Source organism: Psammomys obesus, unplaced genomic scaffold (assembly GCF_907164565.1).
Source record: "Psammomys obesus unplaced genomic scaffold, mPsaObe1.curated_primary_1811, whole genome shotgun sequence".
NCBI lineage: Eukaryota > Metazoa > Chordata > Mammalia > Rodentia > Muridae > Psammomys > Psammomys obesus.
Genome location: NW_026592510.1, coordinates 24,417,613 through 24,476,788, shown reverse-complemented (window position 1 = coordinate 24,476,788; position 59,176 = coordinate 24,417,613). Strand labels below are relative to the sequence as shown.

Below are 59,176 nucleotides of genomic sequence, written 5' to 3'. Positions count from 1 at the left end.
TGTGTGTGTGTGTGTGTGTGTGTGTGTGTGTGTGTGTGTGTGTGTGTTGGGGTGGTATCTCTGGGATGAGCTAGAAAGCTTGGACAACGGAAATTCCCAGGAGTCTGTGAGGGTGACCCTAGCTAAGACTCCACGCAATGGAGGACATGGAGCCTGAAACAGCCATCTCCCATAACCAGAAAAGACTTCCAATGGAGGAACTGGGACATCAGCCAGCCACAAAACCTCAGACTGACAGTTTCTCCTGTGAACAAGACACACAGGGGTAAAGATGGAGTAGAAATTGAGAGAATGGCCAACCAACGACTGGCCCAGCTTGAGACTCAGATGCCATGAGAAAGCGCCCACCCCTGACACTTATTAATTATATTTTTATGCTTCCAGACAGGTGACTAGCATAACTGTCATCTAAGAGGCCTCATCTGATGGAAACAGATGCAGAGACCCACAGGCAAACATTTGGCAGGGCTTAGGGAATCCTGTGGAAGAGGGTGAGGAAGGATTGAAGGAGCCAGAGAGACCCCGGTCACAAGAAAATATCCAGAACCAACTAACCTGGGCACATAGGAGCCCACAGAGACTGAACCATCAAATAGAGAACATACATGGGACAGAAATAGGCACTCAGCACATATGTAATAGTCATGCAGCTTGGTGTTCATGTGGGACTCCTAAAAGCAGAAGCAGGAACTGTAGCTGACTCTGTTGCTTGCCTTTGGATCCCTTTCCCCTAACTGGGCTGCCTTGCCTAGTCACAATAGGAGAAGGTGTGCTAGTCCTACTATAAGCTGATATGCTAAGACAGCTTGATATTCATGGGAGGCCTCCTTTTTTCTGAGCCTCTTCTGAGGAGAAAGGGAGGACAGGAGGCTAGTGGGTAGGTAAGGTGAGAGGGAGGCACTGGGAGGTGAGGAGGGAGGGAAGCTGTCATCTAGATGTAAAATTAATTAATAAAAACTGAGATATTAAAATTCACAAATAAAGTGATGGAATTAGACCAAAAAGATCATCCTGAGTGAGGTAACCCGGACCCAGAAAAACAAATATGTATTTGTTTATATGTGGATGTTAGCTGATAAGTCTTTGATAAATATCTACAGTCTGTAGAACCATAGAGGTTTGGTGTATAGTAAGGGACTAGTAGAGAGAGATGGATCTCCCTATGAAGGGACGTAGGCTGGAATGAGGGGATGAAACAGTGGGCAGGGGGTGAGGGGAGGTTGTTGGGGCTGAAAGATGGGAAGGGACAGCTAAAACTGAGCTTTGTTTGAGAGGTGGTATATGCCTAATACACTAGAAGCTTCCTAAAACATATACACGTATGAAGACAGTTTAAATGAAATAGCTGAATAAAGGGGGTACAGTGCCCAACTGGGCTCTGGGAATGGGCTATATCTAATTGAGTTGATGGCCAAAAGGATCCCACCAGAACCACCAAACAACCAAGGCTACAGCCAAGGCTATCGGTTGCTCTCCACAAAGTGACTATAAGGCCATGCTGCTGAAGACAACACCTACACAAACCATTGAACGTGGAGAAGTCTAGAGTCTTCAGCGGTCTGTGTTAGTGTCTCTGGTACAGGAATGTAGTCTGTACACCACCAAAGAAGAATGGCCAACACTAACCCAGCTACAAACACTTACTCCTCAGTGGTGACCTGTCTGTAAGTTATGTTGGTTCAATAGTGGTACAAAGTTTGTGTATTTAATATCTAATTCGATTCGAGGCCCACTCTATGATGATGAGATAGAACCCACACAGGATTTTGCTGAAGTTAGATAAGCCAGGGACCTATGGGAAAACCAATATTACTGTTCTATAAAAAAAACAAAAACAAAAACAAAAACAGAAAAACAAAACACAGACAAAACAAAACAAAAAAATCAAGAAATGACTCCTACTGACATTTTGCTATACTCATAGATCAGTGGCTTGTTAAGTCGTTATTAGACAAGCTTCTTCCTTCAGCATATGGATACAAATACATATGCTCACAGCCAGACAGTAAACAGAGTGAAAGGCCCTGGAGCACTCTAAATGAGATGTCTTCATCAAATCTCTCCCTTCAGGGCTCAGGGAACCCTGTTGAAGAGGAGGGTGAAAGTGTGTAAGAGCCAAAGGGAAAGGAGGGACCAAGGCCCTTTAGACAAAATAGGGCTGGCACAAATAGGAACTCAGAGACACCAAGGCAGCATGCACAGGGCTTCTACAGGTCTGCAGAAGGGGTCTTAGAGTTAAAGAGGACACATACTTCCATTCCTAACTCTGAAGCAATCTACAATTGATAACCACTTACAAATCAAAAAAATAGTTTTGTGCAAGCCAGTTTCATCAAATTTGGATGGTATGTGTGGAATGGTAATGCTTAAAATCTAGACTATATGGATATATGTATCTATAAGAGAGACAGAGAAACAGAGGCAGACTGACAGAGACAGATACAGAGAGAGAAGAGAGAGGGAGAAAGGATGAGAGAGGGAACAGAGGAGCGAGAGAAAGAAAGAGAGAGAGAAAAAAAGTCAGAGAGACCGTGATATTGCAGACTCCCAGGTTCTAGGGTGGCTGACAGTGTTAGGTATAAAGAGAAACCACAGATTCAACCTAGGACTCCAATCCGGTAGATCACGTAACCTGCAGGTCTTAGTTTGCGATGGTGTGATCCAGTACGGCAATCTTCCCACTGATGTTTACTCACTCAGAAGATTCTCCCAGGTAAAGCCGGACAAGCCACGTAGACGTCTGAATCTCGCCCAAATGCACAGATGAGCTTGGATGTCTCAAGTCAACCACTGTTACCAGAAAAACATTCCTAGCGGTGGAAGAACTCAGGATGAGAGAGCTCAGGGGGCCAGGTCCTGGTGACCCTTGCCCTCAGTGTGACCCCCTCTGAGTCTTAATGGCAGCCAGGCCAAGGTTCCCACACTGGCATCATGCCCTGAGCCCAGGGACAGAGTGGTGTGGTCTGTTGGGCAGCGCCCTCTGTGGGGGCCTCGCAGCCAGCGAAGCCCGGTGGGCGCTGCTTCCTGGGTGGTACCCCTTCATTCCCTACTCGCGAGGATCTAAAGCTGCGGTTGTGTCAAGAGCGTGGTTACCAAGGGCGCTTGCGCGAGAGGCCCGCGTGGGCACCCGGGACAGTGGAGCGCAGCAGACCTGCTGATCCCAGGATTCACCGGAGGACAAAGGGAGCAGACGCCGGATGCACAGCTCTCCTAACAGTGCGAGCGAGCATCTCATTCTGTGCTTGCCCTGGTGCACAAGCGGAATGGGGTGAGGGGCAGCTGTGTTAGCCTCCACACTGAGCGTGCCAGTGCCGGTATGAGACACCCCCGCTTTTTGCAGGCATGAACACTGGGTCACTGCGTGGGAGAAATTTGAGTCTCCCTTTCCAGCAGGTATCAATTGCAAATGGTTTCTTGGTTAGGGATGGTACTTTGTATCCACTTCTGTGCTGGAATTCTGTCTGGCTTGAATTTGTGCATGCTTTAGTTGATTAACACAAAATGTATTCCATGTTTTTCTTTCCCTCTGTGTGTATATGTGTGTGTTATGGCTTCGTGTTTTTGTCTTTGAAGTTTTTTTTTTTTTTTTCTTTTGAGAGTGAGAAAGAACATGAAGTTGGGTAGGTAGGGAAGTGGGGAAGATCTGGGAGAACTTGGGGGAGGGCGTAGGATGTGATAAAATATAGTGTATGAAAATAAAAAAAATAAAGCTCAGGGACAGAAGAGCTGCAAGCAATTAACAGCTACTAAAGGTGGAAGATTCTTCTTCTTCCCCGGGGATAATAAGCCCCGTTACTGGTTATACAATCCCAATTGGTCAGCCCCGGAAACACACATGCAGGCGGCCTCAAAATTATAATTTGAAACTTTGTTTCATTAACTCTTCTTGCCCTTCATTAAGTTTCCTCTTGACCAGGCAGCACATCATTTCTGGTGATCTTTTATATGTGTTCTCACAGGTAAGAGAAGGGATCACTGAGAATGAGGAGATAGACAGAGTGGAAAAAACAGGGGAGGAGGATAACTGCAAGGAAACATTATCTTTCGGCATGTCAGGGCAGCTGTACACAGGAACTCAGAGTATTTGTCATAGCATGCGCAAAGCTTATGCAAGCCCAAACGAGACCAATTCCTTGCATGGAGAGGGTCAAACAACCCCACGCCAGTCCCAGCCACTGATCTACTGGCACTTGTTAGCTTCTGACAGGGGAAGACATGGTTTTCTCTAAGAGTGTGGCCTTCAGTAAATTAACTACTATCCAGTAGAATACTACACACCAAAGAATATTTGGGCAGCACAAGCTGGTCTTGAAGGATTAAAAACAAAAAGCACACAACATTGAGTGGGTAGGAAAGAGGGATAAATTGGGAAAGAGCTGGGGAAGGGGGTGAATATGACATCATCAACACACATTGCATAAAACTCTCAAATAACTAATAGTAAAATAAAGGAAGACAACAAAGAAGTGACAGGAGTAGGAAGGGATCCAGTCTGGTGCTTCCCATATGCTTGCAGGTCTCTCTGACAGGCAACTCAGGCCCAAGGGCCAAGAGTGGATAGCTGTCAGCTGTCAGTGTAACAGCAGGAGCTGCAAAAGACACAAATCCTTGCCACACGAAAGCTCAGGCTTAACAGCCAGAGTCTGGAGAATGAAGAAGCCAGAAAGAATAGGCAGAAGCTGGCAAAGATGACTGAAACCACTGGGCACACCCAGAAATTTTAACAGTTTGTTAGCCTTTCTCTGATGGGTCCTAAATCTTAGCCTTGCTAGTGTGACATTCAACCAATTAAGGCCTAGCTGGTTTCTCAATAAATTCTGGCATGATCAAGGCTTCAAGGCACACTTTGTCCATGGAATCTGATGGAGAAGGAAGACACCAGACTTCAGAGCCGAGATGCTGGCTTTGGCTGTGAATCATCTGTTGGATGCTCAAGACTTGAGGAAGATGGGAACAGGAGATGGACTCAGTGGTTTCTCGTGACCAAGGTTTCTGCCCGGGGCAGGAAGTTCCTGGATAACTCTCTTTAATGAACCGCAGACTTGGTCCGTAAGAGATTGGTCTAGGCTGGCACCCCAAAGCCCTTGGAGAGCACAGACCTGTGATACATGCGATCTCTCACCCCAAGCCTGCTGTGGACTTAGAGCTGCAACACTGCCTCTTGGTTAGCATCTTTTGCCACCGAGAGCCTTAAGAGTTTGTTTTTTTTCTTTTAAAATTGCTATTCCCTTCCTGCAAATAAAGTTATCACAGTTTCTCTCTTATTGTCTGTCTACTCTATTCTTGGAGGGAGGGCAGACAAGAACTCATTTGGAGACAGGAGACAGCATCTACCCACCCACTGCTTCAGAAAGAACTATTAAAGTATTCTAGAAGGGTACTCCCTTGATAACAAGGTTAGATAAGAACTGGGTGAGGTCATCTATACCTATAATCCCTGCATTTAGGAGGCTGGAGCACGAACATTGCTGCAATCCCTTCCTGCCCTAAACCAAACAAATAGATCAAAACATATTAGACACCCCCCCCCCCGCCAAACTATAGGCCAACTTCTTGGATGAGCATAGAGGCATTTTTTAAAAATTAAATTTAAAAATTTTATATTAATTACAGTTTATTCACTTTGTAGCCCAGCTGTAGCCACCTCCCTCATTCCCTCCCAATTCCACTCTCCCTCCCTTATCTCCTCCCATGTCCCTCTCCACATCCACTGATAGGAGAGGTCCTCCTCCCCTTCCATCTGACCGTAGCCTATCAGGTCTTATCAGGACTGGCTGCATTGTCTTCCTCTGTGGCCTGGTAAGGCTGAGGGGGAGGTGATCAAAGAGTCAGCCACTGAATTCATGTCAGAGACAGTCTCTGTTTCCCTTACTAGGGAACTCACTTGGGTACTGAGCTGCCATGGGCTACGTGTGTACAGGGGTTCTAGGTTATCTCCATGCATGGTCTGAGGAAATTTTTTTAAAAAATAAAATACGTACAAACTGACTTCAATGACATCAAGGGAGGGTAATGAGCATTGAGAATGAGCATGGCCAAATCACAATGATATATGCATGTAAGAAAATGTTACAATAAAACCCATTATTTTGTACATTAAAATTAAAAATATTAAAAATATAAAGTAAAATGATGACTCATAGAATGGAAGCAATGCAAGGACCAGGGCTGAAATTCCAGTCTCCACATACATTTCAGAAAGGATTTCAGTTGAGAATATATAAAGATCCTTCACAACCCATAATCAGGATAATAATACAACCTTATTAAACATTGGCAAGAGAGTCTTTATCTCCAGGGAAAAGTTAAAATGGTCAATAAACACATGAAAAGATGCTGGACTCCATTACTGATTAGCTAAATGCAAACTCAAGCCACACTAATATACCACACATCAAGATACTACACTTCATTACTCAATAGGGTGGGTAAAGCGGGGAAAGACAGACAAAAACACGTGTTGGTGAATATTCTGAGATCTTGGCACCCATAAACTTTGCTAGTAAGTTATGCAGATACTTTGGAATAAGTAGACTTGAAATAGTAGATATTCTTTCAAGGGTTGCCTGTGTTCAATAATTATTCTCTTTGGCATATATCCAAAACATATCCCCATAAAAACTTGTCCACAAATATTTATCGTCATATTCTTCATGACAGGTCGTTTCAGTTTCGTTTTGTTTGCTATGAGAAAGAACCCAGACAAAAAGTAACTTGGGGGAGAAAGGGTTTATTTTGGCTTACAATTCCAGAGGGACAGAATCCACTGTGGTGGGAAAGGCATGGTAGCAGGAGCCTGAGGTCATCTGGAAGTCAGGAGGCAAAGAGAGAACAAGAGATGTGGCCAGGCTGTAAAACCTCAAAATTCACACCTACTGACACACTCCCTCTAGCACTTGGACACCTTCCTAAACGGTGCTACCACTGGGAAGCTAGCATTCAAACAGTGGGGGCTATTGGGGGCCGGCGGGACATTTCTCATTCAAACCACAACCCAACTTCAAATGAAGACAACTGGACAAATGACAGATTCTGGGGATGCCCTTGTCTTTGTCTCCCCGCAGGAGAGCTGGGGTGACAGATGTGTGTGCTACCAGGTCTGGCTTTATGTAGGTTCTGAGAATTCAAACAAAGTTACTCGTGCATGTATGACAAGCACTTTATCTACTGAGCCATATCCTCAACCCACATCTCCCTATTTTTAGGTGGCTTTCCATGTGTTTGAAAAACAAAGGCCTTTATATTCTTCCATCACCTCTCCCCAGTGTATGTATTCATATGGCATTCACTACTTCCTTTCTTGCTAAGAATTAAGTGTTTGAAAGTGTCTGCATTCCTATGTTATTGATCTCATTTCTTTCCATGGGTTATGAACTTTATTTCATTTCTCATTTATTTGTTCTCCACATGTTCAAATTTTGTTCCTCATTTCTGTAGTTCTTCTTGTTACCCCGTGTATTTAACTCTCTCAGAGCTGTGGTTCCAGCTCATTAGGAACACAAAACAGATGCCAGTTACTGCTTGTGTGAACTCCTGACAAATAACAATAAGAAAAAAAAATTCTCACACTGAAAAGTCAGAAGCCACACTGCTGAGTAACAGTGCATGCTTAAGAGACCAAGAGACTCCAGAGTACATGGTGGAAAAAAAGTATGCAGCATCAAATATCCTGCAACAGAGGAATGGTGACACTTCTTGTTTTCCTTAAGCAAATGATGTGTGTTCGTGTGTGTGTTGTATACAATATATATATCAGATATTCTGCTAAAGAATGTCTGTCCCAAAGAAATTATTCAAGGGGAGAAAATGAGGCAGCCTACATGTCCGTTCTTGGAAGAAGGGGTTCACAGATGTGCTGACATAGATGCCACAGACTATCTAGCAGCATTTAAAATCAACAGGTATATGAACAGCATCACGAGTGTATCTTAAAGATGTACTACCGGGAGGAGAAAGGTATGTGCATGGACGAGCCACACTAATTACAGACTTGATTGTAAAAAGATGCCACAGACTTTTCCTGGGGCATTTACCTATAAAATATGTATGTTTTGCCCCATGGATCAGTTATGAAAACAGGTAGTGGGAACAAGCTGTGGGCTTCAAAGAAACTAAGAGGAGGAAAGGGGTTTTGGTTTAGGTTTTACATGTTCTCCAAAGGTCCATATGCCTAATGGCGTGGTTCCAACCTGTGGCGATGGTGAGGAGGCAACACCCTGGCTATTGTTCTCTCTCGTCCTCTCCCTCTTATCCCTTTTCCTCCCTTCTTTCCTTTTTTCTTTTCCCCATCTTTCTTCCCCCTTTCTCCTCCCTCTCCATCTTCCTCCCTCTCCTTGTCCTCTATGAGGTAAGCAGTCTTGTTATGCCACCTTCTCCTCATCATGGTGCTCTGTTTTCCACAGCCCCAATAGGAACAGATCCAACCAAATGTGAACTGCAGTCTCTGAAACTGAGAGCCCAAATAAACATTTCCTTTCTATAAGTTGTTTATCTCAGGCGTTCTGCCACAGAAATAGCAAGATGAACCATATAAAAGGTCTTTACGGATACAGCAGAACGCTGCTGGAAAGACAGTCTTAGGTTTATAAAATTCAGGGTACAGTGAGTAAACGAGAAAAGCTGTGGGGAAAAGGACACACATTGCAGAAGGTGTGCTTTCTAGTAAAAGAGTTTTGTGGACATTCGTTTATGTAGTGTCAGTTGCATAAAGATATATCTAACGGTACTGTACACACCACACTGGAGGGAAATTACTTATCTTTTAACAGCAGTCGGTTAGAAAGATGTTTAATGTTTACAGTTAGTCTGCCTCACTGATGAGGGTGTGGCTTACTTTTCTTTTCACTATGAATTCACTTAGAGTAAGCATGACTTCATCCATCAACTTAGGTATAGAGCCCATGCTAGAAGATTGGTGTCCATTCATGGTATGCTTGGGCTTAGAAGAACCCTTTAACTCAAGACGACCAGATTTAGCCCCTGATTAACTATGACAATGAAGTAAATTTATGCTCAATTTCCCACACAGAAAAACAAATATATTAATTACTATCAATTTTTATTAATGAGATGGAGGAGAGGAAATACTGAGGCAGACTTAATACAATTCCATTTTCCAAGATGTCTCTTAAACAAATGAAGTTCTTCACTCATCATCAAACTTTTGTCCTTGGCTGAGGCCATGATACTTCTTTTAACGTGTAGGAAAAGGGTTGCTTTCTTATATGAACCTGAGGTAAGTTAGATGGTATAAATTGCTCATTAATGTGATCTAAGATAAAGAACTATACAATTTCAGTAGCATTTGAAAGAAACCTAAACAACCTAATTGTTGAGAGTCCTAAACAAATAAAATCATGAGCTCCCCCCCCCCCCCCACTTTTGTGTTGGTCCTGGAACCCATGCTCTTACCATGCTAACAAGGACTTCCTCTGAGGTATACTTCCCAGACAAAACCATGGGCTTTTTAAATAGTATTTTAAAAACAACTTTCCTCCTTTTCTTCTGCTTTTTATTTCCCTTTCCTCTGCCTGTCCTCTCTTTTCCTCTTCTATATACTCTGTTTCTAGTTCTAAACAAATAATTTCAATTTGTTTTCTCTTGTTCCTTTGTTCAGAGAATTATGACTGTATTTTGTGGCTTTGTGTTTAAAAATATTTATATATGTGCATGAGTGTTTTGCTTGCATGCATATCTATGCATCATGCATGTTTCTGGTGCCTGCGGAAGACAGAGGAAAGTTTCTGGATTCACGGGAATTGGAGTTATGGATGATTGTAAGCCACTAAGTGGCTTCTGGGAATCAGACCTGGGTCCTCTGCAAGAGCAAAAAAAAAAAAAAAAAAAAATGCTCTTAGCCACTGAGTCAGCGCTTTAGTTCCAGCCATACGTTTTTCAAGTTTATGAGTATTAGGCTTTTCGATGAATTTTAACTCCATATTTCACTGCTTTAAGGAAAACTTATTCAAAGGCAAATAGTGATCTAGACATAAGTACCCACAGTCCTCTGGAGTGACACACGCCAGCCACATGTTGTTAAAAGAAGATGACTTTTGCTGTACAAATGCAGAGGCAGCCTTTGGAGTGAGAGAAAGTAGGAGATCTGGGGAAAATTTATTTGATAAGGTTTTCTCCCTCCTTAATCTTTAATCACATTAATTCCAGACAGAGTTTACTTAAGGATTTCATCTACAAATTAAGATGGTAAAGTGAACGAGGTGTGTTTATGGAGTAAGAGGCAAGTGATAAAAGCTGGGCTCCAGTGTTTGTGGAGGTGGATAGTGGGACCGAGGGTCAGTTAAGTACTGCTGAATATAAAACCCAGGGTCTCTACCACTGCACTCTATGCCACCCAACTTCTTTTATAGGCTTCTTCTGGTTATCAAACTGAGAGACACACTAATGCTACATAAGTCCTCTACTGCTCAGGTACATCCTCACTCCACTCACTTCACATAGGAGATTTATTTAGCTTCAATTATACAAAGAGCTGTTTAGTACAGAACAGTATTGCAAAATGTTTCTACCTCCCTCTAGTCCAAGTTTAGAGATGACACTACCCATGAATAATGCTTTCTAAGTCATCTGAATAGGGTATATCAGAGAAGTTAGTAGCTTCTGTTCACTGAAGGAGAAATGATAGACTCACCTTTTATTCTTCTGTTTGTCTTGCTCTATAGGTCCACTCAATTACTACGGATGCTGTAAGCATCTCCAAGATAGTGAACAAGAACAGATACTCTGTGAGCATTCTGCCACTTCTCTGTATACAAAAGAAAACATAGTCTTTACTTAATATTTACTTTTGAGAATTTCATATATGTATATATAGGTGAAATACTACAATGCATACTTCCATTTCTTCCTCCAGTTCCTTTTGTCAACCCCTCCCAACTTCATCTCTCTCTTTTTTTTTGATAGCCTACTATGTCCAACTAGTATTTTTATATGTATATGTGTAAAGTCATCCACTGAACTAGTGGTCATATCCTTATGAAAGTATAATTCTTCCCACAGCAACTATCCACTTCATATCCATATCTCTGTGTATTCGAGAATTTTAATTGGCTTACTCTTGTATAAATCTTGTACAGGTAACCACAGATGTTGTGAGTTCTTTATGATGTCTATATTATGTCTAGAAGATAGAATTTCACAGCTTTACTCCCCATCTTTCACCTCTTACATTCTTCATAATTTATCTGCAAGGTTTCTTGAGTCTCAGTGGCAGTGAGGTTCATATGGATGTCAAATGGACCTAATATCTACAGAACAGAACATTCAAACACTAAACAGTGGACATTATTTTTCTAAGCAGCCTGTAGAACCTTCGCCAAAGTCTATCATATATTAAGACACAAAGCAAGTTTCAACAAATATAAGAAAATGGAAGTAAAATCCTGTATTCCCTCTTATTACAATAGAACAAAGCTATATATCAACAGAAATAAAAACGACAGGAAGGCCAGGTGGTGGTGGCACACACCTTTGATCCCATCTAGCACTCAGGAGGCAGAGGCAGGTGGATCTCTGTCAGTTTGAGGCCAGCCTGGTCTACAGAGCAAGTTCCAGGGCAGCCAGGGCTTGTTACACAGAGAAACCCTGTCTTACGACCCCCCCCAAACAAACAAACAACCTAACCCCACCCAAACCAAACCAAAAATTTAAAGGAAATATATCAACTCATGGAGATTAAACCACATCCTGTTGAATAATTGGGTCATTGAAGAAATCAAGAAGGGAGAAGAAAACTATTCCTAGAATTGAATGGAAGTAAAATCATAAATATAGCAAAATTGATAAGACACGATGAAGACAATCGGAAGAGGAAAGTTTATAGTACATGGTGCCTAAATCAAAAAAGTTATTTCAAATTAACAAGTCAAAATATATCTTAGAACCTTGGAAGAAACCAGAATAAAGCAAATTCCAAAACAGCAGATAATAGGAAGAAATAACCAAAACCAGGACTGAAATTAAGGAAATAAAAACAAACAAAAAACAATACAAATAATCAATAAAAGAAAGAATTGGTTCTTAAAAACAAAATAAAAAGATTGACAAGCCCTGTGGTTCTCCTCCTGCCTGGGGGTTGCACACTGCCCAACAGTTGGCCTTAAGTCTCAGTATCTGCTTTGATAGTCTGCAGGGCAGAGCCTTTCAGATGCCCGCTGTGGCAGGTTCCTGAATTGTTTCCTGTTTTCTTCTTCTGATGTCCATCCTCTTTGCCTTTCGGGATGGGAATTGAGCATTTTAGTCAGGGTCCTCGCTCTTGATTAGTTTCTTTAGATGTACTGATTTTAGTAGGTTTATCCTATATTACATGTCCATATGAGTGAGTATTTACCGTGTGTGTCTTTCATGTAGAAAAATGCAAATAGATCCATACTTATCCATTGTGATTGTGTGCCTCAGAAAAGGTCACCCCGCCCTGCTAAAATTCACCCAATTCTGTATTGCCAAGGCTTATGCTCCCCCTGCTTGCTGCCATGGAAACCCCCTGCTCACAGACTTTCCCTTTAAAAATCTTGTTCACTCAGAGCTCGGGGTCCCACTTCTCTACTGCTGCATCAGAGAGACTTGGGTCCCGAGTTGGGTCACTCTGGTAATAAAGCTCTCTTGCATTGAGTCACCTCCTGGTGGTCTCTGAGGGTCCCGTGAACCTGGCATTACAGAAGATATTGTATTTCATACCCTCAGTAGCTGAAAATCCATGCCTATATTTGATCATATGACAATAGATTTTTTAAACTAAGAAACAAGCAGACATATTTATTGCAGTATCTGACATGATAGATTCCAAACCTTCTTTCTCCATACCCCTCAGCATGTACTGTTTTACTCCTATCTTCTAGTAGATCAATTTATTTATTAATTTTTTATGTATGTGTGATTACATAATTCTTGTGTTTCACACTTGGCTTGTTTTTCTTAACGTAATTATCTCTTATAACATGATGGTTTCACAAAGGACAAATGTAAACGAATATCATCTTAACATGTCTTAGCTATTGTATATCATGCTTTTTAATGTCTCCTTGATGTTCTAATTTGATTTCATTACAGATATACCCTCGTAATGGGTTTGCAGCACAATGTGATATTTCCGTTTTTAATTTCTTGGTGAACTTTCATAATGAAACCATAATGGCTGCAGTATTTGCAGTCTCATAAACAGAGTGTAATGGTTCCCTATTCCTTACTTTCTTGTCAGTACTTACTTTTTTAAATAATTAATAGTTGTTGAGGATAGTGAATTGATATATTTCTACCAAAGTATAATGGGAATCGTACTTTTTTCTTTGTTGTGGGGAGAACTAGCATATTTTCTTAAGGATGATGAGCCTTTGGAGAAGGTAGAGTTGAGGTCCAGTTTCTTTTGTGGTTCAATGTAATAGGACTATTTAATGGGGAAGTATATACAATGACACTTTCTCTTGTTATTTAGTAAGTGATACCAAAGGGGAGCTTAGCACTTCTATGTCAATATAATGGTCCTCCCATGTGTCACTGAATTGATTTTTGTTAAGGCTCTATTTAGTGTGGTGAGGTGACTTGGAATTTACCCAAGTAAATTCAGAATAAATGCTCTTTAGGTGACCAGACCCATGACCTTTAGCAAGTAGCTAAATATTTCAAAGCTTGCTTCTTTATTGAGCCAGAGATACACAGATATGTATCTACATCCATATTTATTTATTTAAAGTTTCTCCCAAAGATACATAGAAATAAAAAAAATGTAAAAGTGAATTACTAACCAATATATATTTTGGGACTAGTTGATTAACTATAACTCTTACATGTTGAAGTAGGGAGAACTTTCTGAATTAGTTTACAAGTTACACAGGCAACATCTAATGGCATCAATTTAAAAAAAATGTGGTTTCTAGGTCTTAGTTACAAGTCCAGTAGTTTTGGCCTCTCTATAACCCTAGGCATAGAACAGAAGGACAGTAGTTTATAGACGAGACTTCAATACCATGGCTTCAAATTCCTACAGAATTTGTTCAGCATCTCTTCCTTTTCTTTGTCCTCACCCTTTCCTTTCACACCAACAAACCTAAGTGGCTAAGTGCGCCTATGTTCATAGTCCCACCTGCATAGTACAACAGATACACAAACATAAACAGCCTTAAACAGTTCTTCATGGACCCTCTAAAAGACAGATTCAGAGACACAAAAATGTTCACATGGCTTTTGCATGTGGAACTAAATATATGAGCCTTCCAAATTATATCTGTTGCAGAGGTGATTCACTCTGTAGACTATAGCACTTGCATTGACCAAAAGTCTATGGCTAATATAAGTCCATATAAATGCCATTTCACTCATGAAAGAGTAAAGTCTTACTCTAGCAAATTTAATCTTAAAAAAAAAATGCCTTGGAAAAACTGGTCTTAAGAGATGTAGGTGCCTAGGAAGAAGCAAACTGTCAGTCATAAATGTATCATAGCAACCAGGAGGAGCCAGGATTGACTGTAATGCTTCCTCAATGAAATATCTGTATTAGTAGTTTTAAGACTTTATTTGGTTCCCTGAGGCTTTGGAATGTAGTATGTAGCTTGTATCACACGGATAGTAGGTACATATGCCTGCGAGTAAACTGATTAGAGGAATGTTCGTCATTTGACTAATACTTGAATGCTTCAATCCTCACTGAGGAGCTGAAGGCATCATTTTAAAATCATGATGAAATTCTCTCAGAAGCCTGGTACTTACATGTTGCCACAAGGAGGATCCTAAATCTGAAGTCATTACCAGCTCCATTGTTATTAAAAACACACCAAGTTGTGTTGCAATGATGCTTAAGATGTTCATGGTCAGGGTCCAGATCAGCTAGAACAGAGGAAAGTATTGTCCAGTAATTGGAAACTATTCCATATCAATTTCTGGAACGTGCATTCTTATCGAAGAACTATAGAAATTCTAATCTTTCTGGAATAGTGAGATCGCTAAAAAGGTCAGAACTGCAGATTCGTAAGGCTCCTCGTAAGACCAAACAATTTGGAGGAATAATACAAGTTTTACTATGACACACATGTATTTATTTCTCTACTGGTAACTGGTTCAATGCCTATTCTGTGCTGAGTAGAAAAGAAGTGATCTCTGCATTAGACATTTTCAAACTATTGAGGAAAGTTGAGTGCATATTAAATGTAAATGGGACATAAAAAATGTACCCATGATATGGACAGATTTACCACACCACATAATTTTATATTGCCAGAGAGCTAAAAATTCTAGGAGGTTGCAATGGTTCTTGGACAGCAAAAAGGCAAGACTTAGGGAATTTTCTTGGGAGTAAAGTTGTTATCTAGCTAGATTTCTTGCTGATGTGGCGAACTACATACTATTAAAGGTCATTCCCCAGGCAGGCCACATGCTTATCAGGCTACACACCTCAGACAATGCATGCTTTATAATGTCGGATAATTGCACTTTATCCACATCAGAGAGGCGATATATCCTTTAATATCATTATTTCCTTGTCCATATTGACAATACTTTTTTTAGTTACTAAATTTAGAAAACAAAGTATGACAATTTAAATCACTGTATTCTGAAACCTATCTTAAGGAACAAAGTATCTTAATGTAAGCTGTTATATGTTGTTCACTGATGTCAGTTTATTCGCTCTTTTGGAAAGTCTTTTGTAGAAAGGCAACCAATGAGGGCTATGAAGAATTATATCTCAAACTGCCCAGGAAACTGTCTCCCTACAGGCTGGCTTTCATAGCGACAGATGGTGTTGTGCTGTGTGCATTGATGGAGCAAAGACATCAATAGTCTCACCAAGCACTTGACTCTAATACTTGCTCTAATACTCACCTGTCAGACCAACCAGGTGCTATAGTGGCATGACTGTTATAGGGGTTAGGCAACCGCTTTCTGATTGGCTTTAAGACCTGATCCACAGGGTGGATTCCATGTCTGGTACTGTAAACCCCATCAAAAGCTCATGGTTGGGGATATCACAGCCTACAGAGGATAATCTATTCGGCTTTTTCTTTTATTAAATACTTTTATTGCCAAGTTGCTTTCTAAATATTTATGTTTATATCCATAGATTAGTACTGATCTCAGTCTTGGTCAGAGAAGCTTTTTGTGGTGAGTAATGGTTAATGGAGAGACTAAAAAATGGTGGAAGTGTTGAGAATAAATGACTGTGAGTGCTCAGCCATAGATGGGTTACCTCTATTAACCTCTTCCTACTTAGGGCACATAGGGGACATCTTGGATAAGAGGGCAGAAAGAATGTGAGGAGTTAGAGGATAAGGAGAGAAGAGAAATGCTGTCCTCTAGATGTGGTATGGCTGTTACATTTATCAACTCATAGCAGCTGTGGTTGCCTGTGGCAAGACCTGGCACAAGTTCAAGCCCGTCAAAATTCCATTATGGCGGAAGAGATCCCAAGGCTTTACCTCTAGCTGACTATTGGAGGGATTGGCTGCTGAGGGAGTAAGAGTCACTTTTCTTTTGGGTTGTGGCTTCTGGCAGGTTGCCCACCCCAGTGGATGACTCCACACCCATGTATACACGATCAGCACTAGTCAGACTCAAGGTAGTGGTGGTGGCAGTAGTGGCAGTAATAATAATAATGATGCCAAAATGCAATAGGCAATGGATATTTGGGGAAATGGTTCGGTAGTTTCTTTTTAAAAAGATAAGCATCTATACACAAGAGGAACAAGGAATATGTCAGGATCAAGTTTTCATAGAGCGTTGTTTGAAAGGGTTCAGTACTGGGAACAATGTAAATTCCCTGAACAGGTGAGTATGCCAACAAACCACATAAATACCCAATTGATTTTTTTCCCCTATAGGCAACTTATGTTCTGCAATGCTGATAAATTAGCTTACTATTTTATTCTAGATTTTTGATAGACTTTTTAGATGCTGTAGGATGTCTTAGCGTATTTCCGATGTCTGTGGATGCAACACGTATTCTGACACTCTAATCCTGCTGCTCTTTAGATCTTTTTTCCTTGAGTTCTTACATTATACAATGACTCTCTACATTATACAAACACTCTGATGTAGCGTTAGATAAATTTGTTGGCATAGCACGTATGCGCACTGTTACTGACTGTTCTAGTTTGCTTTCTCTTGCTGTGATGAACACCAAAAGCAACTTAGAGAAAGAGAGAGTTTATGTCATCTTACAGTCCATCGCAAAGGGAAGCCAAGGCTGGGACTCAAAGCAGAACACTGAGGCGGGAGTCATGGAGGAACACTGCTTACTGGCTTGCTCCCTCTGGCTTGCTTAGCTAGCTTTCTTACACAGAGCAGGTACACTCGCCCAGGCATGGTACCCCCCCCTCAGTAGGCTGGGTCCTTTTACATCAATTAGCAATCAAGACAACGGGCCATGGGCCAATCTGATAAAATTATTCAGCTGAGGTTTTTCTCTTCCCAGGTAACTCCAGTCTGTGTCAAGTTGACAATAAAATCTAACAAACACACTAGCCTCAGAGGAAAGAATTCAGTCTGTTGCTGCTAAGAGGAAATTAGTTTTCATTTTTGCATGTCACCTTATTAAGTTGAGGAAATTTCCTTCCTAGATTTTGGTGAGAGTTTTGTCCAAATAATGTGAAATACATTTTCATCTCTAAAATTATGTTTACATGTTATATTTGCACTGTTTCTTTAAAAAAAAAACTCATTGTGAAGGTAAATGTCTTTACAAATAATTTTCTTTGCCATTCTCTCAGTTTTTGTACACACAAATTGGTTGTGTGTACGTGTGAAATGTGTGTGTATGTATCTGTGGGAGAATGTTTGGCATTGGGCAAATATGGAGGTTAGAAGATGTGGTGGTTGGAATGAAAGTGTCCCCCATTGGCCCATAGGGAGTGGCACTATTTGGAGATGTGGCCTTGTTGGAACAGGTGTGGCTTTGTTGGAGAAAGCGTATCACTGAGCATGGGGGTAGGCTTTGAGGTTCCAGAATGTCAAGTCAGGCCTAGCGGCTCACTGTCTGTCTTTCTGCTGTCTGCCAGTCCAGATGTAGAATTCTCCGCTACCTCTCCAGCACCATGTGTGGCTGCAGGCCGCCATGCTTCCCACCATGGCGATAATGGGCTAAACCTCTGAGCTGTAAGCCAGCTCCAGTTAAATGTTTTCTTTTTCCTTTGTAAGAGTTGTTGTAGTCATGCTGTCTCTTCACAGCAACAGAAACCCTAAAAACAATTTCAGGTGTCTGTTCTCAGCTACTTGTAGACAGAGTCTCTTTTTGCTGTTTGTGGTTGCGTATGCCAGGCTAGCTAGCCCGTGCCCTTCTGGGACTCTACTGTATCTGACTCCCATCGTGTTGTAGATCACTGAAATTAGAGATGAACATTAGCACGCTCAGCATTTGTGTGGATTCTGGGGATCTGAACTCAGGCCCCTTTGCTTGCACAGAGAGTGAGCCACATCCCTGGCTCTTGCTTCCTACAGTTTAAGCTTAGGTTTGTTAAGTCTTAAAACAATGGTTTTTATCAACATGAACCTTGTTTGATATTCATGTATGGCAGTAGTGCTATGGCTGTACTTTCATTGCTGTGCATGATGACCTAACCACGCCACCTTGCTTTGGATTCATGTTATGTTTCTCAGACTTTTAAATATCCCCCTCCCGTAATGACTTCTGGGTAGATATCTAATGACTCAGATGTCCTGCTAAATCTTCACTGACTTATTTTATCTTTTTAAAGTTTTTACTCTTTGAAAATTTCCTACTTTCACGGACAAAACTTTCCAGAGCTGCTCTAAGTCTTCTGACTTACCATATTATTTGAAGGTTTCCTCTGTAGAACTATTGAAAAACTTCCTGACAGGATAAACTGTAAGCAAAGGCCACATTTGTTAATACCCAGTCATTATGTCTATACATAAACTTCAAGATAATTTTAGGATGCTCTAACTTGAGGGGTATTATCTCAGTTCCTTAGTGGGGTTATTAAGAAAACAAACCAAGAAATAATTCAAGATTTATACTTACAGAGATAAAATCTATGATGGTTCTAGCCACTAATGTTACAGATGCAGTAGAAATGGAATCCAGGGGCACCTTGAAATGACTTCAGCATCTCATGTGCATAACTGATTTGCATCAAACTGCTTTTGTTTTCCATTAATGCATCTTGTCTTCGTTATCATGGGCACAAATGTATCAAATAACCTTTTTGCAATGTACACTCTTATTATGAAGGAACATTATGGGTAAGAAACTGGTTTTATTTTATTTTTTTTATGTATCAAATGGCCCTTTAACAGTGCAGACTGTAGTTGCCCCATTCTTTCAGGGGAGAAACTGAGGAGATTCTAGGTCCAGCAGACAAGATCTGCACAGGTTGGCTAAAGCGTCGACAAATGTTGCCTGAACAGGGACCTTAATGAAAAGTTTTTAGAGGACATGGGGACTCCTGCATAAGGAGGCAAGCAGGGATTCATTTGGGGCTAAACGTAGGAAAACCAGCACCATGTATTGAGTTGACACAATGGTGCTGCAACGCCTTAAAGCCCCGCTACAGGAACGTTGGGATTTAATAACAGAATATAGTTCTTGGTTTGCTGAAAGGGGCACTTTATCAGAGGATCAAATTAAAGAAAATAGATTGAAAGCCCATGGATAAGGAGAAGGTATGCCAGTGCCATCCTGGGTGACTCGGGCATCGGTCCATATCGTGATGCAAACAAGTGGGGATGAGCCAAAGGATTTAGAAAACGCTATTACAGATTACAGATTCCTTACATGAGTATGAGCTAGATAATGAGACCCAAGGAAAAAAAATTACAAGCTAGAAAGTTTTTTTTTTCTCCCCAGTGCAAATTCATAAGGAACAGAATGGAAGAAAATTGAAGGTAAAAGTGTTGGCTCCAGTGGAGGATGACTGCTTCTGGCCATCTGCTTCTCTGCCTGAAATATTATAACCTCCTCTCCCTGAGAACTGTACTGATGACTGGAACAAATGGGGGAAGGGGGAAGATGCTGTGCTGCCATTGCCAGCAGGAGGCCCTTATTTGATGGGAGAGAGGATGCATGGTGTAAGTTACCAGATTCTGGAAAAAAGATAGGAACTTTCTAAAATCAGACAACAGCCTGATAAACCATATCAAGACTTTCTCATCTTTCACAGGCAGTCAGTTGTCTTAAGGTTGATGGAAAGGCAGAAAAACTTCTTATTAAGCAACTGGCATATGCTAGTTGCCTCTTTCAAAAGAGAGGTGATATTAATGATTACACCCACCTCTGTGCTGATATTGATCTTTTGCACACTCAAGGGTTAACTCTGGCTACAGGCCTCCAAGAGCATACAGTGCTTTGACTATTGGCAGTCATTTGACATGGGAAAAGGAATAAACAATGATGAATAGCCCAACTTTGTGTCAAAAGATTTTTGCAATTGCTTTAAAAAGGGCTCAAGAACTGTTCTCTCTTGCTTTTATTCTACATTATATCGATATTCTGCTTTCTATGAAAAAATAATAAAATGCTAAAAGATTTGTTTACGAAAGTAAAAATTGTATTAACCCTTTAAATTTTTATTCCTCGTAAGAATATCCTGAAATTTTTGTTAAATCCCTTGGACGACTTAACCCTGGCTTCACCTATATTATGCCCTTGTAAGATTCTAAAAAACTAATAATGCTCTGACATACATTGCCAAACCTTTTCAGGGATTTTGCCACCAGTTTGATCTAACCCACAGCACCCACATCCCATGTAACCCCTGGGTTTCAGTCTTTTGTGGAGAGAGCTAACAGAAGAACGTAAATGTTATTTCAAAATAAAGGAGGAGAGTAGGGTGGCGTGATTACTCCTCACAATATTTTATCTTCTTAAATTTTTTTTTTTAAATTTGGGCAAGGGTGCCCTTACTGCTGCAGAACATTTTTGGGCCCCTCCAAAACAAGTCAGGGTCATAGTTCTTTGGGGAAATGTTTTGTCTGGCTGGTTGAATGGCCCAGCTCCATTAATTCACTGAAGCTGAAGCTGTTTGTCTTTTTCCTCAGGGTGCTGAAAAGCCGGCGTGGATACCTGAAAAGCTGATTTGACCTGTGGAAGATGGACCAAGAAGTTCCAAAGCATTTACAGAGCCTCACCTGAAGAAAAGAAATAGAATGTAGCAACACAGTCGTCAAACCCAAAGCACAAAGTTTCCCTACCCAAAATGACTCAGATGAAGAAATCAATGACTGAGAGAAAAGAGTTGAAATCTCAGGCAAAGGGTATGACTGCAAAATTGCTGTTTTTGCTACCTTTTTTTTTTAAAAAACATGTCAGCCTTATTATTATCATTATTTATTACAGTTTTATTCAATTTGTATCCCAGCTGTGTTCCTGTCCCTGGGTCTCTTCCCAACTCCACCCTCCCTGCCTCTTCTAACTCTATGCCCCTCCTCTAGTCCACTGATACTTTAAAAAAATATTTTATTTATTTATATTATGCATATTGGTGCTCTAGCTGCATGTGCACCTGCAGGCCAGAAGAGGGCAGTAGAGGGTTGCTGGGAATTGAACTCAAAACCTCTGGAAGAACAGACAGTGCTCTTAACCGCTGAGCCATCTCTCCAGCCCCCTGTTTTTGTTATCTTATCTCTGTTGAATGCATTTGTTACCCTGAGACAGACTGTGCTGATGTCACTGAGCCTCCTGTGCTTTGCTTTATTAATTGGGAAGAGAATAATACTTCTGTTTATGTCAATGACTCTGTGGTCTTGGGTGCCCCGGTTGCTAATCATATTGTTCCCAAGCAGAGATGGTCAATAAGTATTAATTGACATTTAAGTATTAATGGTCAGGCCCTAATAATACAATATTAACTATTCAGCATTCAAAAGCAGGTAAATGACCCTCCTCCAAAGCTCTTATTTCCATTTTATTGAAGACATTTATGGTTACAGGTATTCCCACACAGTTAAAAACAACCAATGGTCCTGCTTTTTACTAGTGGGGGTTTTAAGAAATCCTGTTATGAATGGCAAATCCAACACATCACCCGAAACACTTACAACCCACAAAGTCAAACATTTGTAGAACATACACATTCCACCCTTAAGAAAGAATTTTTAAAAAAATAAAAAAGGAGACTACTTTCTGAGACTTTTGCTATTACCTTATTTACTTTAAAGTTTTAAAATTTGCCGCAGTGGGGGAACCTATTACTTAGCTTCTGGAACTTTCAGGATGCTCAGCCCTACATGTGGCCATTGTCCTGTCCCATGTCATATGAAGAAATAGACTACTGGGTATCAAGATGAAAAATTTCAGATGTTTTCTAAGCAGTTGCTTGGAATTTCAAGACAAGAAATCACAAAAAGGGATTGCTTATGCCTTACAAGGCATGAACCCTTAGTGCTCCTGATGAAGTGTCATGAACCCTTGCCTCTAGTGTTGCACTTATCATGTCTTTTTGGGCTTCTCTTAAGATGCCGATGGTTCCAAACAAGAATGAATACCCTAAGATTTAAAAAAAAAAATTAGAAAGTGGGATATGTTGGAACTTGATCAAAAAGGTGATGTATGGTGAACAATGCCTTTGGGGAATTGTGAGAGAGCTCTGGGAAAAAGGCAGAGGGCCTTTACCTCAGGGGAATGTTGTTTTCTGGATTGTTCTTGGATGTGATTTCATGCCTTCTGTGACAAACATTTACATTCAATTTACAAGACATGTTTATTCTTCTTAGATGTCGGAACATCGCTATAGAACCCAATCTGGTCAGTATACCCTAAACTTGGATATGGCCTTCCGCCTTGTTTTCATGCCTTCTCAAATATAATCTATAGTATGTGCCAGACAATTGCTTTTAAATTGGTCTGCCCTGAGAAATTTCTGGGAAGGGGCTGCTCTATTAATATTTAGTATATGCTCACTGACGTTTTTACACATGCTTTTCCGAACTCAAGCAAACATTCTTAGAACCATTGCTTTCCTTGTTTCGTTTGTTTATAGAAGTACACTGACACTAAAGTAAAGTTGTCTACAGCGCCAGACTGCATGGAGGTGGTCTCATTCTTTCAGGTCTTCGGATCCCAGGTCTACCTGACAAGATCTGCACAGGTTGGCTAAAAAGCCAACAAAGGTAGAGTATTATTGTGCGAGAACAGTTCAGGTAATAGACTAAAGTTTTTTTTTTTTTTTTTTTTTAATTGCTATTGTCCCTTTTCAGGTACATGTGGGAATGGTTTCCTAGGGAACAGGGATTGCATCCTATCTCTGGTGTGTTGCTTGGATCAAAGTCCATGAAATGTAAGGCATGCATTAATGGTTACCATCAGAGATGAAGTTACTCACCAGCAAAGAGGCCCAAAGCGAGTATCCTGAAGCTCCTATGATAGGAATATACTTATGTCCTATTCCAAATGCAAAACCTTGAGAAAAGGACAGGTATGTCCAGAAGTATCCCAGGCTCTCTACAATGAAGCTAGTCATTATTTGTATTGTCTGAAAGGAAAAGATAACCATTCTTAGTCACAGTTTCAGCTAACTCTTAAAAAGAAACACACCTCAAGACAAAAAAAAATCCAGAAAGAAACAGAAAGGTGATGTTCCTCCATGACTCCAAGATAGTGATAACTTGCAGAACTTTAGAATGAGGACATCGACTGTGGTATAATGTTCTGTGTGTCTTAGGCCATTTTGTCATGTTTTATCAACCATAATCAAGGCACAGACCTATTCTGTCACTACAAAGACATCCCAAGTTCTGCCTTTTCTTGTAACTTTCCAAGGAACGCTTGTAACTCCTGGTGATCACTCATCTGTTTTTCATACTTGCATAATTTCAAGAGTGTTTGATAAAGGACACAATTCCAAATATACCTTTTGAGGCTGGCCTTTTCAGTGGAATAGCATGGAAACCCAACAAGCTGTAGTATCTTTGTGTGGTTTCTTTCTCTTCTTATAGTAGACCATGGCATCTGGGACTCTAGATGGCTCAATTATTCACCTGACTGTCAGTTGGAAGTGAAGACTATGAGTAATCACCTGGAAATAGCTGTGTAGACTAGTTTTCAGTTCTCTGGGATAAATGTCCAGGAGTACATTTTCTGGGTTTAATGGTAGCTGGATGTTTGTTTTAAAAGAGGCTGCTGGAATACAATTCAGAGTACCAGTTACCATTTTTCATATCCTCATCCTCAGTGTTAAGGGAGGATCTCTGGCATTTGCTTGGCCACTGTTTGTTTGTAGTACATGCAGAATGTTCACTCACAATCCCCTGTTCTCACTCTTCAGTGGTTAATGATGTTGAATATCTTTATAGATGTTTATTTGCCCTCTATCTATCTTATTCAGTGAAATAATCTCTTTATGTTTTGTGTTGACTTTGGAAACAAGAAGAAATGGCTTTTAATCATCCACTATTAAAAATCTTATTTGGTCTTGGCATCATGGTAACATTAATACTAGCCCTTTGTCATCAGAAAAAAAAAAGACAGCCTACAGATTGGGAAAGGATCTTCACCAACCTTATATTTGACAGAAGGCTAATATCTAAAATATATAAAGAACTAAAGAAGTTAAACAGCAACAAATCAAGTAATCCAATTAAAAAATGGGGTACAGAGCTAAACAGAGAATTCAGAGTAAAGGAATATTGAATGGCAGAGAAACACCTAAAGAAATGCTCAACATCCTTAGCCATCAGGAAAATTGTAAATCAAAATGACCTGAGATTTCACCTTACACCCATCAGAGCAGCTAAGATCAAAAATTCAAGTGACAACACATGCTGGAGAGGATGTGGAGAAAGGGGAACCCTCCTCCATTGCTGGTGGGAATACAAACTTGTACAACCACTTTGGAAATCAATCTGGTGCTTTCTCAGACAATTAGGAATAGTACTACCTCAAGATCCAGCTATACCACTCCTAGGCATATATCCAAAAGATGCTTAAGTATAGAACAAGGACATTTGCTTAACCAAGTTCTTAGCAGCTTTATTCGTAATAGCCAGAATCTGGAAAGAACCCAGATGTCCCTCAACTGAGGAACAGATGGATACAGAAATTGTGGTACATTTACACAATGGAATACTACTCAGAAATTAAAAACAAGGAAATCATGAAATTTGCAGGCAAATGGTGGGAACTAGAAAGATCATCTTGAGTGAGATATCTCAGAAGCAGAAAGACACAAATGGTATATACTCATATAATATAATTATAGACATATAATACAGTATAAACATACTAAAATCTGTATATCTAAAGAAGCTAAGCAAGAAAGAGGACCCTGGGTAAGATGCTCAATCCTCACTCAGAGGCAAAGGGGATAGACATTGGAAGAGGATGAAAACAAGGTCCTACCCACAAAGGACCTCTGAAAGACTCTATCCAGCAGGGTATTAAAGCAGATGCTGAGACTCATAGCCAAACTTTGGGCAGAGTGCAGGGAATCTTATGAAAGAAGGGGGAGATAGAAAGACCTAGGAGAGGACTGGGGCTCCACAAGGAGAGCAACAGAACCAAAAAATGTTGGCACAAGGGTCTTTTCTGAGACTGATACTCCAACCAAGGACCATTCATGGCAATAACCTAGAACCCCTGCACAGATGTAGCCCATGGCAGCTCAGTACCCAAGTGAGTTCCTTAATAATGGGAACAGGGACTGTCTCTGACACAAACTCAGTGGCTGGCTCTTTGAAGTGTGTGTGTGGGAGCAGCCTTACCAGGCCACAGAGGAAGACAATGCAGCCAGTCCTGATGTGACCTGATAGGCAAGGGTCAGATGGAAGGGAGGGAGGAGGACCTCCCCTATCAGTGGACTGGGGAAGGTGCAGGGGAAAAGAAGAGGGAGAGAGGGAGAGATTGGGAGGGGATGAATCGGGGGGCTACACCTGGGATGCAAAGTGAATAAACTGTAATAAATAAAATATTTTTTTAAAGTGCTAGTCCTTTTTTGTCGACTTGACATAACCTAGAGTCACCTGAGAAGAGAGCCCCAAGGGGATTTGTGTAGACCAGATCAGACTGTGGGCATGTCCGTGGGGGACTGTTTAGATTACATTAGTTGATGTGGACAGACTCAGAGTGACTTTGAATAGTTGACAGGCATGTGGTTATTTTCTTTCTGCCCTTGAATGTGGATATGATTAATCATTTCAAGTTCCTGCCTTGACTGTGATCCAGAATTGTTAGCTGTATAAACCCCATCTCCCTTGAAGGTGTTTTCTCAGAACACTTTACTTCACCACAGAGATGAAGCTAGGCCAAGTCTCTTTTAGTTCTGGTGAGTGGAAAGTATTGTTTGTTCAACTCCGTGGGAAGATTCGCCTGCACGAGGACTTCTGTTCCTTGGCAACATGCTTCTGCCTGCTCTGAATCACCATGTCTTAATTTTCATTCTGACTTTTTTTTTTTTAAATGGGAGAGCAAGAACTTTTTAAGTATTCATTGAATTTCTTAAAAGGTTAGGAGTCTATTAAGGCTCATTGTGTCTCTTTAGACTTGATCTCTAGTTTTTATTCTTATGTGACACTGTACATTGAGTTCTTTTTATGAAACAAAAACAAAAACAAAAACAAAAAAACCCAACTGACTGAGCCATGGTGGTTCACATCCACAATGACCCTTGGTAGGCTGAGGAGGTAGGATTAGTAGTTTGAGGCCTCCTGGGGTATATAGACCCCTTCTCAAAAACACAAACAGTTCCTAGTCCAGAAATCAGTTGGCTGTATCTGTAGAGTCTAGTTCTGGCCTGTGTGTTTGGCTCTAGTTGTCTGTGCTTTTTCTTATTAAAAAAAAAAAATCACATAATCTGATGACTGTAGACAGACAGTATCTTAAACATCAATTAGTACGATTTTTTTCCTCCTTTGATTTAGCTGTTTTTGTTCCCTCTCTCTCCTACAGAATCTTTGGCAAACTAACCAGAGCCCAGAGGGGCCTGTGGAGTCTGAAGCACCAACCAAGAACCATGCCTGGACTAGACCTAGGTCCTCCACATATATGCAGCTGATGGGCAGCTCAGGCTTCGTGGGGCCTCACCAGCGAGGGAAGCGAGAGCTGTCTCTGATGTGGACTCCTTTGCCTGCTTTTTGATCACGTCCCCCTCACGTGACTGCCTTACTAGGCCATAGGGGAGGAGAACATGCTCAGTCCTCATGTGGGTTGATGAGCTGGGGTGGGTGGGTAGGGGGCTCCCCTATTCTGATGAATAGAGGATGGGGGATGGGACTGGAAGAGGAGGAGGAAGGGGTCTACGCCTGGGTTGTAAAGTGAATAAATAAATTAATTCATTTAAAAATGTATATAGCTATATTCAAGATATTACTAGGATTTTAATAGGAATTATGCCAAACCCATGTGCCAATTTAGGGCTGACTAACATTTTTTACTATGTTGAGATTTGCAATCCATACATGTGTCTTTTTATTGACATAACTTAAATTGATAATTTTTGTTAGTCATTTTCAAAATACAAGTCCTATATTCGGCTTCTTCCATATATGTATTTTTTCTTTAGGGATTGATATCTTCATGTTCATTATTATCTTATAGAAACACAGTTCATCTTGTATCTTGTGACTTTGCTTAATTTACTTATTTCTAGGTATCCTGTGCCCACTCATAGGTGCATGCGTGCATTCGTGTGTGTGTGTGTGTGTGTGTGTGTGTGTGTTTTGACTGTTTAGGACTTTTCTCATCTAATTTATTTATTTGTTTTTGTTTGCTCAGCACGTGTTTACTAAGGCTTGTATTCTACTAGAGGACAGGCATCCCATGCTGTCCACGACTCCATACAGGCAGTGACAGCTGAAGGAAGCGACATGTTCTAAATACAAGTCTAAATGATACAGCTTAAATGGTAGCTCGGAGGGTCTTTTGGAGTAAATAGTTTGGGATGTATCCGCTCTCTAAGACAGTAAGGACCCTCTGCAGAAGGAGCGTGTAGATTCAGTGTGCGAAGGCGTCGGGCGTGAGCACCACTTTCACGCTAAGCTAATCCTCCACGCTTAACTTTCAGTCTGGCTCTATCAGTCAGCAGTATGCATGGCTGACACAAAATCACACAGCCGGAAAGTGTGGTGGGTGGGATCGCCTGGGCAAGCAGCAGCGTGCCTGTGAGATGCGGACAGCACACACCTCTGTAACTAACCGCTGCTCAGAGAGCTCTGCAGTCTGCAGGTCCTTCTGGAGGTACTGACAATTTGCTCACCTCATTCAGCACACGTCATCAGGTTAGGGCTGAGATAGTTGGTAGATTGTAAAAGAGAGGGTTTTTTTTTTTTTTTTCCTCCTCATTTCCAGGCTCTGCATTTTTGATGTCATGTCACCACCACAGGACATGGTAATTGGCCTTCATCTGAGGAGTTCATCGAGGATGCAGGGGTGGCCCATGTCTCCTAGCTTATGTGTTATGGTGTTGACTTACTCCAAATCCTCAAATAGTATTTTGTTCTTACCCCCAACAATCTCAGTTCTTTTTTTATCCACAGACGATTTTGTGGCATAATTATCAAGATGTGACAGAGGGATGTAAGGATAAGTTTCTCTCCTGTGAAAAACATGGAGAAAAATCAATATGAATTAAACTAGTTACTCTTATTCCCTTGGGTAAGATTCCTAAGCCTGAGGGGGAAATCCAATTATACAGCTGCCATTCATTTTTTTAAAAAGATACTCGATCGCTCCCGGACAGATGCTTTTGCACCAGACTAGTATTTTGACAAAGGTAGTATTTACCACCTCTCAAAAAGTCTTGCTCCTTGATCACACTTGAGTTAGACCATGGTAAGTACTATGTGATAGCGGCCCCAATCACATCAGTCCGTCTAGCACCTACCCACGTATACCCACATTGCTGTCTCAGGAAGTCTAGACCCTTGGTAGATTTGATTTAGCCTATTACCTGTCATCAGTGTTGTCTGAGCTCAAGTCTGTCTGGGAGGTGCCTGACTAGAATAATCTGTATCACACGTTTACCCCCGATGCAGAGGAGCCTGGGAAATAAGTGCTGTATATAGGGAGGCTTCTTAAGTTAGCGAATAAGACGACCAGAGGCGGATGTTCAGTAGGCAAGACAAGAATAACTCATGGTTGCTAGCATTGACAGGGAGGGTTACGGTCCCGATTTTGTATGTGTCACAACCCTCCTTCAGCTCCTATATTTGATACCCATGAAAACGTTTTTTTTTTTTTTTCTTCTAGCTGGCCTCAACGAAAGTAGTTATCTAAGTCACTTAGTGGGGTACAGGGTAAACTCCTTGTCTGGTGATCTGGCAAAATCTGTGAGCACAAAGATGTAAAAGCTAAAAGTCAAGGCATTATTAGGTTTAATCTGTTCTAAAGGACAGGACTGCAGTGGACAAAACTTTGGGTGTGGGAAGAAGGGCACCCAGAGAAAATCAGGGATCAAAAAAGAACAGAATTTATCACCTTATGACCACCTTCAACCTCTTAGTTCTTTTTTTTTTCCTTTGGAAGTCTGGCTGCCTGCACATTATGTAAATACTCATATATATTAATTTTGCTAAAACAAATAAAAGGTAGTTTGTTTTGTTTTTTTTTCAGCCAAAAAGTTAATGCATTTGTTTCGAGCGGCCTTCTAGTTAAATATGGCTTTGACAATCTCTGCCCCATCCCCCATGACCTCTCCTCCGCGACCCAATCCTGCTCTAGTCTCTGTCTGATCAATCTTTTCCCTTTTCCTTCAACCACTACATATAGTCGTATCTAAAATTCACAACACTGTCTTTAGAGCGTTCGTTTGCAAACATTTCCGTCTCCTTAAATAAGCCAGGAACTCGGAAGGATTCAGTTGCCATGGTAATGGTCCATTGACATCTGACAAGAAGAAAAAAAGGCACAAAATACACAAAGAAAATTTTAGAATATTCGTGTTAAAACTTACCCCTTACAGGTGACTTGTTAAAAATGTAACAAACTCCTTCAAAGGCTCTTCTCAGCGACAAGAATCACCTGCAGGGTTGTATTAGGGAGAAAAAAAGAAGCTAGTATAGAATTGAAACTCACCAGAAAGTGGTGTCTAACGGCTGTTCTTAATGTGGTCTGTTCAAGGGTCATGGATTCCCTACTCTGCCGTAATCTCAGTATTGGAAGGGGGCAATCCTGAAGGGGTTGCTTTTAGGTCCAGATCGTCCTGCCCTGGGATTCCTGCAGGCAGCACCTGCCTGCCTCAGTGACGCTGCCACCACCATGCGTCCCTCATTACCTCTTGTGGATCCAACGCAGCACAGCTGCCGTTTGTGTCCCAGAGCAACCGTGAAGGGCGCCACGTGAGGAGGGCCACGCAGACGCTAGTTCTGCCGGCCCTTGGAGGTTCCACACAATCCTCAGGCCCACCAGATACAGACGGGGTTAGGTGATAGGGCCAGCGGGGTTGGGGGGCTGTAGTGCAGACACCGTTTACTGGCCATTGGTGGGCACGGTCTAGCTATTAATCTGCAGAGTGTGTAAGCCCGGCTAAGGCTGATTCCCTGCTCCATGGACTTCTCTGCCAAGCAAATGCCCCCTGCCCCCCGCTGTTTTCCAGTGGCTGGATGGAAAGCAAGTCTTTCTCTTGTGAGTCTCCTCAAAATCCGAATTCTAAACTCTAGAAGGAAAGAGTGCTTTTGGAACCCCAGATCTGGCAGGATGTGTCTTCTCTGGTTCTTTGTTTTTCTGCAAAATCAAGGTCACACCTGTTCTGTGTCCGTCCCAGGTTCAGAAATTAAATTGCATAAGTCTGTCATCCGCCCTGGGACAAGAAACTCTAGCTAATAAATACGGTGGGCAAAAGAAGACATGGAGGCTGGAGGCAAATTTGCTAAAAAGGGATCCGGAGCAGGATGAGAGGAGTTGGGGGTGAAGGTGAAAGATGACTGAAATTCATTATAGAAACGTATGAATGTGTCAAACAAAAAAATATTAACCATGAAAAATGGCTATTCGAGTCCTAAATAATAGGTATCAGAGAAGCCTAACAACAGACATCATGCTTACGTGAGACTGTCATTTATGATATGGGTCCCTACCCACCGAACATTTAGTATAAGGGTGCTAGATCTGGCACCTGGCAGAAGTGAATAAATGAATGAAAGGTCATCCATTCCAACGTCTTCAGATTATATTGTCTCAAAAGCAAAGCTGATTTTTTTTTTTTTTTTTTTTTTGGCCTGCCAACTAAAGAAGTGTTCCCTCACAGGCAATTTGCTGAGGCACCCAGTATCAGGGATTTCATGTATTATATAATTTGTTGAACAAAGCCCTGCTGATCAGAAATATGAATGACACTGTTTACGTATTGAGAGTAAGAAATGGAGAAAAATGCAGAATCTCCCTTCCCCATAGAGTTTTCCTGTGGAAAGGGGGGTGGGTGGGATGAGAGCGGATCCATTTTAATTTTAGGAGGTCAGACAAACAGAATCAAACTTAGGTGGGAAGGAGCAGGAAGAAGAAAGGACATCCCTCCAGATCCCTGAGCTTTAGGAAAAAAAAAAAAAAAAAAAAAAGTACAATGATGGCTGAATTGCCAAAAATTGAGCTCTTGGTTGCTGGATTTTGCAACCTGGATATGAATGCTGTCATAGAAAAATGTGGCCTCAGAGGACAGATTTGCCTCAAAGGGACATTGTGGAAGATGGGGGCAGAAGCATGGTAAGAGTGAGAGGACCAGGAGGGTTGCTGGAAAATAGTGACTTTTAGACACCACAGGAATGTTGTACCCATGGACTGCCAACATCTATGGTGATCTTCAGAAGACTCTCAGAAGAGTAGACCTCCGACACTTCAGCATGGATGGCTGAAGAGCTCACCGGCTCTGCTCTTACCTGAGGAGATGCAGGTAGCTGACATCCGTTTGGGAACTGAGAGATCATTTTATTATAGGGTGGGGCCATCAGGACTTGCTCAGGCTCTACTGGTCAGCCTACACTCAGGTACATCAGGTACACTAATTGAACTCAGTCGGTTATACAGTTTTAGAAAATGGAGGATACGAATTTGAGAGAAAGATGTAAGGAGAACCCTGCAGGAGCTGTAGTTATGGACGACATTCTCAACCCTCATCCTCTTTTCTTCCTCCTCTTCTTCGCCTCCTCTCCCTCTTTTTATTTCCTTCCTCCTCTCTGCCTTCTTCCTTCCCTTGCTTCTTCTCTACCTTCTTTCTCTTCTCCCTTTCTCTCCTTTTCTCCCTTCTCCTCTTCCTCCTCCTCTTCAGTAGAGGAATAGCCACCCTAATTCTTCCATTTGAAATGTCCTCCCACGTTTCAAACCCCCAAAGTACAAATCTCCTGTTTGGAGTTTTCACAAAATATCATCTTTACGCCAGAAAGAGCATCCTCTCTTTTGTCATATTCCATTTTTCACATACTTCTTAATATATGAATCACTCACCGTTGTGATTTCTTAACTGCTTGTCCCTCTCCTAAAATAAGAACTCTCATGAGGCATCTTGTTAATCTTTGACAGTTTAATACTTGCAACGCACAAAGCAGACTTGCAGAGATGAGCTAAGCAGTAAAATTTGTAGCATCAAGAAATCTTAATTGTCCCAAAACTTACCCTGTCTACAAGACCTGCAGGGACAATTAAGATTTCTTGATGCTACAAATTTCAGTGCTTAGCTCATCTCTGATTTTTTTTTAAAGCTTATTTCATATGTTTTGGTGTTTTGCCTGCATACGTGTCTGTGTGAGGGTGTCAGATCCCTTGGAACTGCCGGTACAGACCATTGTGAGCTGACATGTGGGTGCTAGGAATCGAACCTGGATCACTCTGGAAGAGCAGCCAGTGCCCTTAACCACTGAGCCGTCTCTGCAGCCCACATAGAGGAGAGATTGAGGGAATAGCCGATGGGCAGCTCAGGCTTCAAGTGGGGTCACTAGTGAGGAGAGCGGGGGTTATCTCTGACATGGACTCTGTTTTCTGATCACTTCCCAATGGGACTGTCCTACCGGGCACAGGGGAAGAAGACAAACTCAGTCTTCATGCGACTGGATGAGCTGGGGTGTGTGGATGTGGGGGCTTCCCTATTTTCAGGGATAGGGGAGGGAGTGCAGGAGGGAAGGTGGGGCTAGGAGAAGAGGAGGGAGGGGCCTACAACCGAGATGTAAACCGAATAAACAAATTAATAAAAAATATATAAAGGAGTGGGAAAGTCTTTATTGATAGTTGGAGAACAACCGTGTAATGCCTTGAGAGATGGAGAGAAAACAGCCCACCGTGGATGTAAAAACACCCGCGTTCCTTAGCATTGCGAAAAGCATGGAAACTGCATGTACAACAGCTTCCTGGGAAATGCTGCTCAACGTGGGAGAGCGGTTTGCTTCGCAATGTGAGCGAACATCAACTCAAATAACGAGTAGTAGAAAGCAGGGGAACGAGAAGGGAGAAAGGCAGCGGAGACATGCAGGGCAGAAAGGAACTTTAATGAGGACAGGAAAAGTCATGGGACAATAAAGGCACTCAGTTGGCGACCTTTGGATCCTTGCTTTGTGGAGGTAGAAGCTAGCTGAAGCAGAAGAATGCGGAGTGTGGAATGTACTTTTCACTTACAGGGACAGAAATTAAAGTCTTCCTCTGAATTACGGATTATGCTCCAAATTTTATAGCCTGCGCTCTACAGGTTACAGGTGGTTTTTATGGCTGGCTGGGGATGATCTGCTGGGGAGAGTTGACAGTTCTTCAGAGTGGCTAGTTAGCAAACGCTTTCTTGTGATAGTATCATACTTACATAGGAAAAGCTTTCCCCTCTGGAACCTAGAAGATATGTGTGTAGACACTCCTTAAATACCAAGGGGTGACTTTCAACCTGCTGTGATTTTCCTTTCGCACAAAACGTATGGGTTGTGCAGTGGCCTTGTTACATAGAAAGATCATTGGCACCTAAATCAGGTGTCAGTAGCCATGAAAGTTGCTCATGTCTTCTTCAGCTCTCAGAGGCTGCTTTCTATGACGTCAGTAACAGTTTCTATACTGTCCTGTCGTCTCCTTCCCTAGAAAGAAAAAGCAGTCAACTGTAAGTTGACATCCAGGGTATCAAATCATGTGAGTAATAGAGAGTTAAAAAGAATACAGGTGACACTGGTGCTCACAGAATAGGGTCCACAGTGCTGTTTGTTCTCAATCCAATCTACCTTATTTTAAAGTCTCTACTGCGTAACCTCTGATATACTTTCCGATACTTATTTTTATGTGTGTGGCTGTTTGGCTTGCGTGTGTGTTCGTGTACCGCTTGCATGCCTGATGCCTGAGGAGGCCAGAAAAGAATGTTGGGTCCCTGGAACAGGAGTTACAGATCTTTGTGAGCTGCCCTGTGGGTTCTGGGAGCTGAACTTGAGCCTCGGTCCTCTGGAAAAGCAACCCATGCTCCTAACCACCCAGTCAAGCTCCTTCCTGGTTTTTGCTTTTTAAAGTCGTGTTCTGCTTGAACACAACACGTATGCCATCACTCTCAGAGTGATCCTAGCTTCAAATGACATACCCCAGTGATTGCCCGTTCTTTCCATTTCCAGGGTTATTTGACTTTCAGGTAATCAGTTCTTTTTTTCTTTCTTTCTAGTTTTCCCAGCTAAGTTTGCATCCATAAACACTACAGTTCTATTTTAGGTTTGCTTTGTTTGAAACCTCACATGAATGGAATTAAAAGGTATGTATTTCGGGAGCACCTTGAACATAGACACCGTCACCAGCCGGGCACCGCCCTCAAGACAGAGACTGCTTTATAAGTTATTTTTAAAGGTAGTAAAGGTGCCACTGTACTAATTTACCCAAGTACAGTAGGACTATAGGAGCCCAGGAGCATATTAAAACCATGTGGGAAAGAGCCCAAGAACTCATAGAGGAGGAAAGGGTGTGGCCCCCTTACTGGGTACCCAGTGTTGCCATCCCCATACACTGTGATGGCGAAGACTTCTACCGCCTGCCTGTGTGTGTGTGCTAAGGGAAGGGCAAGAAGAGAATTCTGATTTTCCCAGGAGCCTGGGGATGCTGGGTTGGTCTCCATTCTTGATGTGGCCTTTTCAATTGTCATTTATTTGTCCGCCACTCGTTCATCTGGATCTGCTGTCCATTTGTTTGCCCATTACTCTATGTGGACGTGGTTCTGCTCTTCTCCCTTACAGCTTTCTGGTTCTATACCTTGCTTCTGAAGTCTTCCTCAATTCTGAAACTTGGCCCGATTCTGACACCATTCATCCATATATATGTAAGTATACAGATATAAGTATATCTGTATATATGGACAGACACGTTTTTGGATGAAGTGGGTGGCCTCAACACATGCTTAATTCTGTCTTGTGTGTGTGTGTGTGTGTGTGTGTGTGTGTGTGTGTGTGTGTGTTTTACGGCTACAAAGTCTATGTATGGAAAATACATCATTAAAAATAGTTTTAATCATTACATAAAAAGGGGGTTACAGAAGGACTATTGGTCCTAGTATCTAACTAGGTTTCTTATTATAAGTTTAAAGCAGTAGTTTTTTTAAAGCAGTAGTTTTATCTATATGCTCTTGTGAGTTCAAAGCAGAAATTTTATCTTTTTTACTTCAAGTATATATTATGTCTTCAAAGCAAGTTTTTTCTTACATCAAGGTCTTTCTAAGAAACAGGTATCTGTCTTATCTTGTATAGCTAACCATTTATTCTTTGTTTCTATATTCATATGGTCTTTTTATCATGATGTACACCCAGGCCTTATTCTTGGACTAAACCTAGAATGAATGTATTTCCTTGATTATTTGTTTCAGTCTTGTTTTTCCTCTTGGTATAAATCAAGTGCTTGACACATGAAGGTTCATAGAGCTCCTAGCAGTTTTTGCTGTACTGAAGGAGGGTTTTAAAATTACTTGAATCAAATCAGATATTCTTTAAAATCATCATCAGAGGTTATGAAACCATCAATTTCTTTAAACAGCGCTATGTCATGAGGGTACATCTTCAAAATAATCTACAGGAAATCTGTGCAATGGAGTGAAGCAATAAGCAGTGAGGGTCTCTGCCATGCCAGATCTATGACACAAGCATGGGAAGGCAGTATAGCAACAATAAGCAGTCTTGAGTCAAAACCCTTGAGGCCTTGACTACACCAGGGATACATCCATTCATCAGTCATGCAAAAACCAGTGGGCTGCCTCCAGGAAGCTCACTTGTGCCTCACTTGCTTGCTTCTGCCAACCCAGTATGCAATTGCTCCCGGCATAAAAAGAAGCCCCCCGCCTTTTTTGATGAGGAGTGGTAGCTATACTTAACAGAGGACATAAGGATCAGTTCCTGAGTGTTCACGTTACATGTTGTCTCAGTGTTTTATTGCTTGTGAAGAGACATCATGAACATGACAACTCCTATGAAAGAAAACATTTAATTGGGGCTGGCTTACTGAGGTTTAGTCCATTATCGTCACGGTGGAAAACATGGTGACACACAGGCAGACATGGTGCTGGAGAAGAAGCTGAGAGTTCTACATCTGGATCCGCAGGTAGCCGGAAAAAAAGAGAATGCCACTGGTCTTCACTCGAGCGTCTGGAACCTCAAAGCTCACCTCCAGTGACACACTTCTTTCAATAAGGCCACACCTACTACAACAAGGCCACATGGATCGTGCCACTCCCTAGGAGGCTATGTGGGCCATTTTCTTCCAAACCCCCTCGCATGTCATTATTTTCATTCATTGTATTTATGCTGTTGTTTGAAACTGGACATCTTAGATAATTCTTAGATACTTTAGATAAATTTTAGATAACTTAAATCCGTGGTTCTCAACCTTCCTAATATAGTTCCTCATGTTGTGGTGAGTCCAATCATAAAATCATTTTTTGTTTCTACTTTTTAATTTTGCTACCGTTTTGAATTATAATGTAAGTATCTGCATGTTCCTATGGTCTTAAGAGACTTCTGTGAAAGGGTCATTTGTCCCTCCAAAGGGTCATCAGACATATTATAAAAATGACATTTGGCTGGGCTGTATTCCAGTGTGACTGATGGGTGCAGACGATAGTAGGACAGAACGGTTCGAGGGAAGTCCACGTAAAGACACTGAAAACCAAGGAGAGGGCGTTAGAGAAAACTAATTCTTCTGAACTTTGGTCTTGAACTTCTAAAATAGAATGGTGAGGAAATAAATTTTCTCATTTAAGCTACGTAGTGTATGGTGCTTTGCTGTGGTAGAACTAGAAAAACAGACACACCTTCAGCCAATAAAGTCTTCTTAGTGTATTTGAGAACTGTTTGTGAAGTTTGGGTCATTTGTGTGTATCCCAGATTTCCCTTAATTTTGGAGGCTTTTTATGAGCTCAGGCAGGTAACTTAGCAGGACTGTCTCTAGTTTCCTTAGTGCATGCAGAGCTGTCAACATGTTTACTTTTTTTTTTCATACAGATGAATGACTAAGCTATCAGCAGAGTCCACAGTAGTGGCTGACTTCTCTGAGTGTCTCTGTTGGGTTTCTGTCAATTTCTTGTCACAACAGTAATATGAACTCCTATGATCTCAGCTGGATTGAGTGCTGTGGTCTTACCTGCTTATTTGCCACCAAACTCTCTGCTGTTTCAGTAACACCCTCCCAATTGAACGTAAGGGCTGGAGGTATTGGGTGCCATGTTTAATTCTAATTTGAAAGAGGAGATTTAGAACCATCCAGGAGATACACTACAGGCATTTTTGTGAGTTGGTGTTTTCAGACAGGGTTAGCTGTGAGGAGAGACACGTAAGTGTGGATGGCATCACATTGTGGTCTGAGGACCCGGATTGTACAGAAGGAAGCAAGCAACCTGAGCATCAGCATTCATCCACCTCTCTCTGCTTCCTGACTGTGGCTGCAAGGTGTGTCTCCAGCTTTGTGTATATGTGTATTTGTGTTTAATTGAATGTGTAGAGAGGATGAGAACAATATTAAAGGAAGAATCACCTCATATATGTGTTGTTTTGTTTTTTATTTTATTATTATTTATTCCAATTTATTCACTTTGTATCTCGGCTGTGTACATAAGTGTTTTTAATTAATTTTACAATGTCATATATTACTCTTGTCATTTTTATAGCCAATTTTTTTAGCAAAACAACAACAAAACAAAAGGTAAAGGAAACATTACACATTACATTATTAGTTCCAGATAGTTGTAGAATGCCAAGTTTGTTTACTGGAAGCCAAAAGCCCTTGAATTGCTAGAGAAAACACTTACCAAATACGAACAGCTGCAGATTGCATATGTGAGGGCAATCCCGAATTCCAGGGGGTAGGAGAACAACAAGACACGGGACACTTCCCTCCCCAGCTTCTGAAACCAGAAAAGAGGGAGAGGTGGTGTGTTATTTTATCTTTAGTGAGTGCCCACCCAAGAGGACCCTGGAGTGAGATTCAAAGAGAAGAAGGAACACAAGAGCAGGTGACCTTCCTTTTCTGTTTGATTTCCCTGAGCATTTTTGGGTGGATAATCTTCTCTCTGCATCTTTCTATTGTGTTTGTGTTTGTGTTTGTGTGGGATGGAGAGGTGGACCAGCTTCATATCTACACTACATCATCTGGGCTCCTCCCAGAGTCCTGCAAGGAGGGACTTGTTCTTAGACGCCCCCTTGATCAGAGGCTGGGCTTCCCGCAGGCCTCCTCTCCACATTTGCTTCTAGGGATGGGATAATTTCTGGTGGCCTTTTGCATTGGAGGCAATTCCATAGAAGGTATCCAACAAATGAAAAGTGTTTCTGGAAAATTAATTAGGGGGCTTTTACTTGGATTTACAGTAATAATAACTACAGTGTTCATGTCCTAATTAATTTATCCTCTCCATCTCAAATACCACTAAATTAGATCATAGTAATGCCTTCTTCAAGTATAAAGGAATAGAATAACATTCATATTTAGTGATGAAAAACATCATTTAGAGTGGTGTTAGAAAAGCGTATTCCAGGTCTCTTCTAGTTTATCCTCTTGTGTTGTTTCTTTTGTTGTTGTTTTTTTGTTTGTTTGTTTTTTAATTCCACAGTTACATTAGACTCTCTAGAACTGGACTGCTGTTCTGCATTTTCTATTTTTATCACTTGTTTTCTTTTTTGATTTCTTTCCAAGTTGCTGTAAGCCTCCCTACTCCTGCCTCCATTTCTACCACGGGGCTTCCGCCAGGTTTGTATATAGGCCTTCAGGTATCATCATTGCTAAGAAGTGCATGTGAGATGTCAAGGTTTTCTGAAGACCGTGTCCCAACGGTGCATAGGTTAGCACGTGCACTGTCTTCTCCATGAGTAAAGGATTGTTTTAGCCATCCTGGGTGTTTTGTTTTCCTATATGAAGCTGAGAATTACTTTTCCAAGGTCTGTAAAGCATTGTGTTGATATTTTGATGGGAGTTTCACTGAATCTGCAGATGACTCTTGGTAAGCTGGCCATTTTTGCTAAGTTAATCCTACTGATCTATGAGCATGGGAGATCTTCTGACGATCTTCCTTCTTCTGATGATTCTGAACGCTAAGCCAATACAACTCAAGCAAATCTCTTGTGTTATCAACAAAGCTATTCACATTTATTATAGTGTGATATATTACATTTATATGTAGTCTGGGGTACAAAGAAACAAGCCTGATGTACATTTAGCAGTGAGGCACTAAAGCAAAATCCACAGAAGATGCAAAAGCATGCCATTAAGAAAGACCTGTGTGAGGCCAGAAATGATTAGGTATTCGTGGTTCAAACACATGTGGCAACAGCAGGGCTCTCTTCCTGGTTTGGCGAATGGCTCAGTGGCCCGGAATTGTGCTCTTTTTGTGTTAAGGTACCATCAGTGGAGAGACTGGGGATGGCTTAGTCAGTAAAGTGTTTGCCAGCAGGACAGAGAAAGTGAGCTCAGTTTCCAGAACCAGAGAGAGAGAGAGAGCGAGAGAGAGAGAGAGAGAGAGAGAGAGAGAGAGGTGGAGCAGAGGCGGGGACAAGGGTAGGGAGAAAGCTAGTGTCCCCACACTTCGTGTTGGGGAGACAGACATAGGCTAACCCCTGTAGCTCACAGCCAGCTAGCCTAGCCTGCTTGGGGAGTTTGAGGCCAATGGCTGTATCTCAAAACTAAAGATGGACAGTGCCAAGAGAAGAGACACCTGAAGTGATTTCTGGCCTTCACATATATACATGCAACACACACACACACACACACACACACACACACACACACACACACACACACACGGCTCATGGCTCAGGAACCATATTGGAAGAGTGGCCAAAGAACCTTTTAAGAGCCATAGATCACAGAGGACCAGCATCTTTGTGTCTTCTGGACAAGCCAGGGCTGTGGACTCACAGACTCAAAGAACCTGTGTTTTCCTGCACAAGACACACACAAGGTTAAACAAATCAACATTCTAGCTTGGAAGAGGTTGGGGAGAGGCAGCTCAGGAGTTTCCATCCCTAACTAAGGCACCATTGAGAACTGACAGCGCCTGGGCAAGGAGAATCAGTTTTCTTTAAGGACATAGCCCCTGGGTAGGTCAATCCCACTCCAGTGGATGGCCTCACCCCTGTAAGTGCAAGGGCAGGACAAAAATAGACTCCACTGGTTACTGAAATAAATAGAATACAAAAATGAAACTGGAATAGGGAGATGGCGGTGGATCTGAATGGCACTGGGGGGGGGGGCAGGGAAGTGGGTGAATATGATCAAACTACCTTGTGTGAAACTTTCAAAGAATAAAACATCATTTCAAACATAAACTCAGTTACTTACTGCTTGTCCATAATTCCTATATGACACAGACCGGAAATAAGCCAGTTCCACTATTGTCAGGCTGGCGGCAATGATCGTAACAATTACGCAAAGTATGTTCAGGGACAGAGCACAGACAAGCTGAAAAGGAGACACAAGTAAGCTTACAACATTCAGAGTAAGTATTTTACATGTTTTTTATTTGTTTGTTTCTACTGGAAAAAACCGAGTTAAAACTTCTTTATAGTTTGTGAAGCTCTCAAAGTGTGCTTATTCTTGCCATTTTTTTTCTGACTTACATAAAATAGTATTAATTTAGGGGAAACATGAATCTATCATTAGATGCAGCCAATTTTTGAATTCCATCAATTCTCAAAACCTTTGTGTTTTATAATCTGGTAAGTCAGCTGTAGGAAAGATCAAGATGTCTGACGGAAAGAGTTAAAAGATAAAGAAAACTAATGGGAAATGGTGACTCTTTGTAGAAATAAAGCAAAATAGCAGTTAACATGTTTGAATCCTGTTTTTTTATTAGCTGCCAGCACCTGTCAACTTCAATTTTTTTTTTTTTTTTTAGGATTTTGAGATTTTATTTATTTGATGTGTATGGGTGCTTTCCCTGGATGCCGGTCAGCATGTCACAATGCATAGTGCTCCTGGAGGACAGAAGCGGATGTCAGATGCCCTTGGACTTGAGTTACAGATGGCCGTGAGCCACCACGTTGGTGCTGGGGACTGAACCTGAATCCTCTATAAGAGCAGCCATATATCCATCTCCGGATTCTGACGTGTAAAAATTTAAGATTAGATTAATTGATTTCTAAGATACCTTTTTAGGTCTAAAATTCTAAATTTTTATTTGTAATCATTTTTTGTCTACACCATGAACAGTTTTTTTTTTCTTGGAAAATTCCCTCTTTTGAAACAAAGTACAACCCTATTTCCAAAGTGGATAGGCCAGAAAATGAAGTGTTAAGGCACAGTAATGTTCACACAGAAGAAAGGCTGTACATTCTGTAAGCAATATTTAATCACACGATTCATGCAATGTTAGGCATAGAAATCCAAACAAAAATTATTATTTAAATTTAGGTACTTTAGCAGGAGGTCATCAAGATCGTTAAGTAGTGTGTCTGGTCTACATTAAACAATCTGATCTCATGTTTTTATTATTTACTTCATTTATTTTATAGATTCCTTTATTGTTTAGAGACTGTTTTTCTTTTATTCTGAAGGTGTGTGTGTGTGTGTGTGTGTGTGTGTGTGTGTGTGTGTGTGCGTGTGAGTGCAGCTGCCTTAAGAGGCCTGTAATGGAAGTTTTGGTTTCTTTGTACGTTATGTAAAAATGCTTATGTTTTAATCCCAAACATGGGATTTTAGTTGGGCTATAGTTTGTCCACACCTGTTAATTGTCACGTGTGGAGCATGATCTTTGCAAGCTTGTAATGGCCTTTCATGTGCGGCATGGAGAGGGGCGTGGTCTAGGACTCAGAGTACAAATATGAGGCCAAGAAAGAGACCATGGCTTTCGTGGCATTCGGTGGAGTTTGGCATGGAGTTCAATGTTGGTGTATGGTGTGGAGCAATTTGGAGAGACCAGAGACCAGAGGCTGTGTGGCGGTTTGGAGCAGACAGATGGAGAGAGATGATTCGGGGATGCAACAGGGTGGAGGAGACCGCTAGCTGCATCTGCAGTTGACGGAGATTGGTATAGAGCCCTAAGAGAACCCCTTGACGCTAAAGAGCTAGGAGAAGTAAATGGGTCTGGAACCTTCTCTCCACTATCCTTTCCCCTCTCCTGTTTAAGGTTGGGAAAGGAGGTGGAAGCCTAAACACCACAAATAAAGTAGAGTTTTAAACAAGAGCACCACGGTGGCTTTCTGCTTACAGAGAAAGACAGATATCTGATAGTTGGAGGTATTGGATGTTTTAAGCCAGTGTGGGCACTGGGAACTGAACTCTGGTCTTTTGTAAGAACAGAAAGTGCTCTTAATTGTTGAGCCATCTGTACAGCCCAACACTGTCTTCATTCAGATCTCTTGTTCTGTTTTGTGAACATACATACTAGAGATGCCCCAAGCATTTCAACTTACCATATATCTACTCCGATGTTTTGCTGATTTTACTGTGGCAGCTCCTGAAAAGACAAACTAGACAAAAACATATATTGGTCAATACTCATTGATAATGCTCAGCAATTTAAGCATACTTTAAAACAGCTCTGTCTTCCAGGACAATGATTTTCAGAACTGTAATGGTAACAGAGAAGTTTGGTACAAGGGGTTAGGATGAGCTTTCATGATGAGGTAATGGTGTTTTCAAAAGGTGACAGGTATTGAAAGTGACAGGAGGGCCACAACAGGCATAAGCAGGGGGCAGTGGGCAGGATTTAGGTTGTAGTATATGGCAATGGCTTCCTAAGCCTTCCTGAACCCAGGACCAAGTTTGGTTCTATGATACCTCTTATGTAACTCATTTAGGTGTCACTCCAACTTCTCTTGGTCCTCATAAGAAACCAGGGACCTTAGTGACTGTGTATATATCCAGATTTGGAAAGAAGTGGCCCATAAATTCATTAGCCACTATGACTGTACAAAATAGCCTTTTTATGGAGAGGCTATAGTTACCATTAAGGCCACAGTTTGCCCACACCTTTGCTTTGTTTATTTATGTATTGATGCATGCACGCATGTCTGGTGTGTGTGTGTGTGTGTGTGTGTGTGTGGTTTGTGCTCATGAGTGTGCAGATGTATATGTCTACTTATACACACGTGTAAGGTGGAACAGGTGTCTTTCTGTATTGTTCCTCACTTTATTGCCTTGAGACAGGGTTTCTCAGTGAACTGGAAGCTTGCCGTTTCAGCTGGGCTGGCTGACCACTCAGCACTTAGAATTTAAGCGTCCCCAACCCTCACTGCTGTTGTTACTGGCATGTGTAGCCATGCCTAACTTTTTATGTGGGCGCTGGGGATTTGAACTCAGGTCTTCATGATTGCACGTAGAGTAAGCACTCTGATTCACTGAGTCATCTTCCCAGCCACCGTGCCTTTTATAAAAATTATTTTGAAAGACATTTCATTACATCTTTTCAAGATTCTATTTTCCAAGAAGTACAAAGTGCTTCTGTGTTAATTAAAAGCAGGCTACACAACTTTGCTGAAATATTGTCTTTTTTATTTTTAAGCTTTACTTATTTTATTTATGCATAAATATGTGTGTGCATGCAGTTGCTGCAGAGGTCAGAAGTTCAAAGGTCAGATCTCCTGGAACTGAAGTTGCAAGAAGTTGTAAACCCCCTTGGTATGGGTGCTGGGAACCAAATCTTGGTCCTTCGTAAGAGCAGGACGTGCTCTAAACCACTGAACCATCTTTCCAGCCCCTGACTTTTATGTTTTAGTGCTTTTAAGTTAATTTTTTTGAAAAGTAGCAGTCGTGTTTCGTACTTTTAAAAATTACATTAAATTTTTCATATATTGATCATTCTTTCCCCTTCCCAAGTTCTCCGTCCACTTTGATGATTTTCTTTCAAAACAAGCAAGCAAGCAAGCAAAGACACAAAAACACTACCCCCGAACAAAAAGAAAAACATCAAACTAAAAGCACCACAATAAAAGCACACACACACACACACACACACACACACACACACAAAAAAAAAAACTCTATAAAGTCTGTTTTATGTTTTCCAACTATTCCTGAGTATGAGGCCCGCCCAGTAGTATGACTGATATTCCCAGTAACTGATGTAATCTATTGAAGAAAATTGACTTTCCCTTTCCCAGTGTGCATCAACTGCAAATAGCTTCTTGGCTAGGTGGGACTTGGTGCCCACTTCCCCTTCTCCGCGCTGAGATTTTTGTCTGTCTTGAGCTTGTGCAGGTTTTGTACCTGCTGTCACAGTCTCTGTGGTTTCGTCATCGCCGCCTCTGGCTCTTACATGCTTTCTCTTTCCTCCTTTCTGGAGATGCCTGTCAAGCTGCACACTTTATTTGGGAAGGCCAGACTTTGAAGCTTACACATTCCACCAGGAAATTGCTTTTGCACATTTCGTTCTTGATCTTGTCAGAAAAGGTGAGGCTGCTAAGGATGTGTATGGCAAGGCTAGGAATCATCTCAGGATCACATGTGAAAATATTTTCCTATCATTTTAGATCCGAAGTTAGAACTCATCTCTTATTGAAAATATTGAACTGGAGGCTATAGAGACGATTCAGTGGTTGGGAGCACTGGCTGTTCTTCCAGAAGACCTTGGCCTGATTCCCAGCACCCACGTGGAAGTTCACAAACATCTGTGACTCCAGCCCCACAAGATCCGATGCTTTCTTCTCTCTTCTTTAGTCACAGCATGGACATGATGGCAGATATGTAGGCAAAACTCAAATACCCAGGGAAAAAATTGAAAACATTTATCAAAATGTTTATTTATACTTTGAAAATTTAATACATGAATAGAGTGTATTTTGTAAGATTTTTTTATTGCAGTGTTTTCCAGTTTATTAGCAAAAACATTTGCTTTAGAAAATGTCTTTCAAAGTTTATCATCTAAACGACAACTTTTACATTGGATTACATTTTAAATATTTAGAAGATTTACTGAACGCGTCAGTTGTGCTGTGTGTGTGTGTGTGTGTGTGTGTGTGTGTGTAGGCCAGAAGTTAACTTGCTTTTTCTTTTTTTGTTTTTTTGAACAAGCTCTCTTAGTGGGATCTGTGATTGATGGTTAGACTTGTCTGGCTGATCAGTGAGTGTCAGAATTTTGTCTCTGCCTCCCCAGAGCTGAGGCCACACATGCACATCACACTTGGCTTTTTAAGGGTGCTGGGGTTGAACTCGGGGTTCCTGCTGGTGCAGAAAACTCTCTGCTGACCTACTTGCCTCGTTACTTCCCTTCTGAAGTGATTTTTTTTATTGTTTTTTTTTTTATTTTTTTCTTATCAGTTACATTTTATTAACTCTGTATCCCAGCCATGTCCCTATCCTTCATTCCCTCCCAGTCCCTCCTTCCCTCCCTCATCTCCACCGTGCCCCTTGCCAAGTCCACTAATAGGGGGGGACCTCCTCCCCATTCATCTGATCCTGTTTTATCAGGTATCTTCAGGACTGGCTGCAAAGCCCTCCTCTGTGGCCTAACAGGACTGCTCCTCCCTTGGGGGGTGGGGAGGCCAAAGAGCCAGTCATTGAGTTTTTGTTAGAAATAGTCCTTGTTCCCCTCACTATGGGAAACCAATTGGTTACTGAGCTACCACAGGCTACATCTGAGCAGAGGTTCTAGGTTACATTCATACATGGTCCTTGGTTGCATGTCAGTCTCAGAAAAGACCCTGTGCCCAGATTTGGTCCTTGTGGAGCTCCTATCCTTTCCTCATCAGACTAACTCCCCTTCTTTCTTATGATTCCCTGTACTCTGCCAAAGGTTTGGTCATGAGTCTTTGCTTTGAAAACACTGCTAGTTAGAGTCTTTCAAATGCACTCAGTAGCCTCCTGTCATATGTTCATCTGTCTTTCTAAACGAGGATTGATAATCTTACCCCATGTCCGCTCTCTTGATTATCTTTTTTAGGTGTATAGATTTCATTATGTTTATCATATCTTATAGGTCTATATAAGTGAGTATATACTGTGTTTGTCTTTCTCCTTCTAGGATATTTCACTCAGGATGATCTTTTCTAGATCCCACCATTTTCCTGCAAATTTCATGATTTCCTCCTTTTTGATTGTTGTGTAGTATTCCATTGTGTAAAAATACCACAATTTCTGTACCCATTCCTCTGTTGATGGACATCTGGGTTGTTTCCAGGTTCTGGCTATTACAAATAAAGCTGCTATAAAGATGGTTGAGCAAATATCCCTTTTGTGTACTTGAGCAAACTTTGGGTATATACCTAGCAGTGGTATAGCTGGGTCTTGAGGAAGCACTATTCCTAATTGTCTTAGAAAGCGCCAGATAGATTTCCAGAGTGGTTGTATCAGTTTACATTCCTACCAGCAGTGGAGGAGGGTTCCCCTTTCTCCACAACCTCTCCAGCATGTGTTGACCCTTGAGTTTTTCATCTTGGCCATTCTGATGGGTGTAAGGTGATATCTCAGGGTCGTTTTGATTTGCATTTCCCTGATGGCTAATGAGGATGAGCATTTCTTTAAGTGTTTCTCTGCCATTCGATATTCCTCTGCAGAGAATTCTCTGTTTAGCTCTGTTCCCCATCTTTTAATTGGATTACTTGGTTTGCTGCTTTTCAGCTTCTTTAGTTCTTTGTATATACTCGATATTAGTCCTCTGTCAGATAAAGGGTTAGTGAAGATTCTTTCCCAATCTGTAGGCAGGCGTTTTGTTTTGATGACAGTGTCCTTTGCTTTACAGAAGCTTTTCAGTTTCATGAGGTCCCATTTATTGATTGTTGCTCTTAGAGCCTGTGCTGTTGGTGTTCTGTTCAGGAAGTTGTCTCCTGTGCCAATGAGTTCTAGGCTGTTCCCAACTTTTTCTTCTAACAGATTTAGAGTATCTGGTTTTATGTTGAGGTCTTTGATCCACTTGGACTTTAGTTTTGTGCAGGGTGATAAATATAGATCTATTTTCATTTTTCTGCATGTGGACATCCAGTTGGACCAGCACCATTTGTTGAAGATGCTGTCTTTTTTCCATTGAATGGTTTTGGCTTCTTTGTCAAAAATCGAGTATTCATAGGTGTGTGGGTTTATTTCTGGATCTTCTATGCGGTTCCATTGAGACCTGTTTGAGAAAAACTTCAAGTCTCTGAAGAAAGAAATTGAAGAAGATCTCAGAAGATGGAAAGATCTCCCGTGCTCATGGATTGGTAGGATTAACATTGTGAAAATGGCCATCCTGCCAAAAGCAATCTACAGATTCAATGCAATTCCCATCAAAATACCAACTCAATTCTTTACAGACCTTGAAAAAAAGATTCTCAGCTTCATATGGAGAAACAAAAAACCCAGAATCTCCAAAACAATCCTGTACAACAACAGATTATCTGAAGGTATCTCTATCCCCGATCTCAAGTTGTACTACAGAGCAATAGTAATAAAAACTGCATGGTATTGGCATAAAAACAGAAAGGAGGATCTGAAGTGATTTTTATAGCATGAAATGAAACTCAAGGGGACACAGGTAATTTCTCTGAGTTTTGTCTGAAAGTTCTAGTTTTCTTTTATCTTTTTAATTTTCTTCTTTCTTCCATTTGCTTTTCATTTATGAGCTAAATGCACCATTTCTTATTGATGAGGCAGTGGATTGCTTGTCAGCATGACTTCTTTGGATTTCGCCCTTGGACACCCTGAGTCAACGTAAAGATAAAGGCAGATGTCCTAGAGATCACTATACCTTCTCATGACCGCTCAACCTCTTCTTCAACATCTAGCAGATCAACTTCGTTCAAGGAGAGTAATTTTCTCCTCCCAATTGTCTAGTTCCACCTCTCTCTTATTTTTTTATACTTGAGACAAATTCTATGATCCACCATCCCTGTGCTTGAGGTCACTGACTGACTGCTTAGTCATTCATCCTTTTCCACATGATTTTGATTTTTGACCTTCTGATGTCTCTCCTAAGTCACTTGATCTTTAGTGACTTAACATATGTACATCCTTCTACTTACCCTAGGGATGTGATTCTTTCCGTTCCCCCCCCCCCCGAATTCTTTAAAAAAATGACTTGATTTCCATACTCATTCTCTTGTTAGTCCTTTTAAATCCCAACGTTATGTATTCGTTCCTACCACTATTGTGTCTTTCTAGAGGATGTCGTCTGGCAATTAGCTCTAGCAATGCTTTTTCCATCCTATGTGTTTATTCTCTCAGATGTCCTGCTTCCTGCTGAATTCTTTTTATCGCCAGCATCAATTCTATGGCCAGTCATTATAAACACTCCCTGTGTCCATTCTCAACTCTGGTGTCCACCTCCTTTTTAAATACAAACTGAGTCTTTTAACCGAAATCCTGACGAAATGTAGTTTTATTTCTGCTTCACGTCTGCATCCATGCAGATGAACAGGGTTTGAGTGAAGGCTTATCTAACTATGCAGTCATGTTTCTAAACCTTGAGTCCTTAAAGCTGTATAAGAATCAAATTAATTTTCCATAAGCCATATTCTCTCTCACTTTTCTTAGATGACTACCCCACGCTCCCTCCTCCCCTTTAATAGCTGGTCCACATGCTTGCCCTCACTTTTAGCTCATATCTCTCTTTCTTCTTTATACATAGAAATGTTCGAAGCTTTTGTAATCCCCAAATCCAATGAGAACCAATTTTGCTCTTTATTCATTCCCCCTCTTGTTATCTTGCCTTAGCACTATTTACATTAATCGTTATAATTCTTCGCATTTGATATTCTATGTATTATTGGATGCTTAGCAGCATCCTCGGCTTTTGCTCTCTAGATGTAAAAATGCAGAGTATCTCCAGATGCTATGACATGTTTTCTAAGGGGGTAAAACTAATACTAACTGAGAACCATCACTGGAGAACATAGCCATAGATATTTGTTCACTAAAACCCATTGTTTCTTGACAACTTAAATATACAATTGCAAGGTTTCCCTTTTTATCTCATATTGTTTATTGTTTTTTTATTCTGGTTCCCCCAACACACCAGTAAAAGACAGATAGAAAAAAAGGACATGAAGTTGGGAGGGAGATGTGTTGGGGGTGGAGTTGGAGGGAGGGAGTCAAGTAGATATGATCAAAATGCATTGTACACATGTATGGAATCATCAAAATTAACTAAAAATAATTATAAAAAATTTCCTCAGCTCTCATTCCATTTCCCTAAACCAAGTCTACTCAGGATTTCATGTCATCATTTTACTGAAACTATGTGTCTTGTTTATGAATGATTACCGGGAGTCAGTTTTCAACCTTTACTTCACTGACAAACCCCTGGAGGACAATAGGGTTGATCTTTCTTTGTGTCTGTGATATATTCTTCCCTTCACTTCTGGAGATACCCGCACTCCAAGTTTTCCTTCTGCCCAATGGCTGCCTAGAAACCACATGAGAGTGCAGATAACTGCAAACCTGAATATTAACCACGCTCATGGATGTGATGGTTAAAAATCTGCTTTTGATGTAGGTAGGGAGATAGTCCACACGGTGGCTGTCCTTTACTCTCACATCTACATTTCTTGGCCAGCACTTGTAGATTAAGTGCTCAGTACACATTTGTTGAAAGACAAAATTGAATTTTGAATAAGTCAGCAAATAACAGTTATTCGAGTCTCCTGAAAACCTTATTTAGAATCTGGCCCCTACTGTCTACTATATGAATCAATATTATTTACTGAAGTAATACAATCAGTACAAATGTATTATACTCACAGTAATTCCCCATAAGGAAGTTCCCATTTTGTAAGTTAAAGGTTCATAAGTCCCAAATACTCCTTTAATCTGTCCCATGTACAACAACAATAGGAAATACCACATGAGTACATGATAGGTGCCAATCATAATCTGGATAACCTGTGAGAGGAGAGAGCTGTTAGGACTGCAGTGATGTAAAGGAAAACACAGTTTCAAGAAACATAAGCAGCATTTAACATCTTTATAAAAGATGAAAGTAAACTGGTCATGCACTAACTATGGAATTCTCATTGTTTTTCCCAGACAAAGGGGCTGTCCAGGAAGGACAAGCCAAGGATTTGTGAACAACTACGCTGGTGCAAGAGAGACAAGCTGAAGTTTTCTTATTGAAAAATGATTCTTAATTTAGAGTTTGTTACTGGGTTCTAGGGGGTTCTCACTCACACCACCATACCCAACAACCAGTCAACCACCCAAGCAACCAGGCTGCAAAGGATGGCAGTAGGCATGTGATCTGGGAGAGCAGATTGCGACATTTCATTCTATTCCCAGAGCTCTCTATCACCATAGAGCTAAGAACTCTTGTGCAGCAGCTTGGACAGCTGGTCTGCACAGCATGGTCTAAGAATTCAGAGGAAGAGATCAAACCCTTTAGAAGGGGTTTCTCCCAGCTGGTTACAAAAGCATGCGATTTTCCTAACTTCTTGGGGTCTGTTAATTGAACAAGGTAAGCTTTAATCTCACAGGTTTATGACTAAACAGAACTGTATATTCATCCCCCTGCACTGACATGAGTATAGTGACAGTCGATGATAGACCGCTTTTAAACTAACAGACACGTACCCACTTTTAAATTTGGCAATTCTTTCAGATTGTTGGATTTCTTTGGGTGTGGTAGTTCAGTTGCTAAGCTCATGCCTCATCACATCCTTGCTTATGAAGAACTGGGAGACCAGACAAAAGCTACAGAACACAATCACCATGGCTTTGTTTTTTGTTGTTAAAGAAGCATTTGCCTCTTAGTTATTCCAAATACATCCCTTCTTAGATACAAGGTCACCTTTTAAAAAACTGCCATCATTTAAGACATTGGATTTTAGTCAATCAGAGTGAAATCTTACTGCTGTGGTTTGAGTATGCAGTGCCTTTTTCATAGGACCACATGTTGAACCCCTGACCCTGGCTGGTAGTGCTTCTGGGGAGGTTGTTGAATCTTTAAGAAGTAGAGCCTGTGTGAAGGTGTCAGACCCCTTGGAATTGGCGTTACAGACAGTTGTGAGCTGCCATGTGGGTGCTGGGAATTGAACCCAGGTCCTTTGGAAGAACAGACAGTGTTCTTAACCACTGACCCATCTCTTTATGGTTAAGATGCTCAATCCCCATTCAGAAAGGCAAAGAGGATGGATATCGGAGGAGGGAGAAAACAGGAAACAGGACAGGAGCCTACCACAGAGGGCCTCTGAAAGTCTCTACCCTGCAGGGTATTGAGGCAGATGCTGAGACTAATAGCCAAACTTTGGGCAGAGTGCAGGGAATCTTATGAAAGAATTGGGCGATAGTAAGACCTGGAGAAGAAAGGAGCTCCACAAGGAGAGCAACAGGTCCAAAAAGTCTGGGCAAAGGGGTCTTTTCTGAGACCGATACTCCAGCCAAGGACTATTCATGAAGATAGCCTAGAACCCTACACAGATGTAGCCCATGGAAGTTCAGTGTCCAAGTGAGTTCCATAGTAATGGGGACAGGCACTGTCTCTGACAGGAACTGATTGGCCTGCTCTTTGATCACCTCCCCCTGAGGAGAGAGCAGCCTTGCCAGGCCACAGAGGAAGACAATGCATCTGCTCCTGATGAGACCTGATAGACTAGGATCAGAAGGAAAGGGAGGAAGACCTCCCCTATCAGTGGACTGGGAGAGGAGCACAGGTGGAGAGGAGGGAGGAAAGGTGGGATTGGGAGGGGAGGAGGTAGGGAGCTACAGGGAGGATACAAAGTGAATAAACTGTAATTAATAAAAATAAAAAAAACAAGAACAAAAACAAAACAAAAAGTAGAAGTGGAGCCTGGCTGGAGAAAGTTAGTTATGAGAGGTGGATAGCGTGCTTTGTAGCCCAGCCTCACTTCCTGTTTACTTTCTGATTCCTGACCGCAGATGCAATGTGGCCAGAAAGTCAAAAGCCTCCTCTTCCCACTGGCATGCCTTCTCTCCCCCTCCTCCCTCCATGATGAACTCCATCCTTTCAGGAATGAGCTGCCAAAACAAATCTGCCCCTTTCCATTCTGTTTCTTTGAGGGGATTTTATCTCAGTAATGAGAAAGCCTAACACTCACCCCTAAAACGATAGTATTTGCTGTAGATATTTTTGACTCTCCACATCCCATACTTTCAGAATTTCTTCTGGTTGATTTTGTTTCTGATCTTCGGTGATATCTTTATTATCAGACTTCTACAAAAGAACACAAAACACATATGCATGCTTTTTCTCGGAGAAAATCCATAATCTGTTTCTTAGTGTTTGACAATAACCTTCCCAAACTCAGAGGCCACAGTATTTTTTCTTTCTATACTTTCATCTCTCACAGCCCTGAGTGTACATTCACCTGTTCTGTATAACAACCTCCAGAATCAAAAAGTCTCTTTTTAAGACTACGAAATACTGGTATATTGCTGATGTTATCTCTCACTACTTAACAGCATTTCTAGGTGCTAAAGAATGAAGGTCAATTAGAGAATAGTATTGGAGAATTTCAGTAAAGCTTTAATGATTTATTTACAATCACAATCAGATTCGTGCCAATCATATTTTGCATTTTCTGTTACAATTTATTTGAGAATTTCGTATGAGTATAGTCTATTTTATAATTTCTCTTTTTATTCTCTTCCATCCCTCTTGAATTCATGACATCTTCTATATTGTTGGTGATATGCACACATGCATATAAACGTGAGTAACAAAGATCGTGACACACAACTGATCATGTAGCGGTCCCTCCTTGATCATTTCTGAAAGAACACAGTTTTGACAAAATGACATTGCAACTTCGGACCCAGCAGCAGGCTAGATTTAACGAATCTTTAGTTTTTAAAATTTATTTTCTCAATGTCTATCACTGCAACAGGAGAGAAAGTCTGTTACCAAGGTAAGTTTTGTGATTTCAGACACCGCCTTCGAGAAACGCTCAAGGGTTGAGACTTACAGGCAGCCAAGTTCAATTGCTCTACCATGACTAGGTATCCACGTTCTTCAAATGCCACATGGAAGCATCATGTGGTAAATTGGAGAGTAAAATATTTAGTGTCTCTGTAATCTCTATGAGGTCCACAGTAAAGTCATCCAAGTGAAGAACTCATGAAAATGCTAATCAGAAAAAAGTATGTGTGCATGTGCTTAAGACACTCAGTTTACTTTTTGGATGACAAAAGTATACTCATGGAATAACTAGTTAGAATTCTTTCTTTTAAAAAAAGCTATATATGGCTACTCTGCAACTCAGTTAGGAACCTAATTTTGTAAAAATAATAATAATAATAATTATTTGTTTGTTTCTATTTTCTGATGATCCCATCACTAATCTAGAAGTAGGTAAAGAACAAATCACTTTGTTGTTCTTCCTAGCTCAACTGTCACATGTTAAAAGTAGCACAGGTATTCTGGAATAGTTAGAGAGGGAGAAACACACACACATACACACACACACACACAGATATGTCTAGCATTTATCTTTAGCACCGTCAGTAGAAATAAAACCCATTATAGTCGTTCACATAGAGTTAAAGTAACTGAAAATGATTTTTAAAAGGCGGTTAGTTTTTAATTATGGCAGTTTCATTTATATGTACAATGAATTTTAGTCTTTCTCCACCCTCCCCCATTATTCTGTCTTATCTCCCCACCTTCTGCCAAAACTATTTTTCTTCCCAACAAGTGTCCCCTTTACTTTCCTGTATTTGTTATGCATCTGACCTGCTGAGATAAGAAGGGTTGCCTGAATGAACATGGGTGGGAGGTTATTTCCCTGATCCTGGGATAAGGCACTGAAGAAAGCGATACCCCTTCCCTCTGCCACCATTAACTGTCAACAGGCCCTCAGGTGGGGTGAGGCCCCCCCCGAGCCCTTCCCTTTCTCATGATGAAAAAGTTGATGGCTCTACTCTTGTGTAGGTGACCACATCTGCACTGAGTTCATGTTATGTCCAGAAGGACCATGTCTCACAGCCCCTCCCCCAACTTCTGACTTTAAATCTTCCTACCTTCTCTTTTCATGATATTCTCTGAGCTTTGGTATGTGTGTGCATGTGTGTCCCAGAAAAACAATTTAAAACATTAAAACTTTTTTTAGTTAAAAAATGTGTGTCTGCTCCCCTATCAGTGGACTTGGGGAGGGCCATGCATGAGGAGAGGGGAGAGAGGGTGGGAACAGGAGGGGAGGAGGGAGGGGCTTATGGGGGGATACAAAATGAATAAAGTGTAATTAATAGTAAAATAAAATAAAATAATAAAATAAAATTAAAAAAATGTGTGTCTGCGTGCGTGTTTGAATGCCCATGGAAGAGGGCATTAGATCGCCTGGAACTGGAGTTAAAGTCAGTTGTGAGCTGCCTGATAGAGGTACAAAGAATTGAACTCGGGTCCTCTGCAAAAGCAGCAAGACTCATAGCCACTGAGCCATCCCACCAACCATGAAAATTATTTGTTTTTTAAGATAAAAAGAGGAGAATTAAGTCCAGCATCTTGAGTGGACGCATGAATTCTTTTATGAAGTGCTTCCTGCCCACCTTCTCCCTCACTGGACCACTTCCTTTTCAGTCTAACAGCTCTGGCAGTAACCCTTTCCTGAAAGCCCACAGATGTACAAGGTAGCTAGATACCCAGCTCATTATCTTAACATTTTGCCCAAAATTCCTGCCACAGCGTGTTCTAACTTTTGATTTTCAAGACCAACTGCAAATCACTGTGAGTCCCCAGAAACCAAAAAGTTCATTTCCATGTGTTCATGGTTGGTCCTGCTTAACTCCCTGCGCATAAGCATTCAGCTTCTCCACTTTCCCTTCCGCCTTTTCTGACTGGTATTTTAAATGAATACTTAAAGTGACTGGCTGGGAACCTTGATGCTATAGTGATGTTAAATACTTTACTTTCTACCTCACTTAATGATATACCGGCCTTCAGTGCTTGATGAAATCTAGAATGAGTGGGTGAGAATGAATAGTTGCTTAGCAGCTACTTGTGTGAGGTTGAGGCAGGAGGATTGCTCAGCCCAGGCATACAAGAGCAATCTGGGCAATACAGTGAGATCCCGCATCTCAAAAGCTAAATATAAAGGTTTTTTTTTTTTTTTTTTGTTTTTTTTGTTTTTTGTTTTGTTTTTTTTTTAATGGTCAAAAATGAGAGGGTATAGAAGATGGAAAATGGAGATGTGCCCACTCTCTCTCCCTCCTCACCTCCCTTTCTCCAGACTCCGTGTCCATTTTGACAGGAAACAAAAATAAAGTGTCACACCGTTACCTCACATTTCACTTGTCCCCAGGCCCAAGGATCTAGTTTCACTCTATCAGGCCCAGGTACAGGCTGAAGAGACAGATCAAGTTGGATGGTGCTCTCAGCGCTAGACCTGACTGCAGAGCCATTAGAGGCAGCAGCGCAGAGTCTAGCGCCCAGCTGGTGGTCAAGCTCCTCAGGCCTCCCGGGTTGTCAAGGGCAACAGCCCTCTCTCAGGGTGGAGGGATGAGAACCAGTGCGCAGACTCACTGGGGCCTGCAGGCCTTTGGGTGGCTCAACCCTTCAACCACCTTCCGGAGTCTCTAGCAATGGCTTCCCGGGTCCAACGCTGCCTTTTCAGGTACTTCTCCCCACGTAGAACGGTTGCAAAGACCTGGTCCTTCCTTTACCACACACTTGAGAAGATTTCAGCTTGTTAAAAGGCACGTGTTTGAGTTAATAGTTCATTCCCTCTCTATCCTTCTCCAAATATAAATGGCTAAAGAAATTAATGAAGAGACTTTAGGAAATGGCCAAAACGACCTGTTTTCCACCCGCCGAGGGAGGTTTTACCTTGCAGATTTTTCTGCACCGTATTGGCGTTGTATTTGCTGCGGGCAGTAGTTCAGTGTTTGTGAAGAGAAAGGTAGAAAGTAGAGATGGCTGTGAAAACATAAAGAAGAGTGAGATCCTGGAGGGCAGATTGGGAGGGAAACCGGAGTTCTCTGGTGAGCACAGGCCACCCCATGCAGCGCTGAGGACTTTCTGAGGGCTTGATGCTCCTTCAACCACAGCATGCTGCGAGCTTTCATTTATTCCTGGAAGACGTAACTAGGTGTTTCAGAAAAGATAAGATTCTGACTTACAGTGCAAATATTTAGTGGATGATAATTAAGTCCTTTAATCTTACAAAGATTTTTTTTTTCTAAATATTTCTAACACTCCTAAAGCTTAACCACTCAGAAGAGTTAATGAGCAGTCTTTAAAGCTACTAAGATCTTTTCCATGCTTTTTATAGCATAAAAAAACTGACTAGAAAGTGAGTGACTTTGTCTTTTTAACCTCGTAGCTAACTTCTTTGCATTGCAACTGTGAAGACCCTTCAAATAAGAGAAAATAAAATGCCTAGGTTCTCTTCTCCTGAATTGTGTGTTGGTTGGCATATTATTAAGAGTTATTAGTTTTAATTGCTTTATTTCAGTGTGTGTGTTGCATTTAGGGCACAGCTTGCTAGTTGATTTTCTTCTTTCACCATGGGGGAGCCATCATAGGTTTGGTGGCAAGTGCCTTCACCTGCTGAGCTGTCTCACAGGCCCTGGTTTGGTTTGATCCTTGAGTGATATAGGACATTAGTGTTCTCACAGAAACATTAGTGTTCCTTTGTGTTTTGTGTATGAGAATGAATAATATCAGGCACACTGTGATCTAGAAAGACCAACAACATTGAATGCATCTTCAGCTTTAGAGTTATGAATTTAATAGAATTCTCCAGTAGAGCCAGTTTTGTAAAGAGAGACCCTTCTTGTCATGTACTGCTAAGATTGGTCTCTCTTTCTCCTTCTCTCTTTCATCTAAAGCATAACCAACAATTTGTGGAAATTAACTTGGATTTGACCACTTTGTCACATGGGCCAATGTGTATTCAATATGAGTGTAGACAAGAATAAGGGAGCTAAACAAACAGAAATGGCAAGTATCCCTTGGTGCTTCTAAATTGCTGTGGTCATAGCATAGATCAGTTACATAACATTTAAGTGTTTTTAATTTTTATTATTTGATTTCGCAAAGCTTTGTATTTTTTAATGACAAGAAAGCAAGCAGCCATGGGGCGACCAGCAGTATGACTTAGTTTTAACCTTTGTCAATATTAAATATTTCTTCATATAGTTCGTATTTTTAACTTAATCTTGTATCCCAGGATACAAAAGACATTAAGAGAGAATTTCCTCGAATCACCATGCCTTCTGTAGTACCCTTTAAATCATTGTGCATAGCGAGGCTCACTATCAGGATCCTGTTGAGTGTCAGCCCTGATAAAATAAAACCTAGTCCAAGTTGCTAGGAGGAATTTCATTTTACAGATATGCAAGAGAAAAAAAGGTATTCTGTCTGTGTAAACACTGAGGGATTCTCATTAAGAAAGCCGAGGTAAACCTGTCTAGATTGGGGGTTGTGCCATGTGTGTGCAGAGCTCACAGACACCAGAAGAGAGGGTCTGATCCACTGACACTGGCTATGGACAGTCGTGAGCCACCATGTAGGCGCTGGTGGCCTGTCAGATCCTGTCAGGAAGTGCAGCTGGCGCTCTTGACCTCTGAGCTATCTCTTCAGCTCCTCCTGGCTTCATTCTTAATAAAATAAATAGTTCATTGAATTCTCCTGGCTCAGCCATGCTCCAGGCAAACTCTCTCCCTACCACACCTCTTCCTAGGTGATCACTACGCCTATAATTGAACTTCATATTTCACCGCTCCCCTGGCTCCTTCAGCAGCTCTCAGAATGTGCTATGACTTCTAAGCTGAGTGTCACGTCACGTGCCCAGTCAGTGCTTGGTGCTACCCACACCTCATTTATTATCCTAGTTTCACAGATGAGAAAGATGAGATGGAGAACAGTGTACTCAAAGCCAGAACCGGCGTGGAGAACCGTCCTTGGACCTTGTGATTTCTCAATAGTGTTCTCTACATGATCCCATGACTGTCACAAGCCGGAGCCTTTCCTAGGGATGGCTTGGAGGAAATAAGGGGCGAGGGTGTGAATTCTAGAGCACCATCCGGATTGCTGGAGTAAGACCCTCAACTGCAGTATCTATAAACTAGATGGCTGTCAAAGAGCCCCTTAACGTTCTCAAATCTCTTATCTTCAGACGTGGAAAAAATAAATGATGTGTGCATCACAGGAATGCTAAAAAGCCGAAATAAAATAAACAGCATGCAGCACTCAGCATATTGCCCTAACAGTGTAGATGCCAAAAATGAGGGGAAAAATTGTAAACCAGTAGTTAGCATTTTATTACAGAATGGTATTTAAGTGATTTAGAACCTACAAGAAAACTCCAAGTACTGTATGCATATATATATATATATATATATATATGCATAAATATCTATAGTTCATCTAACATGTACCTATGTGCATTTACATATATATATATATTTACAGTATACTTTACATAGCCATAAAGCAGTAGTACAATATATTTTTAAAGCCATTAAACGACCAAATGCATGCTTTCTTAAAGTGTGAGAGAATTAAAGGAGTAGCAATTATGTAGCTTCTAAGTTGGGACACATTTCTGTTTCGGTCAGCTTGTCTGGTATCAGCTTACAGGCACAAGTTTAGAAAGCTTAGACACATTTAACCTGATTTTGTTGTGTAATATGTTTATGTAATATTTACATAAAATAGGAATGTTATTGTTTATTTTAAAAAATTGCTTGTATGTTTAACATTTATCTGATTTTACTTTCCACTGGCAGCATAACATTCTGTGGTATGAACTTTCGTTTTTTTCTCACTTGTTTTTATTTTTTTATTTTTATTTTTAGTTACATTTTATTAACTCTGTATCCCAGCTGTATCCCACTCCCTCATTCCCTCTCAATCCCTCCCTCCCTCCCTCCCTCATCTCCTCTCTGCCCCTTTCCAAGTCCACTGATTGGGGAGGACCTCCTCTCCTTTCATCTGACCCTGTTTTATCAGGTATCTTCAGGACTGGCTGCAAAGTCATCCTCTGTGGCCTAGCAGGACTGCTCCTTCCTTGGCGGGGGGGGGGGGGGGGG

At 41.2% G+C, this 59,176-nt stretch overlaps 2 protein-coding genes across 2 annotated transcripts; both read right to left on the bottom strand.

Moving 5' to 3' along the window:
* Positions 1-10,651: 10,651 nt before the first annotated feature.
* Positions 10,652-31,783, bottom strand: Ms4a12 (membrane spanning 4-domains A12). The gene is made up of 6 exons (XM_055614203.1): positions 31,759-31,783; positions 28,393-28,484; positions 23,280-23,429; positions 18,768-18,824; positions 14,719-14,835; positions 10,652-10,762 (listed from the first exon to the last, which is right to left on the bottom strand). Exons 1-6 carry the CDS (start codon positions 31,781-31,783, stop codon positions 10,652-10,654), a joined length of 552 nt encoding a protein of 183 aa, XP_055470178.1.
* Positions 31,784-33,864: 2,081 nt separating this feature from the next.
* Positions 33,865-52,293, bottom strand: Ms4a13 (membrane spanning 4-domains A13). Its single transcript, XM_055614202.1, has 6 exons — positions 52,246-52,293; positions 49,937-50,077; positions 42,700-42,756; positions 40,628-40,747; positions 38,106-38,201; positions 33,865-33,924 (listed from the first exon to the last, which is right to left on the bottom strand). The coding sequence occupies exons 2-6, from the start codon at positions 50,063-50,065 to the stop codon at positions 33,865-33,867; spliced, it is 462 nt and encodes a 153-aa protein (XP_055470177.1). The 5' UTR covers positions 50,066-50,077; positions 52,246-52,293.
* Positions 52,294-59,176: the final 6,883 nt, after the last annotated feature.

Coding starts and splice junctions, on each gene's coding strand:
- Ms4a13 (XM_055614202.1), bottom strand. CDS start 50,065: ATGATTGGCACCTATCATGTACTCATGTGGTATTTCCTATTGTTGTTG. Junction 40,748..42,699: donor AACATCGGAGTAGATATATG/GTAAGTTGAAAT, acceptor TCTCCTTTTCAG/CTTGTCTGTGCTCTGTCCCT. Junction 38,202..40,627: donor ATAGGAATTATGGACAAGCA/GTAAGTAACTGA, acceptor TTCTGGTTTCAG/AAGCTGGGGAGGGAAGTGTC.
- Ms4a12 (XM_055614203.1), bottom strand. CDS start 31,783: ATGTCAGCTACCTGCATCTCCTCAG. Junction 18,825..23,279: donor CGCTTTGGGCCTCTTTGCTG/GTGAGTAACTTC, acceptor CTTTGCTTACAG/TTTATCCTGTCAGGAAGTTT. Junction 10,763..14,718: donor GATCCTCCTTGTGGCAACAT/GTAAGTACCAGG, acceptor TTTTGTATACAG/AGAAGTGGCAGAATGCTCAC.